The sequence below is a fragment of the Lathamus discolor genome, chromosome 1 (assembly GCF_037157495.1).
Source record: "Lathamus discolor isolate bLatDis1 chromosome 1, bLatDis1.hap1, whole genome shotgun sequence".
NCBI lineage: Eukaryota > Metazoa > Chordata > Aves > Psittaciformes > Psittacidae > Lathamus > Lathamus discolor.
The window spans coordinates 48,349,819-48,421,907 of NC_088884.1; the positions used below are offsets into that span (position 1 = coordinate 48,349,819).

The 72,089-nt window shown below is 39.1% G+C and overlaps 1 protein-coding gene across 3 annotated transcripts; it reads right to left on the reverse strand.

The window, feature by feature from the left end:
- Window positions 1–643: 643 nt before the first annotated feature.
- On the reverse strand, window positions 644–57,654 carry KITLG (KIT ligand). Of its 3 annotated transcripts, XM_065669903.1 has the most exons (10): window positions 57,377–57,651; window positions 31,773–31,886; window positions 22,284–22,346; window positions 17,634–17,813; window positions 15,582–15,744; window positions 14,624–14,719; window positions 7,943–8,052; window positions 7,365–7,441; window positions 6,093–6,176; window positions 644–4,876 (listed from the first exon to the last, which is right to left on the reverse strand). In XM_065669903.1, the coding sequence occupies exons 1-9, from the start codon at window positions 57,389–57,391 to the stop codon at window positions 6,137–6,139; spliced, it is 858 nt and encodes a 285-aa protein (XP_065525975.1). In that variant the 5' UTR covers window positions 57,392–57,651; the 3' UTR covers window positions 644–4,876; window positions 6,093–6,136. The 3 variants fall into 3 exon arrangements, with proteins under 3 accessions (XP_065525975.1, XP_065525985.1, XP_065525994.1); XM_065669913.1 differs by lacking the exon at window positions 14,624–14,719 and having other exon boundaries at window positions 57,377–57,654; XM_065669922.1 differs by lacking the exon at window positions 17,634–17,813 and having other exon boundaries at window positions 57,377–57,652.
- Window positions 57,655–72,089: the final 14,435 nt, after the last annotated feature.

A 72,089-nucleotide genomic window follows, 5' to 3' on the forward strand; every position in this document is an offset into this window, starting at 1 on the left:
GAGCTCCACTGTTCTGTGACTCTCTTCAAGCCCATCAGCTCTGTGTTTCTTGATGTGACCAACAGCTACAGATGTCATTCATGCTCTATGATATGGCATACCTAAATCCTTTTCCACAGACTCCCAGCCAGCCCAGTAACATTGCTCTCTGCTCTTTCTCATCAGTCCTGCCTGTACCTCACTCCTACTTGTAACCCCTCTTATATCTGCCTACAGCATCTTTTCCTCTCTTTTTATCACTCTCTAAGGTAGGTTGAAAGCCTTAGCAGGCTTATCTCTTCCTCCTAGGCTGGCATCCTTTCATTCTCTTCCAGGAGTGCAGAGGTGCCAGAGCTCCCTGAGCAGCTGTTTTTCTTCCCAACTTGATCTCATGTCCTGGCCTTCTTAGTGAAATGCCACAATAAGCTGCTGAGACCTGAAAGGCCAAATGCTATCTTCATGGGATAAGCTCTAACCTCAGCTGAAAGTCCCTGTTATTTGCAATAAATTTTTGACTTGGTAAATGCCACTTACTGTGAAAGAAGTGCATCAACAACATGCAAACTTTTTATTGGTAAATTAAAATCCCAGTATGTGGCTAAGAGCGTGAATGGAATTTGAAAAACTGCCTAAAGCAGGGCACAAACAAATTTAAGCTCATTAAGAAGCTACAAGAAACTTTTAATTCTGAAGTTGAAATAATTTTCATAATCACAGATAAACTATGGATCAGCAATGAAGGCTGATAATGAGGACATATAAGGTGGCATATAATGAGGTGGCGTAAGACTTCAAAATGCATGATTAAGAAATGAAATCATTATGAAGGAGTCTGCATCTAGTAGCTTACATTCTCGCAAAAATTCTTCAAGGAGATGACAGGACTTAAAAAAGTGCTCTTAAATGGGGCTGACACAATGCAATATACTAATTATTTGGCAGTGCATAATATCTTTATTTAGAACAATAAAGTATATGTATATAATGTAAATTCCAAATTTGAACTGGTATAAAAAAGATCTGGGAAAACATCTATCTTTAAGAGGGCACATATATACATACACATCACATTTTATAAACTTTGTTGATTACCTTCAGTCAGAATGTAACTATGTAAGACTGTACTGACATTTACACTGAAATAAATGATTTTGCCCACAATACAATCAGCAAATATCTGCATCGCTATCACTAAAGAGTCTGAAGTTTCCGCGTTCCATCAATTTGATAATAGCAACATGCCACTATTACTGTATCTGTATTAAAATGACAGTTGAATCAGATTCCTGAACTGAAGAATGCTGGATAATTCTTACATGTAAATTTAACTCAGAATATCTGTATTTTATATATACAGTTGGCTTTTCAATTTATGTAGTTCTATTAGGTGTACCGGGCAGTTTCAGCATATTACAATCAGAGAGCAACAGAGAAAAAGCTGGTGAAGATCAGAATCTAAAAAATGTGCAGGTTGTGCACATACTCCATAGTAGAGTACATTTTATAAGCTTAATTATAAGTTGACCTTGTGATGAAATAAGTACCATTAATTTACTCAAGTAAACACACATCTAAAGTAGCACACTGAGTTACTCAGCATATCACTAGCTTTTTATTCTCACGAGGTCACTATTAATTGCATGCAAAATTCAACTACTCCAAGGAAACCTAAAAATATTAGTTTCTCACAAACCCACAGATACCTTTAAACCAAATTAGGTTGATTTTTGTATAAAGAATACACCACTTGCTTTTCCCCAATTTTAAGAGAAAGGGAGTTAATTTTCTAACTGTGTTAATGCACGGACTCTCTTTACCCAAAAAAAGACTGAAAAACTGATTACTCTTCAGAAGTTAAACAGCTTACTACTTCATAATGAGGAAAATAAAGGACTATTCCTGCCATACCTACTCCCACTGAACAGCAACAAATTGTATTTCCATTGATTTCAAAGATGTCTCACAGGTCAGTAGTCTTTCAAAACAACACCATGTCCAAAGTTAGGGCCTCCTCAGTGGGTAGACAAATTGGGCTATCATGTTTCCAGATGCAATGCCATCCACTGTATCCACAAATGTCTAGAAGTGTCCTTCTGCTTTGCAAGATGATTGGGAATACCCAATGTTTTGTCCAGATCTCTCAAAAAGATGTTCAGAGAACAGGAAAACCACAGGCTCCAGTAACAGTTCTTCTACTCCATGCATCATACTACTTTGGCGCATATATGCAATATGAAGTTGTAAAGTTTATACATGTTCTCATGTAGCCTTAAATTTGCCTTGCTCCACAGAAGAGATTACAGTTTCTGACATTATTTGAAAGTCACTTAGCTACTACCTTAAGATATTATGCTTGGAAGGTGAACATTTTGCAGCAGTCTATCTGGTTTTAATGTATGTTTCAATTTACAATCAATAATTTCTATGGTACTGAACAGGAGCTGAAAACATCATGTATTTTGAATATCAAAGTATAATTTGGAGAATACCAATGTGTAACTTTATTATGCATTTGTGTTTCTGGAAAAAAATGTGCTTAGGAAAACTAACATTCTTATGAACAAAGAATATAAATAAATACAATGTTTTTGTGTAACTGAATCTATGAAAAATACTGTAAAGCTTCAAATGTATAAGCTTGCTTTGAGAACATATTGTATAGCAACACAAAGATAATTGCTTCCATCTATTGTGGATTCTTTTCCGCTCTGTCAAAACCAATATGCAGTTATTCTCTACATTACCAATAAGGTGCAATTTTCCCATAAATTAGGTCATGCTGGCATTTCTTTCAGGGTAACTCTTAAATAAGTTTAAAACATGAAGTCTGAGGGCCTTGTGAGTAAAAAACTACACAACATCAAATGAGACCCAGCTGTAGATGGAGAATTCTGTTTGATTTTTGCAGAGCTAAAATTTGAAACGCACTTGCTTTTTAGAAGTGATGATAAACCCTGATTATTTTCTTAATAAGTGGTGAGTGCTGCAGCAACTTCTGAATAAAAATTAAGGCCTAATTCTCATGCTAAGCTCCTTTTGATTGAGTCTAAGTTCCTTCCATGATGCAACCCCCAAAGCTCTGTTAAATAGAACTACGCTAATTTGTACCAGCTGGACTTGAGGACCCTTTTCTGACACACAGAAAGTGCAAAAAGGCCTCTGTATAAATAAAAAACTGTTCCACATGATCAAATCCTTGTCAGTGAATTCATGAGAAGTTTTGACATTGATCTCAGTAGGGTCAAAATTCCACGCAGATTGGCTACATACATACATACAAACATACATACATATACGTAAGCTCTGTCAGCAAACACAGTGAGATTTTGAGTTTTTTTCTTTTTTAGGAAGTATGAAAGATGAATCAGTTTTACCAATAATACACACACACACACACACACACACACACATACAAATATATTATATGTATATTCTTTTTATGCATGGTTCTCAGAAAATTCAGCAGATGATTAAAATTTTCACAATGAATCTTAACAAAAGTAAGTAACTTTATGCTTTAAAGAGGACTCCAACTTATGTGAAATATTAAAATGATAGTGGGTTTTTTAAGTTTTCAAGTTACTTAAACTAAACCTCTTGCTGACCTTGTCAGTTTGACAACAGACAGCAGTTTATCAGTCAGCCATCTTTACCTTTTGAAGTACAACCCCCTAATAGAGATAAATAATTCATACCCATTATCTATAAAGAATCAAGATGAAAAGATGCACAACTACACTTGTAACATTTAGCATGGCATTTTTTGGATTTACTTGAAAATGCATGTCTGTACATCAGTCTTGTGCAGATTCCATGGATGCTATAACAGCAAAAGATGCAGAAGTGGGAAATAAAGCCTTTCTCTTCTGTTTTGAGAGAATTAACTTTAAGAGTGGAGAATGACAGGATATTAAAGCTTACTAAACACTTAAAACACAATGCAAACATTAATTACAGCTGATGTAAGTAAAAGCTAAATACACTCAGGATCTTTCAGATTTTCTATGCTATACATTTAAAAACAAGGTACAAATGGCATGCATCTTCAGCATTTAAAATGCATTTCATAGGTTTGTCTTTATTCTGATGTTTGAACGCAATTCAGACTCTTTCCCTTCCATTGGCATGGCTGGAAATTTCACCAGTGTTCACATACCCAGCAATTACTCTTAATGCTTTGAAGCTCCATTAGGTACATTCACCTCCTGTTTACTTTGTCCTCATCCAGTATTTGCTTCTCCTAAACAGAGACCACCAAGGCTGATGAGTTCTTGAGGCTTTCTGGGGTGAGCAACTAGCCACCTGGCACCCAACAGAGACCACATGCTGCTGCATACATGACTTTTGCCAGGCAAACGACACTCCTTACAAGTAAAAGGCTAGAACACAGGTCCATGGCATGACTTTGCTTTCAAGTTTTATATACAACATTGAAGAGTATGTTATCTGTATCCATTTCTGTTTTCTCTCAGTTCAGAAAACTCCATCTGAAGACACCAAGGTAAGGTAGAGGACACAGAAATTAAATTAAGGATGTAAAAGTATTCATGACTTTCAATGATTACACACAGTTGGAGGCATTTGAAAGATGCTTTTTGCTCAGGACCTGTACTTTGTTTGCCAGAGTCAGCTGCAAGTTTCAATGCAATTACAAATCCCCAAATGCCAAACAAGGTAGATGTTCACATAGACACAGTCCTGCTAAGTGCACACTCTTCTTGTCGTCAATTCAGTGTTGGTTTCACAGTAACAAACACAAATTGTCCTCATGTCTATAGCATGTCTATGGAGTCATGGGCAGCAACAACAGATGCAGACTCAGTCTGTCACTCCAGAAGGAATACGAATGTGCTTAAAGCTGCTTCATTTATGAAGCGAACATGGAACTGTTACCTGCCTGAAAAGAAAAACAAAAACTATAATTTTGCTGCTTAGTTTCTCTGTCTGCATTGCTAAACAGCAGAGCTTTTCACAGACATACGGCATAGACATTTTTTCTTGTAATTTTGGAAACAGACAAATTCAACAACTCTGCCATAGATATCCCTTTATTTTGAAGGAATAATTATTGTTATAAGATGTACTTTCTTGGTCCAACAGCACACTTGCCTGCAAAAGCTCCTTGATGTCATCTATGGTGATGAAACAACTCTAATTGTTTTACAGAACTGTGTTTGTGCATCTTGGTTATCTGGCAATCTCTGGCAGCAGACTTCCCTTTGAAGTCATCTGGAGAAGCCAATACCAAACTGAGTTTACATCTTTGGAAAAATCAGACAACTCATCCAGTTCAGTGATGACTTCCCTTCTCAGTGAGCAGATGTTAGAACAAAACAGTTAAGGAGATTGGAAGTCTCTGAAGTTGTAACTAACTTGATCACAACAAACACTCTGAAATACATTTGAGAGTGACCACTACAGGATGACCTGCAAAACTTGGATTGCCTGTTATACTCTCATGCTGCTCTTTCTGCTCATAATGTTAAATGAAGGATTCAGCACTGCCTGAATCTTCCAGGCCCTTGGATTAAGTACAGCACAACTCCTGTGGTAAGAAGCCTCTTGCCAGCGACATGCACCATTCTGCAGAGGACCAACTGGGACTGAGAAAGGTCACTTGCCTTTGCTGCTAACTCTTACATACTAAAGCAAGAATGATGTATCTGATAGGGCTACAGAGTCTGCAGACTGTGCTGAGTAAACAACAACTAACAGATGCTCAGATTTACTTGGTCTGTTCTCCTGCCCTCACCTGCTAGTTTAATGATTTTGGTTTCTAGATTACACTGCTTTGAAGCAGCTGTAGGACAACAGTGGAAGACTTCTCTGTATCAGCTTTTGCACCAAGAAGGAGAAGCAGTTGCTGTCCTTCATTTGAGAATTCTGGCATATTTTAATTTGTAATATTTTCAGGTTAAAAGTCAAATGCCTAAATTAATGATATAAGATTAATTACATTTGCTGCTAAGGATCTTAAGCATAAACAAAGCCTACTGGTAACAAGTTGTTGTTGTTTGCTTTTTTTTTTCCCAAAATGGACTTTGAATCACTTTATATTTCAGCAGTCAAAAGTTATTAAGCCTATGCTAAGACTCTCAACCATAACAACTTACCAGTACACAAAACAGTAACAGTGTTGAGGGAGAAAAACCAACAGCTACACTTGTAGATGTTCCTTTTCTTTTTTCTGCAACACACTGAAAGAAAAAGGTACTTCATTACTACAGTGCTAGTGTTTCAAGAAAATAGAATGGAAGGGTTTATCAATAAGTTACAATAAAAAGGAACCCAAAGTTTAGTATGAGGATGAAGTACGGGATGAGTTATTAGTAGCAACTAATACACTTGATGAATATGTAGTCTTCCATTCAAGTACTGCACATGAAGCATATTTGTTTTAAGAATGCATTATTCTAGAAAGTTTAAACACAGATTTCCTCTCCTGTAACCAAACTGCTAGATCAGAACCTTGTCTATTTCTGCCTTCAACAGTGGGCAGCACCAGCCATTTCACACAGCCTGAGAAGCCTACAGGATGTGTCCTTCTGCCATCTGCATCAGATCTGTCCCTTAATCCCTCGTAGTTAAAATTTTACCAAACACCCTGAAATACAAGGTTAAGTAATGCTCTCAAAATGCTTTAGCGTGAACTATTATAATTTAAAATATCCCTAAGTCCTTTTCGAATTTCACTGACTTCTTTGTCCAAGTCATGTCCAAGCAACTTTGAATGTGTTCAAGCACTATTCCTAAGGTATATGTGATTGACTGAGTAACACAGGATTTTTTTCTCATTAAAAATCAGGTAACGCAGTGTTTAAGTACGAATAGAGCCATAAATCATTTCAGTATGATCTTGGGAAGTTATCAGGTTTTGTATGAGTTCTCATTAACATTAAAAAACCCCTGGAAAATGTAGATGATTATATACACATACCCTGGGGAAAGTAAAATGTGAGATAATCCAAAAATTGTTCCTGTGAAAAATGTTTAGAAGGTTATAGGAGCACAGCCAGGAAGATGTTGTTTTCCAGTTAGTTACATAACATGAACCTTTACACCACACAGCAAATAACACAATTAATTTTCTTTTGTTGCTTCCTATATAGGTCCCAGCCTTCCTTTCTCACAGTGGGAGTACGGACAAATAAAGGTAATGTCCCTTTAGTAACATTTTGTATGCAGGAATCTCCTCCATATCAATTTTTATGTTTAAACTAAAAGCTCCTTTAAAGGACACATTCTCAGCACACATTTTGCTTCTACAGCAAGACTTTGTGTTTGATGATGTTTTTTTGTGTTTGTCTTAGAGCTGGAAAGAAACCTCCAGAAAGTTTATCTTTGCGATGAGCTTACATTTGTATATACAAAGTGAAACGACGTACCTTATCTCATTTTCCTCTTGACAGTCATGAGACTGCATAGTTTCACCACTTTCTGGTCTGGATTTGGGATGTGTTTTCTAGGAAGAAGATGCATGAAATATAAATGTTCTAAAGCTTTCCTTATCAACTCCCTAAAAAAATATTTTATGTTTCAGTTTGCTTCAAATTTTCAGTATCAATTATCTTGCAAAATGTAGGCCAAATCTTGTCCTCCAATATATATCTGCTGTGGGTATAATTTTACCATCAAAGCCTTTGTATTGCAGGCAGGGGTACAAGGCGAAAAACCGAAAGAATCCTGTCCTCAAGATGCAATAGGAGAACCTGGAAATTAGGGAAATTCTGTGGTTTTAGTTTCCAGTTGGACAGCTATCACGCTGATTAGACAGGATTTGCACTTTGGTGGTGGTATTCAAGAATCTGACAACACAGATTTCCATTTGCACACCACACATTTCAGTGAAAATCAAAAGAGATGTCTCTGGCTTTCAAATGCGGAATGGTTCTGTTCTTCCTGCCTGACCATAGCTATGAAATGTAGTATCACTATGTAAGCAATTAAATGAAATATTTCTTACCTTCCAGTATATGGCTCCCAAAATAAAGCCCATAAGAAGAGACAACAATGATGTCAGTGCTATGCTGATCCCTTGCAGGCTGGAGCTGCTAATGAAGCCAAGTGCCTCCTCTGTAATTACATTAGAAAAGACATATTTCTATCAGAAAATCTTCAGTGCAACACTATTAGCAAGAGCACTTTTATTCACCACCTATATAAGATCTTAAATAGCAGAACAGATACTTCAAAGCGACGTACACAAGGTGCACTTCATACAAAGTCTCACAGGAAATTTTTGACCACAAAGACACTTCTCCCATTTTGAAACACCTGTGTTGAATAGTTCCAGCACTAATTCTCTTCCTGGGCTTTTTGTCTGTTTGTTTGTTTGTTTGTTGTTTTGTTGTTTTTTTCCCCTCTCTTTCCTGCACTTCGGAGTTCTGGGTTTATCAATTTTTTAAAGGTTTTATTCTGTAACACGAAGTAATTCTTTGGAAGAACATGTATCTTTACGCATTTGCTTAAGTTCCATAAGACACTGAGTGCAAATAGACATTCTGCCTTGCCGCTAACGGATTACCAACACGAGGGCTCTAGAGAGAGGCTAGTTTAACAAAATAAGCCTGATTTCACTTCTGAAGTCTGTCTGGAAAGGTTTTGCTGACTTCAGTAAGATCAAGACCTTGTATCTTGAAATCTAGCTGTGTTATTTTGTTATAAACATTTCTTGATAGCTTTTTACATTTTATACAGAAGAGCTCCAATCTTAGTCTTTTACGTCCACAAGTATTTCCATTCCTGTCACATGCTGAGACTAGAATGTGGCCCTCCAGTTATTTAATTAAGAACAGGGTTAAAAAAGTCCTACAGAGTCACCCTGGGATCCACCTTCTGAAATGCAAAGTGAGCCACAGGAGCCTGCTATTTAAACACTATCCATCCAGTTTTGGTTCATTTCAAGATCTGGTGTCTGCAGCTCAAGTGGTGGATGTATTGTCAGATTACAGGAAAAGAACCAAACTAAGTACTGGAAAAAATGTAGGTGATTAGATACAGATGAAAATGGCCTGAAAGCACCAGAAATTTGTGCGACTCATGCAAACAGCAAATGTCTAAGCATGTACAGTATGAGATACTGGGTCAAGCAATGTGCATTTAGTACATTATTAAACAGCCTCTAAGAAAAAACTCTCTAGTGTAGAAAGGAGCATTCTCATAATTAACTAGTAGCTCATCTTCAACTCTCTGTGATTTTCCGGTTGACATTTTGCAAGTTTTTACATAAATGTTCTTTAAATGTTTTTATCTCTGAAATTCAGCTGTGTTTATAGAGTCACAGGCACAGACACAGCTAAAAAGTAATGCAACAAAAAGTCTGTATCTTATGTCCTTATATACTACATGTACCTCTGTATACCATACAAAACATGCAACCTCTAGGTTCTGACTAAGGGGCTTGAATTTTACATCTGATAGACTTGGTGCATGAAAAGGAAACATGGGTCAAGCAGAACAGATGCCCTTACCACAAAAGAAATCTGTCTACAGAGAAGGGAAAGATATCTAAGTTCTACAGAAGTGAACATCAGCTGAAGAAGAGAGGCTATCAATTGGTCCACCTCTGGCTGCTCAGACATTAAAATCAAGAGCAGAAATTAATTGGAGGGGTATATATTTTCTCCAACTGATTGTCCCAGATTATGCATGGAGGAGGTTGGCTTGCACAACTGACCTTCAAAAAAATCTGGACAATCTCAAATGGGGTACACCAAGCCTGAACAGCTCAAAAAAAGAAATTCCTTACATTATCTGAACTGTACTCTTAAACAAAAACTCTTACATTGTTCTTGTGCTCTAGTCAAGGAAAATGAAACACTGATTTGCCTAATACCATTAGTCATTCATCCCAGTGACAGACTGCTCAGTTAGACAACTGAATTATGGTCATGTTTTCTGGATTATGCCCTGAAAATTTCAGAAAAAAAATGGAAAACTGAAATAAAAAACAAAGGAAAAATTCTTCAGGTCATACAGAGCATAATTTATTTGATAACATGTTATAGAGGAGTGTATAACCTGAAAAATTCTCTGCCTTCTCTGCGATGCTGAGCAGCATGTCATGGCAAGCATGATGATTTTTACATAAACATCCAAAGAAATGCTCTGTATGCAGGGCAATCAGTGATAGTCTAGCACCCTAATTTTTACTATTATTTTTCACAAACTTCAGAGAGTCTTAGACAACAGAAGTGGTCCCTTTACAATGAAGTATCTAAAAGCCAAAAAAATCAGATTTCTGAGAAAATACCTCCAATGCAGATGTCTTCCTCAGCAGCTATGGAAAACTGACAGGAATTAATATTTAGCTTTCCATGTGGGGACCTGCAACCCAGGGAAAGAGCCTACATACAGTCAAACTGTCACACCATCCCCAGTCTATGTTTTAAAAATGACAACAGATTTTTTTTCCATAACTTGATAGTGTATGAATTAATCTGAAAGTTAAGTAACCCGTAACTACCTTGAAAAGCAAACAACAACAGATTATTTGATTTCACTTTCAAGTCCCGAAAAAGTCTCTTGAAAGATCTGGAAACAATGAAATGAGTCATAGTGGGTTTCTTCATGTGCATTTTATTTATGACAACATCTATGATGGAGCAGGTTGGACAATTTTCAGCCTGGGAAACCTCCCAGTGACCTGTGTCGTAATGAAGAAAAGGGAGATAAGGAAAGCAAGGTGGCTGCCAATAGCTTTCTATTTCTTCCACAGGGATGTTTTCCTCTATTAGAAACTTCAGAGCTTTACACAGAAAGATTTCTGTTCCCAGCAGTTGCAAAGGCAAAGTAGGAGAAGGAATAGGAGGAACCAGGTGTATCAGCAACTTTGTAAACTCCTTGGGCAACTCCAGAGGAACTACTGGCTTTGCAGTTAGTATACTATTCACTTAAACCAGACTCTTATCTAGCAAGGTGCAAAACAGGAGTGGAAGCAGGCCAGCATCCCTCAGAGATCTCACTCTCCATCGTGTGGAAAACTCCCTAAGGAAGCAAGCACATCTGATGTTGATTTATGTACAGTCTTTATGGGCATTGGGATGTTAAGCTGTGAACAAAATATATTTACATTAAAAGCCACTCAGCTACACAATAAAGCTATTGAGCTGCTCTCCACCTTGAGCCTTGTGTGTAGCTCTAGCAACCAATTATATTTCAAAGCACTGGCTCGATCTTTTGCTGTGTATGTCTCAAAGGATTTTTCAGTTTACCTCTGCTCAGCTTCAACACAATTACCACAAGATCTTATCTATAAAAATGCAGAGCAGCTTTCTCCTGTTCATTAGGGTTTTCCTTTCACTCTAAAGTTGGAACAAAGGCAACACCATGTGCATGAAGCTATGGGTGAATTGTTGTGCAATTACTGAATTAAACAATATTATTCTTTACTTAATTAAAAAAGAAGACCTTCTTCCTAGAAAGTTTTAGTTTAAGCTGTTAAGTACTGAATAATAAAGCTAAATTATTGTGATGAAATCATATGCAAAAACGGAAGAAAGTAAAACAAAGAACTTGTTATGAAAATACAAATAATTCCATGGTACTAAATTCAGAATTGTTAGTAACAGCTTGTAAGTTCAAGCTTTAATTACAGCAACATGAGATTCAACCGATGGGGAAAAAAGAGACTACTATTTATTGTTCAGTTGGAGATTAGAACTCAAGACTTCTTATTCTGACACTTGTCCTTTACATAGGAACAATCTCATCTGAATTCTCTAGATGAATCATAGTATAATGATTCAGAGAAATATCAGTAAGACCGGTACTTAAGCTGTTACTTGCAATTTAAGTTGGACTACAACCATGTAATATAAAGCAAAGAAAATAAACCAGCCTTAATAAATTGGTGGTGCTGGTGGTAGTGTTTTGATAATTTTGTGGGGGAAAAGATGGAATGGGAACACGTCCCAGATCTACATTCAATATTACTAGGATGAAAACAGGATTATTGCCATTCAAACAAATGAACAAACAAATGAACCCCAAACAGGATAATTATTCCATTTTACACTTAATTGGGGTAAGAATTTTGTTGTAGATTTAGTGAAGATTCTACTGTATTATAGTAGTTTAATTTTGTTGTGTAATAACAATGGAGTCATGAAATATGACTCTTTCCACAAATGTAGCAACAACATGAAAAAAACGTAATTTAGTTAATTTATATTATATACAATTTCTATTATAATTATTTCACAAATGATTTTATTAGATGATGCACTTCAGGTTTGTCTAAGTTGAATTTAGAATTAGGAGCAGTTCAAGTCATCTGACTTCACAGACATAATTAATAGACTCAAAATTCATTATTAATCTGGAAAGGTTCTTTTGCAAACAGTGAACGCTTCTAAATGGTCTAGAAACCATTAATTTTAAATTGCTCAATTTAAATCTGTTTAAAATAAAAGAGGTTCATTTAATAAAATATACAGAAGTAGTTTGTGCCAGAAAAGTTTTTCATGTTTCCCTCCTTCTCCAAATGCTTTCCTTTTTGCAACTGTGCTGAACAGCGGTGCTGTTCTGAGAATAGTACTGAAGCCAGCAGAGAGGTCCCCTGTGGTGGGGAGTTTTCACATGGTAAGCAATGATATTTATTCATTATTGTTGCTTTCAAGAAGGTAGGGATTAAGTAAAAGAGGAAACTTTACTCAGCAATAAAGCCAAGACAAAACTAAAATCAGTACTGAAGGGCATTTTCAGGGAGTAAAACAGAGATGCCAATAAAGATGCCACAGGTCCCTCCCTGTAAAAAACTCCAAACAGATACCTAAAGAGTACCCAGTCAGTATTCAATCTCCAAGCTAATGTAATTTAATCTGATTAGGGGTTCAAACTGTTCCCAGCCTCAGACATGCAGTCCTCATGTCATTGCTACATAAGGCTGTTAACTGATATCCAATTTTCCAATAAATTGCTTAAGAGAATGATAATCAGTTAAAGCACACCTGTACAGCATATGGCAAGCCAAGCAATTGCCTTAGCTTACTGCATTATTTTAATTAGTCTTTTTTTCCTGCTTCATTATCAGTTCCAGTTATAAAATAAGATTGATAGACCTGCTTCTGTACTCCCTTTCACAGTACAGACACAGGTGCCACACTCAGCTGTGCTCCCTGGCATCTCTCTCCTTTTACTTTACTGGTAAAACTCCTTTCATCTGAACTGCTCCTATAATCTATCTGGGGTTTTTTGGCTCCTTGATCCATTCCCATTCCTTCAGGCTGCAGCTAACTTTTCTGTCTCTAGCAGTGACAGCAAAAATTATCACATTCAGACCTGAGAGACAGATATGCACTCTGTAGCCCCCTCCTGGTACCTCATAATTGGCCCCAGTATCATCAGATTATTTGTAGTCAGCTCCTTGACCTCTTCGTGAGGAGTTTATGGCAGTGAGACTTCCATTTTCCAGAGAGGCCGGCTGGCAGCCAGAAGTTGAAAGCAGTTTTTGTTCCAGCCATGTACCCAGAGGGTTCTGGGAAATGATGACTCAAGACCTTCTCTTAATTAGAAAGCAATCAGGAAGGGCTACAAATCTGACAGCAACTGCTTGTCAACTAAGAGGTAGCAAGCATGGCTAAAAACCCAGAGAATAACTAGATTACACATTCCCAAGAAGCATGAGAAGAAACTCAATATTAGGCTGTCTCCTTGTCCATGTTTTCTTAAACACAAGGAGTACTGGCCACAGACTTCATCACACATTCAGTTAGCATGGATGCTTGTGAATTGAAAGGGTGAAATTATAAAAGAGATATATTTGTCATCCTGATGTGTCCAGGAAACGGGAACAAGGAAAACAACAGCATGGTTAAGCAGGAACCTCTAAGGAAAATCCCCTTCTTTTGTTCACAAGAGTATTTACTTTGTTTTATATGACGTCAGCAAAAGCTCCTGAAACTTAGCTGCTTCTCTTCGCCTCAGATTCCTATACCCCTTCTGACTTCATGAAGGGTAATGTAATGTAGAGGCTCTTACAGCAGCAGTTCTGTGCTCTCTTACATATCAGTGATCAATCATGTAGTACACTGACCAACTAGATGAGAAACACAGAGATGGACATGTCACAGAGAAGACTACAGCCTGCCAAAAGTGTAGCGACTTTGTCCTTGACCTCAGCCAAAAGCATGCTGACTGTGGAGCTGGCCCTGTTGTGACTAGAGCAAGCAAACAAGGGACTGTCTTCAGGTTTGGCGTCAAGCTTAGGATTGACAGTACTCTCAAAATGCAATGTATCGGCAAGCTCTTTGTCCATGTGGGTACCCTGGGCCCAGTTTAGTTCACCTATTCTGTTTGTTTGGAGCAACTTCCTTTTACGAGTTAAAATGAGGCATCTGGGACAGCCAAGTTTGCTGAGGCCATATGACTAGTGAGACCTCATGACAGCCAAAACGAAGAGACTTGCCCTCTCCAAATTGTAGAGAGCTGTCACATTATTGTAACTTGATAGCATCTCTAAATTTTGATTAGATAAGCTCATTGCATTTCAGCATGACAGCTGAGAACACATGGTACACCATCAGGCACAAGTAACTTCCCATTAATTTGCACAATTAATGACATTCTTTTCCTCTGAACTCTCATAACAACCAGCTACCAGAACAAAATGGAGACACATATTAATTCAATCACTTGTACTTACTGTTACTGCTAGTGTTACTGCCAATGCTGTCATTCCTAAGGGAGCTGGCAGCAACAGGAGGAAACAAAAATGTTTTTGTGACAGCGACTCTGGAATCTAAATAGAAAACGAGTGTGTCAGCATTGCGTAATGTAAAATACAGTTCCCCTTATATAAGATGATGGGCTGTAGGGCTACTCTGATGTGGGGCTGTTTTAAAAACCTGGGTACAGGGCTGTTTACAACGTTGATTAAGCCAAAAAAGGCAGTCTTATTAAAGGACAGATGTGTCTACACACTGAGCTGCTGCTGAATAGGTACTGTGGAAAAGCAATTGCCTTGAACAAGTTCTTAGGTTATGGAACTACTCTACTTCTAGTTACTACTGGTATAACTGTGCAACTGGATGCGTTGCACTAATTAAAAAGCTAGTAACTGTCACTAGAAAGAGTGAAAGAAAATACTTCCATTTACTGCAAGGGCAAGAATGAACTGCAGGATCTTGACTTGAGCTTGTTAAAATTTTTAAATGAAGTAAACATGGGCCTTTTCAAATATGGAGGTGACTTGAGGCTGCTGGAATTTACAACTTGTCCTAGCTTCCTATTTTTTCAGTAGTGCAATCTTAGGCTCTGCTACTGCCTTATAAGATTTAGAGCATTAATAGAAGATAAGAAGAACAATGCAAAAAGGTGATCCAGGATATATTTGGGATGAAAAGAAACAGAGCAGATTATTGTGAGGTTATTTGAATTTTATTAAGGAATGATGTCAATAGGTATGATGGCACTAGTTTTACTACCAGATAAAACTCAACTTGGAAATTAATACAATCTTTGGTGTTGGTAGCAATTTTAACTGGCAGTAAAAAGGAGACATGGAAGTACAGCATCAGATCATTAGCATCTCTGAAATCAAATGAAAAATCACCCATTTATATCTACTTAGATTCTGTTCCCCAAAATAAGGGCCATCTTACCATTCTCTGGCGTTTCTACTGTTGAAGGTAGAATGCAGTCATTCTTATCCAATATATCTGCAAACTCCTTGTAGACCTCAATGGTATTATTAAAGTGCCTAAAAAAATCCTCAGGAATGAAGCGACCTTCTTCATAAAGGTGACCATTTTCTTTTACAAAATCCTAGGGTAAAATACAGAGTTTAGCTGGAAAGAAGGTCAAGAGAGACACTCACTTCAAAACCTCAACAGATGATAAAAATATCCAAAGGTAACACAAGATAGTTTAAATTTTTAACCTGCAGAAGACCAAATTTGCTGTCTACAATCTTCATAAATCATACAAACCCTCTGATCTGAGGATTTCAAATTAGATTTGCAAATAGAAATAAATTATTAATATAGTGTTGGGAAATTGCCAAGGAATGAAAGGCAGCCTTCCATCCTACACTGAAAATGAAGACTTTTTTTTATTTATTTCCATCATTAAAAAAATTACCTCCATTTAATGTTATTTTGCAATGTTCCCCATGATCCTCTTAATCTGAACACAGGAACACAACACAATCATAGCTATTATCATAAAAGTACAAGGAACAGAATACAATAGTTGGGACACACTACTGCACAGAAGCAGTTTGAGATTCCTGATAATGTATCTAAAAATAAGAGCAGGACTATAAACAAGGAAGCCCACTTACTCTCTGAGGTCTAAAAGACAAGTGTGTTATGCCAGACTAAACAACAAGATTGAGGTCCACATTAAGACCATTGATGGTTATCTTATTTTTCTCTTTTCACCTGATTCTGGCTTTCATAACCACTGTTTCCTACGCCAGCAGGTCAAATTTGGCCTGGGGTTACTCTGTACTCCCAAGAAGGACGACAGTCATAAGAACGTAGTTTAAATATGTACTAAGGAAAACTTCCCACTTTTGGCTCCAAAATTATTTTGTGTTTAATGCTGAAAGTACTAGACCTAAGATCATTCTTCTCTGAGGAAATCAATAGCTGGTTGCTTCTCTGAATTACAGGATATTGAATTCTTCATTCTACAAAACAAAATTACTCTTCCCCAACCACATCCCAGATGAGTGCTTTGAGTCATCAGGACAAGAATAGAAAAGAAAAAAAGAGATATACATTGAAGACTGGACAGAATTCAGTTTGAAATGGACAGGAAGGGAATGTCTAAATGCCCTCAGCAATGTACTGCCAATGCAACAAGGTTACAAGCTTATGCTACTCTAAATGAGATTGAGTGGTTTGGTCCATTTAATTCATTCTGGATGTTAAAAAGGTTCAATTACAACAGCTAAGGACTTAATAGAAGTCAACATATATGGAAGATGAAATCCTTGCCCTAAAGAACATGGCAGATTTTGCCTATTTTGTTCAGTGGGACAATGTGTTTGACAACAGAACCGGTTAGAGCTGGATAAGGGATTACAAAGTTATTTTTTTCACCCCACAATTTTCACACAAGAGAATCAGACATCTCTTGATTGAGACTCCTGGAATCCTTCCAGCTGCTGTTAGAATCCAGAAATACATGGAAATGGGCTGATATTCCCTAGTCTTTGCTGTGTATTTGCATAGAAATGATCACTACACCATGATGAAGCTTTTGGAGCTTCACACAGTGGGATACATACTAAAAGTATATTAATAGTTTTGACTACATCATCTTTAAATTTACATTAGGATCACTAGCAAAATGAGTAATTTAAGCTGGATGCACAAGGAAGATTTCTGCCAGTTTCAAACAGACCAGAATGAATTATCTTAAAGATGAAGGTTACATTTTTGACTGACTGTATACAAGTCATTGTATATACTGTAATTCCTTGCAAGACATTTTCCTTTGACACAGGAGATAACGACTAGCCAACTCTAAGCACAGTGTACTCAATGCATTTCTAAACAAAGTAGGATTTCAGATGTACAGGAACATAAATGAGAACAAATCTGATGAAGCTTTGGACATTTTTAAGCAATTACTGAGTACTGTGCAACAGAATGTTCAAGTAAAAAAATCCAGCAAAAAAACCCAGAAACTCTGTATACGATTACCTTATTTTTATCAAAAGCCAGGCATGCCATAAGATCATTAATTATCCTTGTGAGATTATTGATGATTAAATAGTTGCTTAAAACATCAGACATATCTGAAATATCTGAAAATTTCTGGAGAAGACTATGTAGACTCCTTGAAAATTCAGGCACCATCAAATGCAACCAACAGTGACTAGGCTGTCAGGGGATGAAAAGAGAAACAAAGAGGCAGATTAAATATCAGACTTTTGCAAAAACTGGTTAAGCAGCTCAATGTGCAAAAGTAGATTAGAATGTTCTTTCAAATTCAAATTATCTTGAAAGTCTAAATTAAAATCTGTCTTCTTTAGTGTGGCCAACTTTCTCTTCAGTCCTTTTGGTAAATTTTCTGTTCTCACTGATACAGACATATTTATGCTTGTCTGTTAAAAGCCATCCCTCCATTAAATTCTTAACGAATACTAAGCATCAGTCTGTTGAGAATTTGAGCCTTGGGACATACTACTACTAACTCTAGTCCATGCTTTCATTAACCTATTTATTTTTAAAAAATAACTACTGCTTTAACAATTTTATCCAGACTTTCTTTAAACCAATCTCAGTTTTCATTTTATTACTGCTACCATACATGACTCAGTTAACCTCAAAGATCCTTGATTTAAATGTCTTCCAAGGAAGGTTTCTGTAGATGTTTTGCATGAAATCCATTTATGCTGTTATCCACCTTTGAAAGAGTTAGCTTGGTTAACTTCTTCTCTTCAGCTTTTCCACATGATGCCATTCCTCAGAACAGATTCCAGATCTGAAAACTCTTCCTGAGTTTTTGCCAACAAAAGGGTTCTGCACAGCCCATGGTGGTATCTGCCATGTCTGTGCCGCTGGAAGACAGTTCAAATCCTCTCACTGACACCTATGCAATTAGTTTGCAGACAAAGTTTGTACAGCTGTTCGTGTAATTGAAACCTGGTCATTCATCTTGCTTCCTTAAAGGGAGTCGTTAACTCCTTTTACTTAGATTTACACACAGTCCTCACCTAAACAAAAAAGCCACCCAGCCCAGAAAACCCCCTAACTTGATACAATCAGCAGAAGTACAGGTAATGCATTAGTCACACTGCAACATGTACCTGGAAGTCCCTCTCTAATAAAAGCTGAATTTTTAATGTTAAATGTTATGGGAACATATTCCACATGTGAAGCTATTTTTTTCAATGGTTAAAAAAGTCTCAGGGTCACTAAACCCTGCTGGACACAAAGATCGTGGCCAAGCACCTCCTAAGTACTCTCAGAATTACTTAAACCAGTTACCAATTGCTGCCAGCGGATGGGCAGCATCCACTAAATCCATCCACTCCACCTTGTGCAAACACACAGTAAATGTTTGGCTGATGTACCTGCTTCTAGACTTCATCTCATTTTACTATTTTTTTGCAATAAACCTTCATACAGATCCTTTATTCAATAATTTTTTGTCCCTACTACTACCAATATCACCACTTGGCAACCAATTACTTTCTTGGTGATGCAGGTGGTGCTCTGCCTGGCTGTATAATGTTTTTGATGAAGAGAAACATACTTAATGCTTTTGAAGACTACCCAGACTATTAAGCTCCCAGGCCTAAAGAGCCAAATGTAAATACATTGCTCAGCTTCACCTGACTTTTCACTTTTGTGTACAACTCTTTCACACACAGACAACAAGTTGTAAGTCAATTATTATCACCTTCTGTAATTGTGAAATGGATGGTGTTTGCCTTGATCCTGCCTCCCTTTTTCCCTTCAAGCACAACAACCAGAGAGGAGAGGCAGAAGCAAATAAATCAGAGAAAGCTTCTTGAAACACACTCCATTCCAGCAGCACACATTGTGCCATGTCCCAGTGCCCTCATGAGACAGACAACGCATTTTCCTCTGCTTTGGTATAGGAACACAGAGCTCCTGTGCTTCACTGAGCTGCAAAATAGGAAACCCTTTTCCTCTGAGGTTTTGTGGGTGTGCATTCTTCTCTGGCAGGGACTAGCAAAAGCTTGATGCTTCTTTAGTGAGCATTTGGTGATTTCAGCAGGGAGTCTATTTTGTTACTCCCATGGTTTAGCATGTGTGTAGGAGTCTCCTCTGACTGAACCATTCTGACCTACAAAGCTGCATTTAACGAGAGCTTGAAATTTTCTTTTCAGTAGTATCAAGCTGCGCGATCACTTGCTAGCTCCATACATACCAAACACAGGGATGAAACTGCTGAAACTGAGAAATGTGATGCTGCTTGCAAGGAGAAATGGAGGTTTAAAATCTGGTTTTTTGTGTGTAAACTTTGACTAAGATTCATATTTTAGGGCAGCGGCAAACCTGAGTTCCCTTGTGCTTCCAGGTAGACCTAGTTTAGCTTTTTCTTTCTACACCTATCTAAAGTTTATCTCCTCTTCTGCGTTCAGCCCCTGCTGCTGTCATCTTTTCCTTTTTACCCTTCAGGTTAGACTACACAGTTCACTCTATGCTAAAATACTTTTAAAGCCACTCAGCTGCCTTGAGCTAGTGCATAATGTAACAACCCTTCTGTTTAATGGATCAGGTCAGTCTGTTCCTGTTACATGCACTACACTGGCTTCCCATCTGCTTTGTATTCACCCTGCCTTCCTACCTTTAGTCATCTACATTTGAGACTTGCTACCTTGGGTACATTTTCCACTTTATGCACGCACTGAAGATCTATTGAAAAAAACTGCAGAACGCTGTTTCAGTCCTTTCAGAGCTGAACAAAGGGCATTCACCTTATGCAGAGCTGTGTTTCCCAGCTTGCAGGGACCTTGCAGAACCCAGAGCCAGCCTTTGCTCTGTTATGTGTAAAACAACCTGAAATCCCCAGAGAGGAATTTGGCAAAGTGGGATGTGAATACCACTGAATACTTCCTCATGTGAAGGCATGTGGCCAAGAGCTACACCTTCCATCACCATCACTGAAAGTGGCATTTGAACAAAGGCAATATGGAAATCCCAGCTCTGAACTTCTTCCTATTTATTTCTTGGCTGCTCATTGTAAACATGAACTGGATCTAAGTTTCTGGATATGATGCAGCAAGATGACATGGCATTCAAACTATAGAAGAGAAACTGTGCTGGCAGCCAAAACCGAACCATGGAGCAAGGTAAGAGTTAAGCAGTGAAAATGACCACGACTCATCGCTGAAGCAGGCTCCTTGGCCTTATTCATCTGTGCAGTGCCAACCTCCCCAGGAGCACACCAGAGGGAACAGCCCCAATCCAACCCAGCTCTCACCCATTAGCTGCTAAGCTCATCCTGGAGGATAGGGACCAGCACTCAGGCTACAGCTGTCCTCCACAGACATAAATCTCGTCACATCAGGCACCAAACCCACTGAATTTCAAAAAGCATCACAGCCAGGGGATGCTGGCAGCCAGTCTTACTTCCCTATTCTCTGGATATTGGCTATTTTCAGGAACTGAATTTTTTTGCATTAGCTTTAATTATATTATATAGGCTCTAGTATCTGACTTCCATGGTATTTTTTGTGCAGTTTTTATGTCTAAGTAATCAAGTTTAAACTGGGTTTTCTAAAGTACTCTAAGTTTTAGTAAAAGCCTCAAGCTTCCAATAAAACTCAAGAACACTGCCAGATCTGCCATAATACTTTGTAACATCATAGCTCAGGGCCCTTATAATCTCACATCCTTCTTTTCCTCCAGCCATCTTCTTCTTCAGGACTGAGAGAATGCTTTTTCTAGTATTGTTCTCCAATATCAGTAAGGAATTTTGCTAGATTTGGTACGATGTTGTAGGATAGAATGCGGTTTTGTGCGTATCACACACAAATTGGATTTTCATAACGAAAACTTTGTGCAGACACAAACCCAGCTTCTTACATCTACCAGATGATTTCCAGTAACTGATGAATGTGTACAATGATTCATTCTTAAGAAGACAGGCATGATATTGTTCAGTTTAACTGACAAACTAGTCCTTTTCTTACTTTTTTTTCTTTCCTTAAAACAATATAGTGCAATATAGCATGAAAAGTTTTAGCAGAATAGGCAACAAGGTATGAAAATGTTTTTAATACAAAACACTACAAATTTTTAAAGAGTATATAATGCTTATTTGAAAATATCACTATGTATTATAACATGGGATTATATAGAAAGAATAACACAAAGCATGTTTGAATGAAATGCCCTTAGTTTCTACCAGTCTTTAGTTACTGACAGTACCATTTGCTGAATTTAGGGTTCTCTTTATTGGCTACTCAGTATTTGTTATGCTTTAATGGCACTTCCACTGGCTTATGTTCCACTTCAGTATGTTCAAAAGCACAACTAGAAGGAAACTACTTCTTTAGGAAAACAACAATTTTCAGCTGACACGATGAAGTGACAACATAGCTTGAAATATTCCAGGAAAAAAAAAAAAACCTGTTAAAAAATTTAGCGTGAAGAAACATTTTTCTAAGATACCTGCAATTAAACAGGTTTTAAGTGACTGCAGGAATCCCTCTACATTTCTTTTAAATGAGTATTTGTGAAGTGTATGTAAAGTGAAATAGCCATTATTTAACTGTAACCTACTAAGCCATAGGACAACGTAAAAAATGTTACAGCCATCACTGGTTCCAGTGGGCTATTTTATTGTCATTAACTTAGAGTGGTTGTACATACCAGACTATCCATCTTCGGGACATATTTAAGGGTTATCATATAATCATTTGGGAGATTTCCAACCTACAATAAACAGATAATAAAAAAGTTATTACTGACTACACGAAGTAAGACTTAATTTCATCACAGTATTCAATGAAATCTATCAAATATGTGACACACATTTCCAGAACCTACCAGGTGCAAAAGCTTACATACTCAAGTTCCTTTCAAAATGCTACTAACTTATTTGCTCACAAGTGAAGCATCTTTCCACACCTCTGTAACATTCCCAAAACCTATCTGATCATGTTCAATGCTAAGAATTCCCAGCAAAATAAAAGTCAGTACAGCGGTGAGGAGAAGTGATCTGAGGTTATTCGCTACTGCAGAAACTCCACTGCATTTTAATCTTTTAATGGCGTATCTTGAAGTGTTTATGTGACAATTTCTACATAACCCCAACCACTTCAAACCATAAAGGACCTGGTAGTCTCTAAGTCTTTTTCCTTCAAATAATTTCCAACTTCAGCAAGTACTTGAATCTAAAGAAATGCTTACCTGCTTTGTGCTCAGTTACGTACCAGGTCAGAAAAACACTTGAGCACAATTTTAACTTTGAAGCTGTGCTTCTTACTAATGATGAGCAATACAATTATATCATAGCAATGTGCTGGGGCAAAGGAGGGCTTCTACACACGTAAGACGAGTGCAGCTTTGCAGATGTGGGTGAGTACGGGGTGTGCTGAAGCAAGGACAAGGAGTGGAAGGGCTCTCACTGAATTATACAACGCAATATGCTACAAATGGAATCCAACACTACCATGAGATGTGTTTATTAGCCTGGTGAATGTGCTGAGTGGGGAGATGAAGAGGGAGATGCTGCCATGATCTGCAATCTCTTGAAGTACTTTTTTCAAAAGGTTTACCAATACTATGATGTCCAGTGATACAGCAAATCTATTTTCTTTTGTATCAGTGAAAAATACAATTGATATTTGTATCCTAGTTTGCAATCCATTTAGTCAAAAGACAATAAGCACATAAATAATTCCTTTGGTGAACCAGAATCTATACTTTGTTCAGCAAAGCATTTCTACTTCTTCAGGTTAAAGATCATCCTGTTATGGCTGCTTTTGATTCTGCTGCTATAGCAACCAGCACATGAATTTCTTTTTTCCTGTGCATTTTTTAGGTAGTATTTTGTTTGTCACAACAGAATGTTTTATTTGTTAATTGAAAATTAGTTTCAATTAAAAATTAATACAGCAATTTCAAAATGCTATGGTTCTGGAAATGATCAAGGACAATACTTACATACAGTCAGTCACTAGTGAATTCCAAACATTTTTTTTTTACACCATGGGCTGAGCCACAATCTTTCAGTTCAATGACATCTAGCTTTCTCCTACAGCTTTAAAAAGCAATTTTACACAACTGATCCTGGTAAATTCCTTTCCATGGATCAAATTTATTTTTTATTTTTAGACTTACATATTCTCAAAGCAGCAGTAGCACAGGTGCCATTAAAATTCTCTGTATCAATTTCCATTTACCTGGAATTCGGGGGAGTTGATTCAAGATGCTATAAATACTAGAAATATTGTAGTATTACATTTGTTCTTTCTTTAGAGCATCTGATCCATTCTAAATTCTCATCCACAAGTTTTTTTATATTTTTCCTTCTTCTAAAGAGCATCTTGACATCACAACACATTAATAAGTAATCATTCTTTTCCAGCTACCTTTGCATGCCCGGAGAGGTAGGATTAGCAGCACTTCAAGCAGCAAAGATAGTGAATATGGTACTTTATGTGCAAAGTTTCCCATACTCTATAGGAATTCAATATTTAGCAATGTCAGCAAAAGTACTGTTCTTTAAGAAAGGTCACTGGAAGATTAAATTTGTTCCAAATCAATGAACACTACAAGAACTGATATGCATTATGTATACAATCTACTTTACCAGCATCAGAGCCTGTCAAGCACTTTCACGCACAGTTAAAAAAATGTAACTGTCCAAGAGCTCTTACAGCTTCTCAGACAAAGCCAGAGAATACATCTCAGCCCCAGTCATTTTTCTCCTTGACAGACTGTGAATCAGAAAAGATCTTTTCAAATTTACTACTAAAAATGAAGACCACTGGGGGGTAGGGTGTCAAACACAAAATATATGTCCTGCCTCAAGACTAAACAACTTGTTAAAGCTTTATTGATTAAGCTCCACATGCCAGATGCTCTGCTGATGGTAAACGATGGAGCTCAGTCAAAGAGAGGGAGTTATATTTGTCTCCCAGTTGGACTTCCCAACTCATGCACAGAAAACAGGGTAGAGTAAGGCTTAAGGATATGTTTGTACTAAATCTCTGCATTTTATACTCTCTTCCTTTCCTGAAATTAATCTTGACATTTCATCGAATCACAGAATAGTGGAGTTCCTCAGGGGTCGGTGCTGGGACCGGTGCTGTTTAATATTTTCATCAATGACCTGGATGAGGGAACTGAGTGCACCCTCAGCAAGTTTGCTGATGACACAAAACTGGGAGGAGTGGCTGACACACCAGAAGGCTGTGCTGCCATTCAGCGAGACCTGGACAGGCTGGAGAGTTGGGTGGGGAGAAACTTGATGAAATTTAACAAGGGCAAGTGTAGAGTCTTGCATCTGGGGAAGAACAACCCCATGTACCAGTACAGGTTGGGGGGTGACCTGCTGGAAAGTAGTGAAGGGGAAAGGGACCTGGGGGTCCTGGTGGATAGGAGGATGACCATGAGCCAGCAATGTGCTCTTGTGGCCAAGAAGGCAAATGGCATCTTAGGGTGCATTAGAAAGGGAGTGGTTAGTAGGTCAAGAGAGGTTCTCCTCCCCCTCTACTCAGCCTTGGTGAGGCCGCATCTGGAATATTGCGTCCAGTTCTGGGCCCCTCTGTTCAAGAAGGACAGGGAATTGCTTGAAGGAGTCCAGCGCAGAGCCACAAAGATGATTAAGGGAGTGGAACATCTCCCTTATGAGGAGAGGCTGAGGGAGCTGGGTCTCTTTAGCTTGCAAAAGAGGAGACTGAGGGGTGACCTCATCAATGTTTACAAATATGTGAAGGGTAGGTGTCAGGATGATGGAGCTAGGCTTTTTTCAGTGATATCCAGTGATAGGACAAGGGGCAATGGGTGTAAACTGGAGCATAGGAAGTTCCACGTTAACATCAGGAAGAACTTCTTTACTGTAAGAGTGACAGAGCACTGGAACAGGTTGCCCAGGGGGGTTGTGGAGTCTCCTACACTGGAGATATTCAAGGCCCGCCTGGACAAGTTCCTGTGTGATGTACTGTAGGTTACCCTGCTCTTGCAGGGGGGTTGGACTAGATGATCTTTTGAGGTCCCTTCCAACCCTTGGGATTCTGTGATTCCGTGATTCTGTGAATAGTTAGGGTTGGAAAGGACTTTAAGATCATCTAGTTCCAGCCACCCAAGACTATGATCCAAAACTAACCCCTTGATTTTCAACTGCTGAAATGATCCTGAAAGAAGACTCTGCATCCTCACACTCAGTGTGGGTGCCTGACTGCTGCAGCTCCCAACAAGAAGCAGATAAGAACAGGGCTCTGAGTTACGTGAGTGAAGTGGAATGGAAAGTGACCGTCCTGTGAAACTCCCTGAGTCCTGGAATGGCCTTTTTGATTCCTGTAATCAACTTCTTAAGTACAGTGACAAATTTGGGGGCAACGAAACACCTGCTTGCAGGTCTTGCCTTGGTTTAGACAAAAGTAACAGTTCTGATGATTATAGAGAATGTCAACTGATAATCTTGGAAAGTAATGTATAGAGCTAAAAGAATCCTGCATTGCAATTAAAATGCCACAAAAAGTTTCTCTGATTTAATGGGGGGGAGGTGTGGCTGTAGAAAGCATACCAGGCTCAGAGAGGAGCTGAAGAACAGGGAATCTAGACTTATGTTTTTAAATCCATATAAAACTACCATGAAGTGCTGTATTCCCAGTTGTAACAAAATCTTAGACTTGGAAATATAACATATATACAGAGGTCTGAATATTTAATACAGCACTGTTAACATTGCATAACCCAAATATACTTTTAAAGTATGCTCATGGTCACATAGGGAGAGAAAAGAGGGATGTTGTAAAAGCTATCTGGGTTCTGTAGGCTAGTTTTCCATTGGAAGAGCAAAACATAAAAGAGATGACCGATCTCTGCAGTCAAGCACTTTGAAACGAGAGCAGTTGCTCTTGGGAATTCTCTTTATTGTGACTATTCTGAAAATTTTAAGGAAACAAGCATAGATATCATTATTTTTTTTACACAGATCAAGGATAAAGTTAATAAAAGTAAAAATCGGTGATATCTTATGTACTCTTAGGCATATGATAGGAAAAAACACACTTTTACTTTGGCTACCATTTCCACCTCCCACTTCTCTCTTCGTGATTCTCATTTTCTTACTCTTTAATACCTCTGCATCTCCCTTCTTTGCACCCTTGGCTTTTCTTCAGGAGCTTCCACTTTCTGTCCATCATCTCTGCAATCTACTCTATCTCATTTGCTAATGAAGCAGTTAATAAAATCCTCATCGTTTGGCTTAAGACAGCATGTTAACAATTTCCGTTCACACTTCTTACAGCCATAGTGGCAGATCATTTGCAGGATAACAACACTGGATCATTTTTTATAACCCCTTCAGTTATGAGAGTTAGATCCATTAAAAAATAAAAATAAAATGTTGCAGAGTGTAAAGTACACATTTACAGCAAAAATGCAATGTGAAGGCAAAGTGTTTGAAACCACATGTCTTGAACAAGCAACCTGGTTGGTAATTGCTGACTATTGTTTGGGCATCCAACACTCAGAAGAAAAAAAATGGCTTTAGAGAAGTAGATCATGGGAGAAGAGGTATCTTAGATTTTGTTAATGGATGAAACTGAAATATGTAGATACATACTGAACAGCTCAGTGAATATTCTACTTGTGTGTTCAGTGAAAATTCTACTTAGATGTAGGTTTGATCATATTTAACAAATGTATATACAATAGATTCCTAATTCTTATGCAAAATCAGAGTCATAATTACAGTAATGCAGCTTTCTGCTGACTTACTGTGCTGAAAAGAACAATGGGGACAGGCTTTATTGACAGGTGCTGCAATTACAGCTTCATAATACAGAACATTTGTTCATCAAGTAATGTGCTTCCCTCCAGATATCTTCATTAAAAAAAGAAGCAGGAGTTCAAGTAATTAGTAATGCAGGGTGAATAATCTCTAAATACTTTCATTCTCTATAGGTATGGAATTATGCTCTTTTAAAGTTCTCACTATTAAAAAACAACCCCCCCAAAAAGGATTGTTCAATTGTTCTTTGCTTCTTCAAATAATTTTACTTAGGACACATTCTTCACATGACAAAATTATAAAGATTTGAATAAATTTAATCTTACAGAAAATACAAAAAAGTTATTTTTCTGTATGAACAGACCAGTGTGCTTTGGTCCAAGGGCTCAGAAACCTTATTGTTATTGAATCTGCTCTTGCTTTCCAATTCTGGCTTCTGGTATGAGACTAGGATGGTGCTAGTGAAAATCCAGATTAACACCACTGAAAACAAGTTACGCTTGTACATCTGTCCTCAATTTACTATTCAACACAAAGTTGATTAGGCAAATGACCCACATTTTCAAGCACTGCACAGCATGCCTTATTTATTCACTGATAGCTTAGGCTTAAGTCGACATCTCTGATCTATATTCACAGAAAGTGTTGACTGACGCATTTTCTTCTCATCTTACAATACAGTCCAGCAGAACACAACCATAGCAATGCTCAGGTTTTTTTTATCAGTGACATAGGAAGTTCACAGTATTTGGAACAAGAAGCCCGGGACCAAATAAATGAAGGCTAGGTTGTATCAAGCTACATGCAAAAGAGCTTGGTAGGGAATTCTAGCACTTCTTTGCAAGCCGTAGGTGAGCTTCAGGAGAGGTAGGGAAGAACAGAGTAGGAAAAAGAAAGAAGAGGGACATGAATTCATGCTGCAAATTTTAGCATAAGATAGGAAGAGGATTAAAATCTTCCTGGAGTTCATCAAGGAGCATCCTTCCTACAGCCATGAACAGCATTAACAGATACTATGGAAATAATGAGGAGAAGTTAGGACAAGAGGGCAAACTCACCATGTGGTAAAACATCACAGACAGTGTTAATAGTGCCTTTGAAGACAAAACCAAGAAGCTTGTCATTGATAATGGAACAAAGGAGGAAGAGCTTGAAGGAAGTAAGTAGAAGATACAAGAAACAAATTAACAGACAGAAGGACAAAATTACAGAAGTTGAAGCCAGAAAAAGATTTTTTCAGTGGACTGGATTTTTATCTACCAAGAATTTGGAAGAAAAGTTAATTTATATAGACAGAGAGCTACAAAACTGATTTTTCCTGTTATGACAGGAAAAACAATGGAGGTTTTAAAAGTGAGCTTACAAGGGTCTGTTAAGTGTCAAGAGCCAAAATGGACACCTTTGTTATAGACCTTAATGGCTGAAGAGAGATAGTGACACACCTTTACAGGGAGGAGAAAAGGCCAAGGGAAGACTAACATTTTGAGGAGATAAAGAGATGATAATCTGCCTCAGTGGAGGATTCAGGCCATACTGAATCTAAGCTGATGTCTGAGCATTTGTGATGAGACAGGAGGAAGAGGTGCCAATATCCTAAATTAAATGATGGGTCGTGTAGTACAGCTGAACAACTAGTTATTGCACACAGATAAGTGACTATACTCACGACTGGGAACAAAAGGGTTTAAAAGAACATGACAGTGAGGCCAAGAATAAAGCCTTTAGAAATAACTGTCATACCGCTCTCAACACAGCTTGTGGGTAACATCACAAAAACTATAGGCAATAACTGTATGCGTAACACCGACTTCTGCAAAAAACTGTCAACATTACAATTTGTTCTCAGTGTGAAAGGGGAGGACATTTATTAAAGACATTATGTCCTACTGGCTCAAACTCTGTGGATCAGCAGAGAAATAGAATTTTTAAAGGCCATAGGATCAATAAAGAACCCAACCACTTATGTGCGTTATATCTAATTCTGACGTTGCATGTCATCGGAATTCAATCAGTGTATTTTGTTTACAAAAAGCAAAAGTAGTAGAAAAACTTCTATAGTAATTTACGAGAGCTGAGCTATATTTTCAAGCAGCATCATGCTGGAGTCCCTATTACATGTACTACTGCTCCCTATAGCATTAAAAAACATACTTTTTAGTAATGTGATCAGTCAATATTCTCTGTGAATTTCATCCTTCTTGTATTCAGTCAGCTGATGATATTTTGTTTTAAAAGTACTTTGAACCTTTTTTATTATTAGTTTTTGTAATGGTACAGCATTTCAAAAGAGAAAGACCAATTTGCAATACAGTTAGTTTAATATAACCCAAGGTTTTCACACTAAATGTAACACACTAAACTTATTTCCATGGTTTTCTTTTTAATTTTCAAGTGGCTTTATAGAAATTATTTCCACAAATAATAACAGACAGGCAAGAGAGGGATACAGACTTTCCTAAAAACATTCTCAGATGCACAACTCAAAGCAGAGAGAATCCAGGTACCTGGGCTTTATATTATCTGCATCTCTCTGTTATTTCTCCAACTCAAAATATCTTTGAACTTGCTAGTTAACTTTATCCAAATTTTGCATTTGGTAGAGAGATCTGAAAGGTATGAGTGCAAGTCAGGAGAAGGACAGTACAGCACCTGTGCTGAGCAGTGGCTGGAGGAGCTCAGCCCTACACTACTCTGCTCAGGCTTGGCAGCAGAACCACAGTACAACTTGGACACTTGGCAGAGGTTTTCTATGAGGAAAAGCAGCACATACACCAAGCGGTTGCCGCACAAAGTCCTTCCAGCCCAGCCAGCAGCCCAAGCAAAACGGGATATAAATCCAGCAAGCACTCAAAACATTGCTTAGGTAGGTAGGCATCATGCTAGGGAGCATGGGAGGGAACTAAGAGGGGATGTGGAGGAGAGTGTGGGTATGGAAACATAGTGCTGCAAGGACTATGTGCAAGAACTGCAGTTGCTGGACCAGTCTGGAGGAAGATGCAGGAACAAAATATCGAAAGGTTTCTTTCCTAATTTATCTTAAAAGCAAAGTGTGATTACTCAAGCTGCAGATTTTTGTCATCTGCAGTTACACATTCTTGAAGTTTAAAGTGTACTAAAAGTAAAAGTAAAGCATTTGTTCTAAGGACACATAACTGACAACAAGTTATTGCTAGTGTTATATTAGACAATTCCATCAGCCCTCACAAAAGTTCTTTTGTTCTGTCATGCTTTCAACAGGTTTAAATCAAAGCTTAATAGTCTTTCAAGAAATTAAATATTATCTTGAATAAACATGCCAATAGTTCAGAATTCTGCCTCTGGGAACTAATGTAAAGCACTAAGTATTTGAGTAGGAATATAGAGCATCCCCAGAGATTTATACTATATACCAATGCATATAACGATGCCCAAAGAAAACAAGTTGAGAACACTGCACTGGCAGCAAATGCAAGAAACTTCAAATTAAGTGTTTGAGTGTTTGGTAGTATGAATGCTGGTATTGCAACTGTTTTTCCATAAAGAAACCACACTTCTCAGCTGAAGTAGATGCAGATATACTTGTATATATTGAATATACCTGTATACACTTGTAGATGAAGGTATACTTTTTAAGTGTTCAGTATATATTATTTCTTAAAAACTTTGGTGTTAGATCCTTCACTGCTGCAAGTTAGCATAATCACTGACTTCATGGGAGGTAAGTACCAACTAACTTCACAAAAGGAGATATAGTTTTTCAGGTTAAAGCAGCGCTCAATTAAGTAAAAAATAAAATGTACTTAAATGAATTCAGTTCCTATATGAAGCCATGAGTCCTTTAGACTTAAACTTCTAGGTACAGCAAGTAGAGAGAGAAACACATAATGAGTGTAGCCCACTCACACCTAAAGACTGTAAGTGCTGTTCAATTGTTATTGCCTTGATTGCTACTATGATGTCTGGTATCATTCTATTTTTATATAAGGCACAAGTTTCCTATATACCAAAGGTAAAAACTTCCAGTTCATTTCAGATGTGTTTGCCACCAGTGTGCTCCATGCAAATCAGTAACACAAAGACAATAATCTTTCATCTGCATGGGAATCAATCTAAACCCAGACAATGTTTGACAAAATCAAGACTTCTGACAATTTGCATGGAAGTTTGGAGGGAGGAAAACACATACGTATATACACTCTACCTTGGTCAAGAAGGTCACCTCTTTAATGAACTCTGACACTATTCGCCAGTCTCTGCCATAAAGGTTTTGATTTTGATCATGTGATAGACATTGTTTTTTTTTAATATTGCCCTGTTTCTAATATAGATTTTCTAACTTTGCTTAAAAATACAAGTACCATTAGTCACTAATTATTATTTAACATAAAGAATCATTTTAAATAAAAGCTACTTACCAGTTTTGTAATGTCATTCACATCATCTGTCACTGGATTCCCGCAGGAACTCTGGGCTTTGACAAGAGGATTAAGTAGGAGCAGTTGAAGACAAAAGCAAGTGATAATCCAAGTCTATTTAGTAAAAAAAAAAACAACAAAAAAATCAAACCAACAAACAAACACAAAGAGAAACAAGAAACCCCAAGTAAGCAATCTCCAAATGTGAAGTAACAACAGATAGCAGTAGTGCTTTTCGTACAGGAACTCTAGATGCAACAATACTCTTCATCTTTCATGAGAATGTACTCGTACCACTATTATATAATCTTCTTGGCTCCTCCACAGAAATTCACTTACTTGATCTTTTCCGGAAGCAAGTACCTTTAGAGTAATAATGGAAAACCTGGTATTGAGCTATGAGATTACTTGTGCAGGATCCTACTTAGGTGAGTTTCTGCGACATCTACAGATACCAAAGAAGAAAAAGTGACCAACTTTCCAATATTCTTCATCATCACCATAAAGCTAATTAAACACTTGCCATCCACCTGATAAGGTATCTGATAAACCTCCGCTTCTAATGTGATAATGGTTGATAAGGAACAAAATGATACCTGACCATAGCAAGATAAAAAGAGAAAGTTCATAATCACAGCCATTATATTCGAGTACTTAAACTGCAAGCAAAACCACAACTGGATTCTTCCCAAATACTGACATCTCAAGAAGCAATATGATGTATTTTCTCTAAGTGACGTGCCTTGGCCTCTTAGGAGTGGCAGCTTAGCTTTGGCATTACATTCCCCTCCTAAATCCTATTTGGAACTGCAATGTACTCTACTCACACAGGCTTGAGAGACTCTGCCAGAAGAGCACCAGATAACTAGCCATGATGCACCTGGGTGTCTCCTTGGCTACACTGACTGAAGTTCCTCGCCTTCTGTTGTTCCTTGTGCTTCACTGGTTTCCCACAGAGCCCCATGCCAAGTTTAAGCTGCAGATCTTAATTTCCAGAATGTTAAAGCATTTAAGTTATGGATAATCAAAAGTTGCCTCGGGTTGTGAAGCTTTTTGTGCCAGCTGACTGAAGCTGTCAGGAAGAGCTGATGACGGTGTACACTTACTGCAAGTATGGAATTTGCCTGTGCAGGCTCCTGAGTCTCCATGAGAGAAGGACTGAGACCAGAATTTGTTTTTGCACAAACCCAGATGCATCTCAGCCCCATCTACAGGTAGAGAGCTCCTTTCTCCAGCCTTACCTTCAAACACTACCCAGCCTTTCAACTTAACACCAAAGTACATCAAACAACATAAACAAAGCTCTCTAGGAAAGCAGAGAGAGAAAATCACAGATTTAAAAGATTACCATTACACTAACCTAGAGGGGCTAAGGAAGTATGATGATAAAGATTGCTCACAAGTTACATAAACATGATGGAACAGTGCCAGGCACTTTACCTAGAGCTGTTACATGACAAGTAAACCTCTTGTAGCTCTTAAACCCACATTTATCTTATATCTCAAGTAAAACTGGTCTTTTGCTTTCTTAGAATATGTCTTTCTGACTCATGTCACTGATAGAGAGGGACTTTTTACAAGGACATGTAGTTACATGACGAGGGCTAATAGCTTTAAACTGAGAGAGGGTGGATTTAGGTTGGATATTATGAAGAAATTCTTCACTGTCAGGCTCATGAGGCACTGGCACAAGTTTCCCAGAGAAGCTGTAGTTGCCCCATCCCTGGCAGTGTTCAATGCCATGTTGGATGGGGCTTGAAGCAACCTGGTGTACTGGAAGCTGTCCCTGCCTGTGGTAGGGGGGTTGATCTTTAAGGACCTTTCCAACCCAAACCAGTTTATGATTCTATGATTTAGGTAGAACCAGTGTGGGCAGTTGCTGGAAGAAACAATTCAGCCTCCCCTGCTACCTCTTGCAATGGCACTGGTGAGATCGTTTAACCAGCTGTTGCAGGCAGGCAACTTACTTTTTTCTTTCCCCTGTGCCATTTTTTCAGGCTTTTTGATCAGACTAGTCTTCTGATCCAGGTAACTGAGACAGCAGAAATGCTCCGTTACAGATGGGACAAGCCAGGACTGCTTATTTCAGAGGAGCTTGCGCTCAGCTTTCCTTGCACTGTACCCTCAGACACCACAGGATCATGCAGATGGATAGAACTTCTTTCATGCAAAGAAACTGAAAATATTCCAAGCAAGGTAGACATTTAATATGCAGGATGTCTTCTTAGAATGCCTCTTGCTTCAACATAAGTAGCATTTAGAAATACTTTTAATATCTGTACAAATAATTTGTGAAGAATTGAGAATAAGTACTTGAAGTTAGGTACTTAGTTTTTCTTACAAAACCTCTGTGTCTTATGCTGTACAAAGTTCTGCAGTTATATGAACAATTCAAGCTCTGGGGAGACACAATGAAGATGCTACTAGTCTCTGAAAGGATCTTTGAGAGCTCCTTGCAGTATATAAGTGCTCAAAGTTGAACTCAAAGAACTAGCTTTAGGTGGTCAGAGACACATCTCCCTTGCCTCACATAAGTTCTAGAATCACAGAGGAAACCAAAGGGGACCTCAAGTTAACAGACTACTTCCTCACTGCAATTTTTTAAATGAAATTGTTATAAAAAAAAGGCAAGAAGTTAATGACAACCAGCTCCGAAATGGACTAACTATAATGCTTTCAAGAACTGAAAAAAGAGTAGTTCTACCTTCAGTGTTACACAGTACACTAGCAGCTACACTCACTAACAGGACGTTTCCCTGATGTGTTCTTTGGAGATGGAGTCCATGACAGAAATCCCCAATTTCTTTGTTGGGTTCCTCAATATTGAATAGTAAAGGAATATGGATCTGATCACTGACTTGTGTCACTGTCATAGAATGATATTCAACCTAACAGTCTAATAATCAAAAAACTAACAGAACTGGAAACACCTTTTTTTTTTTTTGCCAGATCAAGTGAATAATATGAATAAAAACAGCACCACACTCCAAATAAAACCAGAACTAAGACACATCTTGTCAGTCTTCACAGTTCTGGATTTAAAGAAAATCCATGAAGCTTAAAATCATGAAGCTTGAAATCACTACACATTTTATAATTATGCAAATCAGCAATAATACACTTTTTTTCCCTATGTAGACAGTGATTTAAAAGCACAGTAATTTTATAACTGCTATTAAAAACAAATGCTTTGTAAATTTTGAGATTATTTGAGGTTCTTTTTGCTTATTTGTTCCGTATGTCATCCAACAGGAACTGAAAATCTGCAAAATACTGCTAGTTTCAACATGCCTATTATCCAAAATCTTTTAATTATTTGCACTTACAAAATATTTATATTACACATGCCTACAGGCACATTGTATGTCAGGACTGTATAGATCAAAGAGCTAAGCAATTTTTGTGTTATTTACTAATGACCAAACCTGCTGTTTGAGCAAAACTTGAATGGACTGAATTAAATCACGGACAGAACAAAAGCAAACCTTAAACAACAGCTTTGTAAATACAGATTCCAGTTTTATACTTTACTAAGCATAAATGCTACCCACACAGCACTCATCACTTATTTCCATATATAATTACTTTTAAGCTAAAATGGGATTTTCAAAGCTGGCCACAGGATTTAATCACGCATCATCTACCAGCATTAAACTGAAGATACATAGCAGACAGGAGGCAGACCTGTACACCAAGGGGCCTCTTCCCATCTTGAGCTCAAAAATTATTCAGTTGATTTTACATTCTGAAATCTCTTAATTACTTAATTTGAAAGTTGCTTTTGTGAAAAGGAAAAAAATAATTAATAGACTGGAAAGGATAATACAAATTAAAGATTTCAAGTATACAATTTTTGATCATTCTGCAAATGATTTTTACTATTGCTTATAAGTCACAATCTATAATTTCAGTTATCAGCATTTTAGAGGCTTAGCTAGTGATCTAGTGTGTTTTTCATTTATGTTCTTCACTCATGATCTGGAGTGTTGGCAAAGGCTTATGAATGAGTGCTTTAGCTTCTTTTTCACAGTATGTTATCCAAGATATTCAATCATGCTGGTTTATGTTCAGCTAATTCCTTAAATGAAAGCAGCAAGGGGAATACCACATTGCTAAACAAACCAAACACTGGAAACTCTGGGCATTTCCATATATCTAGTTACTGATAAAAATTCTAATCATAAGAAGGAAGAAATAATACAAAAGAAAAAAAAAAAGGGAGGGGGCCAAATAATAAAACACACAAAAAATCATTAAGTGCGGGGAGAGGTAGTAACTACACAGATGAATGGGTTCTTCATTATAAAATTTCTTGCTTTCAAATCATGTTAGCCAAAGAATTTTTCACCCCAGTTTCTTGAGCAAATCATCCAGTTAACCACAGCCAAGCCACAGCTGCAGTAGCTGACAATGTGGAACAATATTCACCCTAGGCCAGGCTTCCAAAGTTTAGTTTTCACTTCTGCTAATGCTGGGGTAGGAACATCTCTCGGTGATGGCTCCTCAGGCAGTGTCTGCATGCTGCTTATGGAGGCGCAGCTTGTGAACTTCTGCCATAAACAACACTGGTTGGTCAGTCACGCATAACTAACTTAACGTTCATACTTATGCCTTAAAAAGCCTTTTGAAAGAAGTTTCAAAGAAAATGAGAATAGCAATAAAAGATATTTATTGCTTTTATTTTTTTAACCATAAAGAAGAATAAAAGCACAATAATTCTTTCATATGTCTATCAATTTATTTAGTTATTAAAATAATGTAAGAATTGTCTTTTACCACTTAAGAAATTTACTGTGTGGAAAAATTTTAAAATGGAAGAAGAGCATTTATACAGAATGTAATCTAATTCCCATTTTCATGGTATTCAGCAACATCTTCACCCATACAAATGACAGTGCTAACTTTAATACTCTAAAAGCCTAAATACTGCTGAAATGCTAAATATTGATCAAGTCCAACAAAATGAGTTAAGTGTGGAAAAAACAGTTACCCACCCATGAAACCTAGTTCTGGAAGCCAGTAAAGTATTTTTGCAAGTGTATATGGAATTGGAAAGGTCCCTACGTGCTCTCAGGTCCCTGGGAGATAACTTTAGTACAGTTGGAGGAATCACTGTGTGAACCCTGAATAGCCTGTAGTTAAAGCAGTTAAGTCCAGTGTACATTCATCAATGTCCTTCAAAAGACTGGCACTAATCCCACTGAACATAATAGCCTATCACCTAGGGTGCTCACTAACAAGTGGGTTAAATTAAGTCTAATCAATTCCAACTGTAATTCCAACTCACAGTTCCTCTGTTATCTATCTTGTACCACCTACTTCTGTATCACCACAGGTACTTTCCCACCAATGATGGCTTCCTGGACAGAAAGAGCAAAAAACCAGGGGTACACTGGTATTCCTGACCCTTATTTTTCAGAACATTTATGCATTTTACACTGGCAAGCTATTACATAGAAAAAAAGGCCTGTTCACTGCACAGGCATCAGAACGTTTATGTATATCCTTGTCTCACACATGCTCCTCCATCTGGGCACCCTAACTTCTATGAAGCTCCCCACTCAGTATGTGAGATTTCTTGAACAACCTTTTGGCAGTCCATTGAATAAAATGGAGCCTAACTCCAGCTCAGTGAGTCACCCTGCCAGGTTGAGACACCTAAAAGTCTATGGATCACGCCCTATAAGCTTTGTTATGATTACAAAAAGCAGATGCATACCTTTCTAGTGACTGATGCTATTCTTTTTTTTTTTTCTTTAATAATGATGTGTAGTAGGGAGAATGATGATAAAAGTAAACAAAATTTATCAGGGAGTATCAGAGTGATTTATTTGCATTCTGATTCAAACAGACGACAGGAATTCTGGTCACTCGTCTTCAGAGTAAGTTTTGGAGTACTTTAGACATGAAATATTTGACATATTCAGTTACTTACAAAATGCGGAATATTCTTCTACACAGTTCTGCATCGAATATCTAAAATACATAACATGAGGGTAATTCTTGGGCTAAGGGAGAAGGAAGTTAATGAGGTATTGTTGCAAACATAAGCAGGGAAAGTTGCCACTGCCCCCTGCATTCAAACGAATTCAATGGGCAACCTGTTTTCATGGCTGCTTCATCTTTTTGTGATGGTTCTGTATTCGTCTTTCCATGTTGTTCCCAAGCATAAGAATCTCTTCCTCCTAACCTTTACACATTCAACTTGCCTTCCCATGGGGGACCTCTGGAATGACTACTGACGACTGGCAAGAACAAGATTTTTCAGGTAATTGTTTGTTTCATGTCAGAATGCTAAAGCGAAGTGGTACTTGCTGCACGCCGCAAGCCACACGTTGCAAAGAAAAAGCCCAGTATTCAGATGCTTACAGAACATGTTCCCTTCTAAGGCACACTCTCAGTGAATCAGAAATAACTCTGTTCAGGTTAATGGATTTAAAAAAAAAAGGATAACAAACCTGTTAAATGTTAATGCACAACTACTTTTTCTTCAGCTGGAAGGAGAAACCATTCTCCAGTTCTGCCAAGTTACACACATCTTTTTCCTGAGATAGACAAATTACAGATACACGGTCTTACTGTGCTGAGAAAATGAGGAATCACACTATTCTTTCCCACCATCAGATCTTGGGAAAACTAGGAAGCTTATTAAACTGTATGACAATTTCATTTCATGGTATCTCAGGCCAATTGCTGCCATCCTCTACCCCCTCCAGCTCGCCTTGACAGATGCAGAAGCAGCAAGCTGCTCCAGCCAATGTGCTACTATAGCACTTAGTAAGGTGCAACCAAACTCCTGCTGTATTTGGTTTCTGTGTTTCAGGTGGAGCCAAGATGAACATGATAAGCAAGAAGAAGTGCAAATTGATACAGAGTTTGCCTTGCAAATCAAGACAATCCAGGTATTTTGTAATTACATTCAGTAAAGCGCAAAACAGTGGTTTTAATTTGTAAATCATTGTATTTATTTTCCACTCCTCTAAGACTACTAATGTAAAATATTTGCTATGACAAGGTTGTAATGTTGGTCTTTGCTCTTTAAAAATGTTACTTGATCCATAATAAATTATGACCGCTCTTTAATCTCACTTGACAATCAGGGATTCAGGCAGTTTCCCTGCATCCTAAATATGAATCCAGAACAATTTATCAATTTCTTGGATAACAGCCAGTTTGCTTAGTTCCCAAACACTGGGAAGTGAAGTTACCAAGAGAGAGGTAATTATATATGGATGTTGCCTATGGAGCTTGTATTAATGGTGTCCAAATAAATATTTACTGATAATCATCCATCCATCAGGTGGAATTCTAGTTCTGTGAAGAACCAGGAATTTCATGGACAAAATGTTTCAACTGGAAGAAATAAAAATACCAGATATTTTGAAAGAAATCTTCCTGTTAAGTCATAATCAAAGATTATGAGGACCTTCAGAGGTCCTGCATTTAGCACAGTCTTTTTAGGAAATATACACTGGCAAAAGGTATTTCCACCCTCCCCCTCCTTGTAAATTCCATTATGGTCATTGAGGATTGGCACTAAAATTTCATGTGGTACTCATATGGTAATCATATGGTACTGTATATTTCATTGTTTACAGAACTGATGGGTAGGGGCAGAGCAATTGACATTCTCTACCTAGACTTGTGCAAAACATTTGACACTGTCCCATTTAACATCCTTGTCTCTAAAATGGAGAGGCATAAATTTGATGGATGATCACCTGGTGGGTAAAGAACTGGCTGGATGGCTGCATGGAGAGATCTGTGGCCAATGGCTCATTGTCCAGCTGAAGACCAGTAATGAGTGCTGTCCCTCAGGGGTCGGTGTTGGAACCGGTCTTGTTCAACATCTTTGTCGGTGACATGGACAGTGAGATTGAGTGCACCCTCAGCAAGTTTGCCGATGACACCAAGCTGTGTGGTCTGGTTGATATGCTGGAGGGGAGGAATGTCATCCAGAGGGACCTCGACATGCTTGTGAGGTGGGCTGATGCCAACATTATGAAGCTTAAACATGACAAGTGCAAGGTCCTACACCTGGGTTGGAACAATCCCAGGCACAGGTACAGGTTGGGCAGAGAAGAGATTCAGAGCAGCCCTGCAGAGAAGGACTTGGGGGTGTTGGTTGGTGAGAAAATGAACATGAGCCGGCTCCAGCGTGCGATCACAGCCCAGAAAGCCAACCGTATCCTGGGCTGCTTCAAAAGGAGCATGACCAACAGGTCGAAGGAGGTGATCCTGCCCTTCTACTCTGCTCTTCTGAGACCTCACTTGGAGTATTGTGTGCAGTTCTGGTGTCCTCAACATAAAAAGGACATGGAACTGTTGGAACAAGTCCAGAGGAAGGCCATGAGGGTGATCAGGGGACTGGAGCACCTCCTATATAAAGATAGGCTGAGAAAGTTGGGGCTGTTCAGCCTGGAGAAGGCTGCATGGAAACCTCATAGCAGCCTTCCAGTATCTGAAGGAGGCCTACAAAGGTGCCAGAGAGGACTCTTTATTAGGGACTCCAGTGAATAGGACAAAGTGCAATACGTTTAAACTTAAACAGGGGGAGTCCAGGTTAGATATAAGAAGGAAGTTCTTTACTGTAAAGGTGGTGAGGCACTGGAAGGGGTTGCCCTAAGAAGTTGTGAATGCTCCATCCCTGGCAGTGTTCAAGGACAGGCTGGATGGGGTTTTGAGCAACCTGGTCTAGAGTGAAGAGACCCATCCCATGTCAGAGGGGTTGGAACCAGATGATCTTAAGGTACTTTCCAACCTAAACCATTCTATGATATTTTTCTATCCCACTTTAAAGTGATGAAGACCAATATTTATTTGTTTCGTTAACAGAGACACTGAGATCCAGAATCCCTACACAATCAAAATAGAAACAAGCAGAACACCAAACTTAGTTGACTCAACAAAACCTCCCACAAACTCCAAACATTTTTATTTTTTTTCCCTTCCCTCCTGGGAAATTACAAGAGAGTTTTCTTGCATAAATCCAAAGTCATTTTAAGCAATTGAAATGGGAAGGCAAAGTAAGATACAAGATTATCTTGGCAGGGAAGACAAGATTCTCACACTGTATGGAGGTGGATGATCTGATTTCCTCAGGGAAAAGACATTTTCGTACATAAAATATTTAATTAAAGATTGTTTTTAAAGATCTATTTCAGGTGTCTTGCTTGTTTGCCAAGTCTGTGCTAAAAAAAAATCCACTATGTTGAATATTCTTTTGGATTATAATGGAAATGTATGCATAGTCACCCTTTTTAATCTTAGACCTTCAAACACAGGTAAAGGAAATGGAATAAGAGTTGTTACAGAAATTCTGTAGTGGATATTTAATTCTAACCATCCACTAAAAAGTACATGGAATTTGGGATGGGAGAACTGTTACAATGATAAAATTTAAAAATATTCTATAAACCACAAACAGGGAAAATATCAGCTGTTTTGATACCTGGGATATGATGAAACTCACGTACATGATGAAAATGTCTCTGTCTTCCCTAGTATTTCGTTTTAATATGAAATAAAACAGATTAAGTGTACTCTTACTCTTTGATGCACATGAACTTTTCTAGAAATTAAACTGTAGTATTAATCTGAAGATTTTTCAGTTCATGCTTGAGCCTATGGAAAGAGAACATCAGGAAAAATATTCTGATACAAAATTAAAAGGTTTTAGGCATTTTTTTCTTTTTCTTTAATTTTTTTCTTTCCAATCCTTCTATACTTTCTTGTATAAGCAGAGGATGATTTTTTAAATATAAATCACAGACTGGTCAACTTGGTCTTAAACCAAAGACATGTCCTTATAAAGACCCTGTTCCATTTCTGAACTCTGAATGTCTTTGATAACATCCCTGATAGGCCCTGTATCTTCATAGGGACATAGATTCAGACCTAATTTCGCTGACTGGCTTGATATGAGACACCTCATTTACAGAAGTATAATTGCCGAACACAGACTAAAACTAGATGCCAGTATAGTCAATATTAGGCGTGTTTCATCCACCTAACTTAATTATAACCCTTACAATTACAAGCTTATATGTGATTAAAGAACACTGTTTGGATCTCTCGGATATGTTAGCACCAGTATAAGCTTTGACAGTGCTGAAGGATAGTATTTATTCACATCACTATGTACTATGTATCCTGAGATTAGTAAGACTATTAACTTCCTGACTTTTTACAGCTACATTGATGGTCTGTCTGCAAGAGCACTCAGGATAAGGTGAGAAACAGAGGTTGCATAAGGTAATGTGGTGGGCACCATGATAAAGATCACGGGATTGAGCTCCATCAGCTTTCCTCAGTCCTTCTGCCATTGTGAAGATCTCATGGCAAACATCAAACAAATGTGGTAAATCTGCAGTCCACCCAGAAAAGGTCTGGCATCATCTACTAATAAGGCAAATGATACTGGTAACCTGAATTCCAACATTCAGGGACGGATTTAGCGAGTCCTCCTCAACAGGCAATAAAAAAACCCAAACAAATGATTTTCCTGGAGCATAAATCATTTGACTGACATTATCTGCCCCATTCCATAGCAGATATCAGTTTTCAAAGTCATTGTGGTTAACTCCTGGGATAGGTAGGCTCCAGATAAGAGTTCTTTTATATTCCACTCCTTTGATGCCACAAACAATTTAGATTTGTAATGGAACCAGATAAAAACAAAGAGTGGAGGAGTAAAGCAGGAGAGGAGGGAATAAGTGGGAGTGGAGGGAATAATATCACAGAGTCATCGAATTGTTTACATTTGAAAAGGCCTTCAACATCATCAAGTCCAACCGTAAACCTAGCACTGTCAAATCCACTGCTAAACCATGTCCATAAGTGCCACATCTACATGTCTTTTAAATACCTGCAGGGATGATTACTCAACCACCTCCCTGGGCAGCCTCTTCCAATGCTTGACAACCCTTTTGGTGAAGAAATTTATCTTAATATCAAACCTAAACCTCCTCTGGCACAACTTGAGGCCATTTGCTACTTGGGAGAAGAGACCTACACTGATCCTACTACAGCCTCCTTTCGGGTAGTGATAGACAGCAATGAGGACACCCCGCCCCCTCTTTTCTCCAGGCTAAACAACCCCAGTTCCCTAAGCCACTCCTCATAAGACTTGTGCTCCAGACCATTCACCAGCTTCGTTTGTCTTCTTTGGACACATTTCATGTCTTGTAGTGAGAGGCTCAAAATTAAACACAGTATTGGAGATGAACCTTGACAAATTGTTCCAGATCTTCCCTGTTCTGATGGTTAAAAGCCGCCTTGTACTGTCCAATTTAAATCCAGTGTCCAGTGTACTGACAGCAAGCTATATCAATGTGTTCTCACGGCAACATTGCTCCTTTGCTTCTGTAGTTGTAGTCCCATCTTTGTGGTTCGTTCTTTTCATGCATTTATGGAGACCAACACTACTATTTGAGTCTTTGCTATGCCTAATTAAAAAGTCCATCCGACTTCCAGTGCTTCATGACACAAAAGCAATAAAAAAAAACCCCAAAACCTCATGGGAAATAAGCAAAGCATTCACTTTCTCTTACCTCCTCTCAGAGTACAAATCCTATTTATTTACTCTCTATAGTACTTTAGTTTCACACAGGCCCTGCTCTCCAGGATTTGCAAACAGAGGATTACCCTACCTCTTACTGAGCATTGTTGGAGCTATTACAATGGATGCAGTATACAGCCAGGTGGTTGCTTCTGAAATGAAGAGGAGCAAAAAACTTAAAATCAACATTAAGTCATGCAACTTTTAAAAGGGATCATTCTTCATTAGTCAAAGTAGTTTCTCCCATTGATAAGTAACAGCTGACATAAAAGGTATTCCAAATTTACTCACACAATAGCTGGCTTCTCTGGATACACTCCAGACAGTAGCACCTGCATCAACTTAAAAGGCTTGGAACAAGAAATTTCAGTGCACCAGAATTGAAAAGTTTTCACTTTGATCCCCAAAACCTCAGTTGATAACATTTCAAATTGTGATGTAACATGTACTTTTCTCTTGTACAATGTTGGTGAGGAATGTGATTTTGCATTTTGAAAAGTTTTCTGGTGTAACCCCAGCCGGTAAGGAAGCCCTACAGAGGTGCTCGCTCACTCACTGCCCCCTGTGACATGTAGGAGGGAATCAGAAAGGTAAAAGTGAGAGAGCTACTGGGTTCACATAAAGACAGTTTAATGGAACAGAAAAGGAAGATAATGATAATAATGATAATAAAAGAATTAGAATATACAGAACAAGTGATGCAGAACGCAATTGCTCACCATTTGCTAACTGACGCCCATCCAGTTCCCAAGCAGCAGCAAACCCTGGCCAGCTTTCCCCCAAGCGTATATATTGAGTGTGACATCATATGGTGTGGAATATCCCTTTGGTCAGCTGGGGTCAGCTGTCTTGGCTGTGTCCCCTGTTGAATTCTTATGCCCCTTCAACCTTCTCATTGGCAGTGCAGGAGAAGCTGAAAAGTCCTTCACTTGGTATAAATGCTACTTAGCAACAATTAAAAGCATCAGTGAGTTATCAAAATTATTCTGACACTAAATCAAAAAACACTAAACCAGCTATAGAAGAAAATTAACTTTATCCCAGCCAAAACCAAGAGAGAGATTAAAAAAACCCAAACCAATGAGGTATTTAGCCAAGCCTCTGGCACTAATCTAAATCTACATTATTACCTTGAGGCACGTAATAAAGATCATAAGTATTCTACACACTGCTCTACTGTAGGATGTAAGAGTGCCATTACACAGCTTGGCTGCAGGAAGAGAGCCAGGTCATGGTCTTCCATAGTGAAGCTTGTGTTTCTGCTCCTTCTCACTGTTTGTCTTTTCATTGAGAAATTTACTACATTGGACATAATATCTATTAATGACGTGCCTGTATAGTATTCATTATTTAGAAATGTGTATTTACAGATTTAATGCAGTGTTTCACAAGCATCTTGTATACAAAACGCTATACTAAGTCAACAGAAGACCTAGCATGTGCCATAAGTGAATATTCAGGGGAAAATTTAACATAACAGCGCCTCATTTGTCAGAAATTGTTTGAGTTTTAAAACAAATATATAACCCTTTCCACATCATGTTCTGTTTCCAACAAAACACATGTTGTTAGGCAATGAAGTCAGCTTCTGGTCTCATAACAGCCACTGCAGACATTTGAACAATAATCTGTAGTCAATTTTCACAAAAACTCCAGGAGGTTTCTAGAAGACAAGTTTTCAGGGAAAATGATCAAAAGCACCTACAGGCAAGCCATTTAAAAGCCAGCATACTAAAAAAAACCCAACAAAAGTGTAAAATGGAATCTGCATCTGCCGGCTTTGGTGCTAAGTTTTCATCTTCCTTTATCAGAAGATGCAGAAAAAACCCTGAGGACTTTCAGCATATTGAACTTATTTGTCACAGTAAAATTCCTATTGTACTTTGTTCATTTACATAGGATTTCTTGGTACAGCAGTTAGCTAACCAAAAGGTCTGTTGGGATATTTCCCTTGGAAATGTATAAGTTTAAACCTTATCATTTAAACACTTTGAGGTTATGACTGCACATTTGTCAATAACCAAATGAAGTTTTAATGAGCCCATCAGAAACAATATTAATAGGTTTATGTTCTCCCTAAACCTATTTAAACCTATTAACTGTCAAGATTTTAGTAGATCTTGATTTTGTATTTCTTCTCACTGTACCTGACAAGCTGAACTGTACATTTTAGTGGTGCACAAAGAAACGTGTGAAAATCATGCAAGTTCATCTCAGCTGTTTCCAAATAACACAGAGTAGAGCAAAACCAGATTTAAATCCATTTTCTGACTAGAATAAAACTGACAACTTTTTCCAGATCCTGATTTCAACTCAGTTGTCTCATATTTATTTATGAAAGCTACCAGTAAATAATTTTACTTCCAAAAATGCTCTAAGCTCTTAGACATTATTTTATTTCCGACATAATTTGAATCATATGCTTTCCTATGCATGCTCAAAACCAGAGTGAACAATTTAGCTTTAAAGTAATGATCTGTGAAAGAATAACAGTCTTACATTCACACTCCTATTGGAATACATTAAGAATGGATCTATATTTTTTTTTGTGAAAATAATATTTGTCCAAAGTGATAGGCTAATGGATGAGACTAATCTCAAATGCCTTGAAGTTACAGCTTGTGGGACTGCAGACAAATCAGGTAAATGACATATCAAATTACCAACTAATCTTCAAATCATTTAAGAATGCTTGCAAGACAATGTAAGCACTGGGCAGGCAATAAGCCATTTACCTTTGCAAGCTGATGCATTATACCTTGTCTCAAATTGGTATATGAGCATGGAAAAATCAACTATATTTTTTCTCAAGTTTTTGCTCTAAAATGAAAACATTTTCATACATCAAAAATACCTTAGTGATTATTACCATTCCAGCTTCACATCAATGAACATAGAAAATGAACATCAATTCCTTTTTCAAGATTTACTAAAATATATCATGCCACTGTTAATTTTAAAAGCTCTTCCTGAAATTATTTTCCCGAGACACATGCATTATTTCTTTTTTAAAGAACACATATTGCCAGAATGGCCATTGAAGCAATGTATAAGGTTGTTCCAGGTTGTATATGCAATGTATATAAGCAATGTATATAATGCAAATATATAAGCAATGTATAAGGTTGTAAGTTGAAGATAGTAAAAATGTGATGGGGTAGATCAAAATGATTTGTGTAACATAAAAAGCCAGTGACTGCATTACAGCATCAGAAACTGAACTATATTTTGAATTCCAATGCAACCCTCCAAGGGAAAGACGTACTTTTAAATGCCTTTTCCTGTTGATACTGAAGTCCTGTATAAGAATATCTTTTAGGCATGGTCCATGGAAACTCTGCTTTCTTTCTATGGCTACAGCCATGCAATGTGTCAACATTGCATAAAATTTTATGAGTTCTAACCATTCATACATCTTCAAAGAAAGATCTTTTATAAATGTCTCAGCTGTCATTACTTTCACATGTAATTGGAGCTCAGCTACAATGTATTTCAAAGTGCTTTCCCTTTCACAAAAGTAAAGGCTGAATTGTTACAGATGGTAATTTTGGCAGATGGTTGTATATGAAACTAAGTTTATAATTAGGCCAAATCTGACTTGTGCAATTAAGGCAATGAAGATTTGGAAAATAAGAAGTGTCAGATCATCCCATGATCAGCCTGGTGGCCACAGAAAAGTGAAGAAACCTGTTCATTCACACTTACAGAATGTATTGTCTAGGGGAATATTTCTTGCATGAAGTAGAAGATAAGCAACCTTTCATGCTCAGAGTACACACTAAAGTAACGACGGCTTTTTACCTACTTAAGTGTATAATCCTTTTTTCTTCAGTCAAGGTTAATGAGATGGTCTGAAGCAATCTAACAGCTCCCTGCTACTGAGAGAGCTCTCAGCATCTCCTTCTCTGTAGTTTCCTTCCTTCTGACATTCACCCGACCCCTCAGCAAGTCAGTAAATTCACAGTGACTAGCTAATTCAACTCAGAGACAGAAAACTAATCCCTAAGGAATGAGTGGAGGAGAAGAGATGTGCAAGAATGAGAAGACTAACACTACTGTTTTCAATGGAAATGACCTCTTGGACTCACTCTAACATATATCAAGCTGCAACTGAAGTCATATTATATCTAGTGTCAAAAACCTTTCCAGACTGGTAATTGTGTGTGAAGGTAGCATTGCCTGTTTTAGCACCTTCTGACTTCAACTGTGTTAAATATTTCTTCACTTTTGTACCAAGAAATATCAGTAACGTCCAGTAATTACTCTCTAGACTAATTCTTGCCTATTACTCAGTAATTTCTTGCCCTCAGCTTTCAGCCCTCCTTCATACGCACACTGTTTCCATACAATGCTTTTGACTATTTTAGGACCACTTTTTCTCTTACATTCTTTTTTCCAATAGGGTAACCAGGAGTTTTTTTTCAAGATGGCTGATCATCCCCATCATAAAAGCATCCCCCTTTTACATTTGTCTTTCTGCTCCTACTGCATCCCAGTATGCTGGTTGATTTGTTTTACTGCAAGTAAAATACAGAGATTTTTCATCCATTTTTCTCGACCAAGTATTGCTATTAGAACATTAAAAACCAGCTTGTAAGTAGTTTTATAACTAATTAAAACTTCTTATTAATGTAGATACAATTAGTTCAAAACATTCCTTCCAAAATGCATCCCCCTTGCTCTTCAACACAACGAACTCCACTTGCCATCATGCCATCTGTTCTCCTATCTTCTCTAAACCTTTACAAAGTTCCTCAGAATCTCCTTTAGTTTCAATTAACCTGAGTAATTTATGTAGCTTGCACATGTTGTCATCAGTCTGTGAACCCGCTTACCAGATTGAACTATATGAGATTGCTGACAATTAGAGAACATTACCTCTTAGGTTTTTGCCATGTTACAAATTAGACTCATTCCTACACTTTGCTTTTAGTCTCCAAATCCTTTTTTCCTCAAACCGATGATTTTCGCAGGGGTTACTTATAAAAAGTACAGCTGTAAAATGTGTTTACATCCTGTAGAGATTTACATCTGGTGAAAAGTACTCAAGTGAATTAAAGAACTTCAGTTGTCTGTAGTTAAACTATTCTGGTACATGTTCCATAGCACCCTTGTTTCAGATGTACTGATAAACTCACGCAAATACTGACACAATATAGTATGATTTCTTCGATTATTTTTACACCTAGTTCTCAAAAGTTTTCTAGAATTGCACTTAAAGAAGACACATTAAGTTGCCTGGCCTATCATAAAATTTGCTTGGCTTCTGTAATGAATCTCACAGAAAATATAACCCACCATTAAGAAGATTAGTGCACATCTCCTCAAAGGGCACTTCGAAACTGTAATAATAACTAACGAGTGTCATCATATAAATAACGTATTCCACAGAACAGTAAATTCATTCTAACCATGAGATGGTTAGTTTCTACATATGAGATAAAGCACACTAAAACCAGGCTATTCAAAGGATTAATATTTGAAGTGGGTCTCAAGCAGATAATGGGAAATAAAAATGCCCACTGGACAGACTACTACAAATAATCTAGAAAACGTTTACCAGAGATGAAGCTTAGACTGTGTGGGAGGAAACAGGATGGTGACAGAGACACCCTCAGCATTCAGGATGCTAAAAGCGCTGAAGTTTTATTATCAGAGGTGAGGATGCTGACTTAAACACAGCCAGGAAAGATGCACACAGAAATAAGGGTCATTTTGTGTCTTTTTTTGAAAGAAGACCACCTGTATTTGTGGCAGAAGAAAACTGGTCGAGGTTTATGAACACCGCCCCGTCTTGAGAATGGAATTCAGTTTTTAAAAATAGCAAGATTTTCACTGATTTTAGTAGCCTCAATAAAAGGGCTTTCACTGCCCAGCATTATCCTATTAAAGGAACAATTACTGAATAAATTTATCTAAATAGTTTGGAACAGACTTGTTTATAGCCAGAATTTTTAAAGGATGTGGATTTGGAGACTGCATGGCAAATCGAGGGTACATTCTTTGCCAGAGATTATAATACAGATCAAAGCAGCTTCAGTGACAGCATTTAAAGTCACAATTTATAAATAAGGCTCTTATTTCCCTGAAAATAAAGCAATACCTATCAGAACCATTTTAATTCATGTTAAATACAGTACTGATAGGTTTTGTTATTAGAATAGAAATGCTGTCCACACACTGTAGAATCACAATAATTTGAAAAAGACAGCAATTATGAACACTGAAGATACTTCTTTTCTCCTCCTTTTTAAAATAACCACCAAAAAGCTCTGTTTATTCAGGAACATATTTTTTAATCTGAATGAAAGAGGGTGCCAAGCAGTTATACAAGCTTCCTAAATTCATTTGGCTGACTAATGTTCCTATTCCTGCATGCTTCAAAGCAGTAAAACCAATCTCAGGAAGAGCTGACATTTAGATCTATATCAGTTTAAAGACATAATGCATAATATTGTCTGCTTGCCATTTAATGCAAAAGACAAATTTTGCTGAGTTCACTTAATAATGAGCAAATGGAGGCTGGAAATTAGAGGGCTGGAACTTACAATTCTTTACAATAAACCATTAGCATGTTTAAATTTCGACTTCCCTAAATTTCTAAGCACTTGACTTTTCATTTAGAGAATTGTTTTGCATATATGCAGCATATTATTAATTTAAATGCATCATGTCTGACTCTTCACTGCCTTACTTCAGTCTACTTCAGGTAGACCACGAAAGTCAGCACCTTGGTATCCTACTCCCATTTTGTACACAATTATGAAATCTGCATAAACAGGACATTTTTGGATCAACATGAAATGGAGGAAGAAACTTTCTTACACACTTCAAGATCTCCACATTAACAGACACTGTTCAAAACAATCACACTTTAACTTAATGAACCTTGCACATCAGTGTGTTACTCCAGATTTTCAGTATGTGCTTAGACATAAGTAAGTTCATTCTTCTGTCCAGAAGCAACTCTTATAGAGAGTTGCACGATTTACACAAAGTTCATTTTCCATTCTAAACAGAAACAGATTGTCAGGACATGCACAATTTAGTTTTAGTCTGACTTATATAGCCCAAATAATTTTCTTCTAAAAGTAATTAGAGGTCACGTGTTACTAGACAGACCAAAAAAATCCATTTAGCAACGATGTACCATACCGCAAACATAAACGGAAGACATAGATTACTTTGCTGCTACCAAGCAAGAACAAGATAGGAAGGAAAAATCTGCATTTTTTCCTCATACTTCCAAATTAATATAAAATGCATATACGTATCACATAGCATCATAAAACTCATTTCAAAAACATAATTGAGCACTATTAAGGAGAAATTAACTCTACCTGTCACTGAATTCTGGGTTACACATAAAGAACAAAAATGCACAAAGAAAAACCTATAGATCCACTCGACAAGAATGGTTTAAGATTATCCTGTACAGGACTCAGATAAGCCTTTATTTCCAAGAAGGTTCTGCTGTGCTATCCTCTGCCTTACTTCTTTGATGATAAAGCACGGTGTGAATTCACACACAGATTATGTTGCTGCTGTAAAGGAAATACACACCGCTGACACATATTTCTGTGCATGTGTTATTCTAGGCTGAAACTGGATATTCTGGTAAATCAGTTGTGCCATGGCTTGCACACCACACTTAGAAACTTCACTGCATGTAAGTTTGTGCACAAACATATGCCCGCATCCACTTAGAAAATACCAGCTGGTTTTGCATGGTGTATGCTCCCCTGTATGTACGTGGGCGCTGGTTCAATGGGGTGAGACATTTGGATTCCTTCCCAACTTCCGTAGGTGCAAGGTAAAAATTAAAATCATGTAATGTACTTGGGAGGAAAGATACCAGAAGGCTATCCGCACAAGTGATCCTGCCTACATCAAGTAGAGAGATGCCAGCCAAAGAAAATGTAGAATATAGGCCCTATCATACTATAAATAGATTGCATATACTTAACATATCTCCAAAGCTGTACATAGGGTGCTTCTAAAAGCTTCTTATGGTACACCTAAGGAAGAAATGGTTGAGCTACCTGGGCTAAACTTATCCTTGGTCTTAACTGTCACTGAACTGATGTCCCTGGAGCTGATGACAGAAGAACAAATGAAAGGCAGAAGACCAGCTGAATAAGACACTGGATGAGGGCTTATTTTCACTGAGACTGTTAACATGATTGCATTGAAGCCAGGCTCAGTCATGTAGGACTGGCCAAACTACACAGATAGGACTGGCAGACCAATGTTTTCAGATTGATTTGCAGATGCCTAAATCTTTCTGAATGCAAGTTCAGAGGCTGGCATGATTCGCAATCTGTCAATTTGGGTTTGTGGCTTGAAATACAATCCCCCCCCCCCCCATTCCTGGTTCATGTGTCAGCCACCCTCAAGATTAAATAAATAAACCTTCAACAGAACAGTATCAACAAGACAGATGAGACAGATAGGCCCTTCCTGAAGACCTAAGTTCCTATCCAAGAAAAGATGTGAACTGTGCCTTTCTCACTCCAGTGAGTATGCTAAGGTGAATTCTTTTGGGTTAGCCTTTTTCTCTGGATTGAAACAAGGCTGTTCACCAACCCAGAGGTAATCTTTGTAGACCATATACTCATCCATTTGTGACAGCCCAGTCTAAACAAGGCTCTGCTGAACATCAGTCTGAGCAGAAGGGTGCAGCCCACCTCTGCCCCAAGTCCAAGGCTGCCAGCACACACCCCTCTGATCTCTCAGCTCTGCTGCCCAAAACTGAAGAGAAGCCAGTGAAGGTGCACAAGTGAGATACCTAGCCCGACTGCTAATAACTCTTCATTGGGACATTAAGAAGTACCATTTGAATGGCAGCTATACAGGCACCAAATGGGAGAAGAGGTAGCTCTTGAGGCTAATATGACCTTGAGGATCATTCCTCAACCTGATCTTCTCTACCCAGTATGTTTTGCAGCAAAAATGAAGAAAAAGAATAATAACCAAATACTACAGTTCCTTCATGCTTACAAGTGCTTTTTCACAGCAGTGAAGGTTTGGGGCTAGAAGATACCTGAAAGGCAGACTTCTTTGAGAGATCCTTCCAGGAGCACTGACGACTGTCAACCAGTGGTCAGCTAACGGCTTTGCCACGGGGAAACCTGCACTCAAACCCCCAAGCCTGCACCAACTGGTCTCACTTCTAGTGTCGCTTCAAGAGCTGATGAACAGTTGGAAGCTCAGGACTAACTTACTTATTTACCCACTTTCTGCAGAACAGTGTGTTCCAAAGCATGGCATGGCTGCAAAGCAGAGAGTTCCACAAGGGCCTCCTTGAGGCAATACCTGCAGACACCTCTTAGATCTGATGCTATTTTCACCATGCACTCTTACTTAGGTATGCTCCACACAGCCATGAAAACACAAAAATATGTATAAAGTAGAAAATTCCTAATTGGATTTAAAATGGTTATCACATTCATCTACCTTGTATAACTTAAAACATTTAAAACAAGAAACAGCAACAGATCATTCACCCAGTGGCTATCAGATAACAATAGGAAATTAGACAATAATTTACTGCCTACATTACTATGATCCCAAGTGTTCATTAATCTGAACTCCTAAATTGGCTTTTATTTAGACATACAGTAGAAATAACATGTCCATTAGTGTATCTACTTTCATAGACTTCAGATATATGCATGGTACCAGCTTTAATCAAATAAAAAAACCTATTTTTGTTTTCTATGTTTAATTGTAACACATTTTCATTCTCATAATGATAAATGTCTGATACTATTTACATTTGCCAATAAATAAAACCATCCAGCAATGAAACTGCTATTTTACACGCTCCCCACCATCAGTTATTTCGGCATCAGTAATATTTACGAACATCTTTTTTGCAGGTTTACATATGACTCAGTACCCAATGCAAACATGGGCCAACCCACAAGAATAAAGAGGAGTGCTACCCCTCTCCACTCACCTTGTATTTGTCCATTTCCCTTTTCCACAAGTGCACAGGGAAAAAGAACAACAACAACAAACAAACCCAAGTGGATTTGGACACTGCAAATCCAGTTAAAAGGCTGGTTAACCTCAGGTTTGGCATACCAAAGACCAGGGTCCAAACAAATGCTTTCGTTTTCATCTGTCAGCTCCCACACCGCTCAAATGGAATTGCGTAGGGAGATTTTTCCTGCCTTGCTTCAAATAAATGGGTGTTGTGTTTACATACTGCATACTGAGCATTGCCCACCCGAAGCCAAGGGCTGCATCTTGCCAACTCTTAACTTTCGTACAATATGGTGATAACATGAGCCAGCATACCATTAAGTCACATAACAAAACTTGGAGAATGGCACTGCCAGCTTGCAGAACTGCACCTGAACGACTGACATGCAGCGCACAAAGGGAGAAACTAGATTTCAGTGTGATGGCAGAACTGGGTCAGAAGCAGACTGGGTTAGCTGCCTCAGTTTAAACTACAAAGCCAAGTGCTGCATAGTTCACGGAAATAAAGACCTACAGGAGCACAATACAAGCACGCCAAGAAAATAAAATAAAAATGAAAAGATCATAAACAAGCCTTACAAAACGCCCCCCCCCCCCCTTAATTCTTCCAGGTCACCTTCTGCTTATTCTCCATATGACACCTTATTCTAGGATGTTCTTTCCAGCTGCAGTACTCGCAAACTGGCCTCCCCTTCCCTAAGCAGGGTCAAAACCAAGGGAAAGAAGAGACCTTAGTCCACTGCTCAATGTGAACAGCACATTCTTCTGGATCCAGCAAGTTCTCTTTTTCTCTCTGATGAGTAGCAGATCTATAGCTACCATCAGCTCCAAATGTCTTACAGCAGCTAGTGTTCATTTTTGTGTGAAATGAGCAAAAAAGATGGGAGATCAGAGCTCACTATTTCCCCTATAACAATGACTGCAAGCTCGCACAAAGGTATCAGATACCTGCTTTGCTTTTCTGGTTTAGCCTGCTGATATGAGAACTGGATCAGGCAACTTGTGTACTAATTCTTTTTCCAGGTATTATTCCATAGTTATTTCTACAGTCTCCCACTTCAGTGACACAAACATACCACGGATAGGACAACCTAAGAAGGTCATTTAACTACCATTAATAATGCACATGTTCAGAGTTAAAAAGCCAAGCTGAGATCTAAGACACTTCTAATACTGAGGTTTCTAAGAGGTTGTGCATCTAATCCACTGCTGAACCAAGTATTTGTGATACCTTACCATTAGCAGCCTTCTGAGCCAGCCCCATGGGTGACTCCTCCTTGCAGCATATTTCTTAGTAACTTAATCCTACTTAGCCTGCCTTCAAACCATACAAAGAACAAGCAAATAAATCTGCCACGTTTTTGCAAGATTGTATCACACTAGCACCACTCATTCTCTTTTATTCAAAATATCACCAGTGATATTTTACTTGTAAAATACTAGCATGCATGAAAATGAGCATAAACTCACTTCTGATAATAGTTTTAATTACTGAGTATATAAGCCTGCAAATCTTCTCATACAAGTAATCCTTCAATAAGATTAATTCATGGAAATAGTCCCATTGAAGAAGGATTTGTATGACTGGATCCCATATGCTTAATCAGATTTTTAAAGGCATTATTACTTTAAAAAAATATAAAAACTCCAGGAGGTGTTGGTACGTTCAAAACAAGGGGTTATATATTTATCGAACTGTTTAGTTTCAGAAACCATCCTTCTGGGGCTGACACTGCTGGGAAACATGCTTCTGCAGTTCCTGTGGTTTCTCAGGTTAAGGCTGATTTAAATAAACTGACCAACCTGGAGTCTGGTGTTCAGCCTGACTTGTCTTTCAGCACTTTCATTCCACTGACACATGACTCAGCTACTCCTTCAGCTGCAATAGTTATATATTATCCCTGTGTAACATTACCACAAACATCAAAATCCCTGATTTATTTTAAGTACTATCCAGGTACTACTAAGTGGTTCTCACTTTCTGCACTACTGCAGAATATTTTATTATAACAAATGGAAACTTCTTTCCGGGCTTCCCAATCCTTTTTACACTATGCCAGTTACCAGTCAAAACAATGGCAAAAGTAGCCACAGGAGAGCATACAGGTTAAAATGTGTTTTTAATGTGCTGAGTGTCCTCCTTCATGTATCCACTTCACTTGCTCCCTCTTTGCACAAGGGCCTTTGTGGCTTTAGTGGAAAGTCCTTCTTGAAGTGTCTCCTGCTCTGATCCCCTCGGAATGATTAATTGTCCGATATCACATTTCTTTGTTAATCCTTAAAATATAGGAAACAATCCTTTGGAGAGCTAGGAGTCTTGTCACTGCCTCCAGAAAGCAGGAAGCGTAACTGCTTGAAGGCTGACAGATGCTTCACCAACCATGACAAGAAGCTGTTCCACAGGCTACAGCTCGTGAGCCCCTGAGTCAAGCCATATGGTCCCGAATGCCAAGACTGCCTGTCTTTCCCAGTTTACAATGAAAGAGAGATTGCTCCTGCTTTGGTCTGAATTTGCAGAAGTACTCTGTTGGCTTTAGAAGATTACAGAACATGTGAAATAAAACGCTTGACTGCTTGCACTCGTATATCCTCATTTGTTTGCTGAACAGTTTTTTCTTCTCTGGGGAGTGAGCCCTATGTATATGGTTCCATGGGCTACGATAACATCCTGCGACTTTATTGCCGTCCACTCCAGTATTAACGCATATACCTAAGCACACATAAATATGTCTCTTACGCTTTAAGAGACCATTCCAATCTAATAATGTACTCAGCATATTTGACCAAGTTTGTATATAAGGTCTGAAACAACAGCTCTGCGGTGTAAGGCATCTTTAGCCATCTAGAGGGAATAAGTAACAACAATGGATATATGGTGTTAGAATTCGGAGCTGATCATTTAACTGTACCTCAGCATCACAAAAATTAAGTCTCCAAGTTATAACTTCTTAACCATGGTACATTCTCTAGTTCTTGGGCCAGTTGAAATTTGGATATTTCAGAAAGCAAATATTTCTAATCCCTGTCACATCTTGAAAAAACTGTTTAACTGCCCCAAAGACTTCAGTAAGGTCTTCTCCATTTAAAAAATTGATACATGTATTTTGTGATTTTTCCAGTGACTGTATGCTGAAGTGCCTACAGGCTGCAGGCGTGCAGGGGACCCAGCAACTGCCAAGAAATAGACAAAAGCAGACAGTATCTCGTTCCTAACCAAGACGCAGAGGCGAAGGCAAAATCCCCAGCACAGCACCCGCTGCACTGCTCACTCAGAGCTCAGTCTGGCACGGAGTCCCGAGGTCAGCCAGGATAGAGGGTGGCGGCACCTCGCAAAGTCAAGCCTTCAACTTCTTGGAGTTCCCCTGAGCTGTGTATTTGTTACAGGGTGACTTTTCACTCACGTCTGTCCCCATCCATCCTTTCAAGAAAGCAACGCACAGCTCAACCACTGTTCTGTATTTCTACAGAACTTGGAAAAATAGCGGCAGGGACGCCCGCCACGGTTCAGAGCAGGTCTTGGCAGTGGGTGCGGGAGCGCGCGGGGCGGGATGTGGAGCTGCCCGCCACACCGGCTCGGCTCCGCAAGACGGAGCGGTTCGGATGGAGCCCCGCGCACGGCATCAGCCGCGGCACCGACGCCTCCGATTATTGCCCGTTTTCGCACTCAGCCTGGCAGTGTAACGCAGGCCACTGATGTATTAAGGCAATTTTTCCAAGTGCCTTCTCAGATCTCCCACGGCTCAGCCGCAGATCAAGCCGCTTGCTGCAACTTTTCCACGGGCGACGACGGCAAGACGGGCGGTATCTTTTCGTCTCCTCCCACCCCGCTCTCCCAAACCGCTCACCAAGCGCAGCGGTCGCCATCCCCGGCTCCCCTCATCTCCCGGCTCCCGGTGGACACCCCCACGGACACTGGTGCGCGCTCCTCGCACGGCGGCTGCCCCTACCCGCGCACCGCTCTCCGCTTCAGCAGCTCCCCGGTCGGCGGCATCCGCCGGGGACCCGCGGTCCAGCCGTTGCCCCCGGCAGCCCCTCGCCCCCCGGCCTCACTTACTTGTGCCTTCTTCATAAGGAACAGCAGCACTGCAGTCCAGCCCAGCCGGCCGTGCGCAAACTCCCTTCAGCGGAACTGTAGCTCCAGCATAACGCAGCAGCGGATAGTCCACGCATTGGGGTTGCCCACGGCGAGCCCCACGCTGCCTCCGCCTGCCCTGCTGCCCCCCGCCGCCGCTCTGCGCGCTCCACTGCGCCCCACTCCCTGCGCGTGAGCGTCCGCACTGACTGGAGGCACTCCCGGCGTCTGGCCAGGTCTTTTATATCTCCGATCTGCCTCCAGCAGCGGCGGCGGCGGCAGCGGCAGCACAGGCAAGACACGCCTTTCCCCTCCCTCCCGCCCTCCTGGAGGAGCGAGAGCCCAGGCAGACCACGCAGAGAGGGGGAAACCCGAGTTAACTTAGGGGAAGTTGGAGGCAGGAACAAGCCGGGCCTGCCCTTTCCCCGCACGGAGGGAAGCGCGTCCGCCGCTGGGCTAGAGGGGGAGCGGCAGGCGGGGATGCAGGAGGTGCGGGAAGGGGGGAGCTCGGCACCCCGGCCCTGGCAAAGGGGAGTGAGAGCAGAAGGCTTCTCCCGCCCAATGCCCGGGGGTCGGCAGTGCCCTGGGAAGGCGACCCCGGCCGAGTGGGGCGGAGCGCGGCGGGGGTCTCCAGCCTCCTGCGCGGGGGGCGCCGATAGCGGCCGCGCCACTCGAGGACAGTTAGGCTGCCGGCGGGGAGCCAAGCCCTTGGGTTGGGCCCCCCCACCCACGCCGCTGAGAAGGGGGGGTCCCTGTGGGGGCCCCTCCTGCCGCCGGGGCGCCGCCTCATCCCGCGGCGGGGATGCGGCGGGCTCGGCGCGCTGGCGGGGCTCCCAGGCGCTGCGCGGTATTTTCAGCGTAGCACGAGCTGCGGCAGCGGCGCGCACGCCCAGGAGGCAACTCCGGATTTACGATTTCCATTTCAGCGCTGCCTTTCCGTACTCGGAAAGTCGGAATACAAGTTGGGCGCTGAAACGAGCCTTTCACCTGTAGCCTGAAGACTCCCTTTACCTGCTCCAGCCGTAGAAAAGTTGTTGAGCAGTGCCTCCTAATGCTTGCATAGAAGTGATCCTGAAGGTCTTCGCATATGCTGCTACAATTTGCGCCCTATGTAAATAATATATTAGTGCTGGGTGTGGAAAAATGACGATTGATTTCTGCTGTGTGGAGTCCTGCTGGCAAATCCATCCCGGCAGAAGTAACAGAACTTGAGACCTCTTCAGATAAGACAGCTGTCAGGTTAACACAGGCATGCATTCCCGAGCATGCATTAAGTGGGAAGAACAGCAGCTTATGGAACTAGCGTTTCCTGAGACATCAGTCTTTGGTGAAAATTAAGAAGCACATTAACACGGACTGAAGAAAGAATAGTGAGCCCAAGTAAGGGAGATTAGATATACTTGGAGTACAAAGTGAGGGATTTTGTTATAAAAGTTTGTCTAGATTTAGTCTTTAATTAATGGTAATTTTTCAAAAGACTAGGTTTCTGCCAAAGTAAAGGTGAGCTCTTCAGCTACAGAAAGATTTCTTGAACCCATCCCCAACTCCACTATGTATTTATGTTTCACTGTAGGGCAGATAAATGTCTAATCTCTGTGTGCCTCTGCATCCAATCCAGAGAAATGGGTTGATATTTTACAACATGTCACTGTTGATGAATTCATGGCAGCTTTTTTCATTTCTTGATTATTCATGTGCTGCATTGCCTTGGAGTTCTTGTGTTACCCTCTGAGCTTTGTCAGACTGTTTTATATGCTTACAGTAATAATCTCTTCCTCTAAAAGTTTAAGATTTGACAATAGACAAGCAGTGAAGAGGAGGATGCCTGCAATAACAAAAAAAAAAAAAAAATCAAGGATCCCACTCACTGAAAGGATTGTTCATATATCACCTAGCAGTGATCAACCAAAGCTGCTTCCACAGTCTATGCATTTATCAAACAGGGCCAGAGAATTAAAATGTTATGGCATCTTTCCTCCTTAGAACAGATGACAGGTTTAGTCTCCTGGGAAGAAGCCCTGGAAAGTGTGAAAGAGCAGTCTGGTGTAGCAGTTACCTACCTTATGGAAAACACTCTGGTTTTTCTCCGCTTTGTGCTCCATCACAGTCCACCGTTAGTCATGACAGTAAAGCTGCGTACAGTTACCTTACTTATAGTTGTGCAGACAGGATAGCACTCTTGGGTCTAATTAAGTTATTTTACCACCCTGGCATTATGTACCTTTTCTCTCTATCCCTGATCCGAGTTCTTGAACCTGCCCTTGTGTTTAACCAAGCCTGGCTATAGTGGAATTATAGCCCCCTTTTCATCTCTTAATTTGCAATGGCGATTTGCAGGTGCATTGCTGCTGACATTGACCTCAGTATGGTTTGGGAAGTTTTTTTCTGTGAAATTCAGATTTTAGTGGCTTAAACTCACTAATAACTTATGACCATAAGCCATAAGAAAGCATGTTTTTGTCTTGCCCATTTCCAACGTAGTTCTGACTTTTGATTTACTGGTGAGAACTCTTTAGCCATGGACCACTAGCATGTGTTGGTTCTGGCTGGGATGAAGTTAATTTTCTTCATAGTAGCTGGCATTAGGCTCTGCTTTGAATTATCAACATTAAAAACAGAGTTGATAATGCAAAGGTGTTTTAGCTATTGCTGAGCAGTGCTCATATAGAGTCAAGTTCTTTTTCCGCTTCTCACACCAAAGAGTAGGCTGGGGTACACAAGAAGATGGGAGGGTACATAGCCAGGATAGCTGACCCCAGCTGACCAAAAGGATAGTCCATACCTTATGACGTCATGCTCAGCATATAAGCTGGGGGAAGAAGAAGGAAGAGGGGTCATTCAAAGTTACAGTGTCTGTCTTTCCAAGTCACTGTAATGTGTCAGAGAGCCCAGCTCTCCTGGAGATGGCTGAAAACCTTCCTGCCGATGGGAAGTGGTGAATGAATTCCTTGTTTTGCTTTGCGGGCATGTGCAGCTTTTGCGTTACCTATTAAACTGTCTTTATCTCAACCCATGAGTTTTCTCATTTTCACCCTTCCTAATCTCTCCCATATCTCGTGGGGGAAGGTGAATGAGTGACTGTGTGGGGCTTAGTTGCTGTCTGGGGTTAAACCACGCAGCACATTGAATGGTGGGTTTCCAGAGCTCAACTACAAACTGCATTCAGTTTTTTGTGGCCTACCTCAATTTCATTTCTAAATGCTTGAGGGTGGACACAGGCTCCTGTCATGATTCTGTGACAGGAATTTATTCACAGGGAAGCTATGGAAAGCAGTGTTGGTCATCCCAGCTCTTCACAGGATTTGGTTCCACATGCTCAGCAGGATTGTCCTTCACCAGGAATACTGTTCTGCGTATATGGAAATAGTAACAGCTGAAGCATAAATGACGCCTTTCCAGTCTAGTGTGAATGGAGGAATCTCACCATCTTCTGCAAATGAGAAATAGCTCTTTGCTCTGGAATTTTATGGAGTATCTGCTGTGCTTTCTGTAGCTCCAGCTGTGAGAGGAATGACCCCACTCAGCATGTCAATAGCTTGGCAGCTGGATTGTACTGCTGGAATTAGGGAATATGACGAATCAGACCCAGCCCAAACCACTGAGTTTGCTTCACCAGCTCAGAAAACTGAAGAATTTCTCATGTGAAGCCATCTAAACTGTGAAGGCAAACACCAGTGTGCACGTATTAGAAAGATAACAGACTAATCCCATCTAATCTGTTACAGACTCGAAGCATGTGTAGGCCTTTCTGGTATAGAGGGCCAGCCTGTAGCATTAGCTCAGTTAGCTCCTCTTCCCCCTGACTTTTTTAGGGACACACAGTAAGAAGTACAAGCTTATTTAACCTACTTCAGGCACATAGAAATAAAGCGAAAGTTAAAACTGAGGTATATAGAGCCAAGAAACTCAAAAAGTAGCCTCAAGATTCTTTAGGTTTTATTTACAGAATTATTTGATTATAGAGGAATCAATTCTCTACAGAAAAGAAAAATCCTGCAAACCTGCAAGATGTGCAGAAAATTATACGAATTACTTTGATATTAAAGAAACACATTGAGATAACTATCTCCTTAAGAGACCATCCCTATCTTTGATACCACAAAATATATTAGGTGTTACTTTGTGGTTGAGAACTAATATATTCTAATCTCAGAGCATAATCACAAGGGAGTATTAATACTTTAATATTGGATCAAAGTACATATTTTGAATTTATGATTGAGCCGCCTTATGCTTAACAGTTACTAAAGTGACTGTTGATTCCTTGAAAGTCCTATACACCCTTTGTGCTTTATACAAATGACGGGGAGAACTTTTGTGATTATTCAATATTGCTGATTAACAAGTGAATGACTCAGTCATGAACTTAAGACTACAGGGACACCTACATCACTATGGATCCACTTTATTTCATTGAGCACCATAAAAGAACAGGACTTTTGCATTTATGCATTTTATGCATTAGGTGCATAAAAGGATTTAGGTGCATTATTTTCACTCAGATGAACTGGCTGTAAAGATTAATTTGCAAAAAGCAGTTTCCATATAAATGTTTGATTCTCCGTAATAACATATTATAGACTGAGATTTTAGTGATAATGGTGTTATTACACAGTAAAATCGCTAACTGGCCAGTTCATTTGGCAGACAGATTGGCAGACCAGCTGGGGGTAAATGCAGTACTCTGGATGAATGGAAATATTTCAAAAAAGAAAAAAAAAAAAAAAATTAATTGAAATGCAATTATTTATTGAAATGACAGCATGAGTAGCTCATTACCACATTATGATGCTTCCTTAAAAAAAAAAAAACCCGAAGCCATCTAGATGCAGGAAAAAGAAGAAGCAAGCAGTGCAGCCTAAGAGTGGAGCCAGGTGGCTTCAGACTGTTGGAAATCTGTTCAGGAAGTGCCAGTGAAGGAGGCTATAGTTATAAGATTTTGTGTGAGATTCATTTGCCCAGAAGGAGCTATGGAGAAAAGCATAAAGACAAAGCTAGAGTGTAGTCTTCATTTTTCTGGAAGGGAAGTGGGGCTTTGTTCATCTGACTACCATCTTGGTCTGAAATACTGATGAAGAGAAGGAATGGCAGATTTTTATTGGAAGCCTAAACCTGCTTCTGTCTATTATGGTATTTGCTGATTTAATTTGCAGTAAAATGACAGTTTTGTTTCCGTTAGGATTTTACAGCATGCCAAAGATAATGTGTTTTAATACAGAAAGTTTTTTGTCTGGGAATAGAAGCCCAAAATAGGAAGTTGCACTGACGCTGTTAAAACTCAACCAAAGCCTGTAAAAATATAGTTGTATCTGGTAAAAAATAAATGTCCATTTCTTGGCTTACATAAAAGCTTCTTTCAGCTATTCTTTAAACATGCTATAGTTTTAAATCAGTCTAAAATGAGCATGTAAAGATCACAGGAATAAGGAAATTCTCAGCTAGAAAAAGATGGTACATTGAGAACATATCTTGGGGAAAAACTGATTCTGCTGGATCAGTGATCTTTGGCAATCCCCCTTTGGCTTCTGATGATCCCCCAGATGTTAATATATGTTAATAGACATGGGAGGCTCCTTGAAATTCTTGTAAAGTTTTGCAGCCACTGAGGTTCCAAGAAGATCAGAGGACAGCAGCAATTAAAACATCTTTTTTTTTTTTTTTTGTCTTTTTTTTTTCGCTTGTGTGCTAAGGAGGAGTCTGATTCATCTGGATTGCACTCAAAACCACGATGTTTGGTTTTGAGAAATTAACCTACATGTGTGATCTTGAAAGTTATTCAGTTGTTCAGATCAGGGAGACCTGCCAGAGTACTCTGTGATCACTCTGATGGCATGTCTCTGTTTCCTTCTATGGTGAGAGAGGTTGCAGGGATGAACGGTGCCCATCCAACATCTTGGCATTTGGCCAGAAAGAGACTAGAGTATATATTGGGACAGACAAATTGACTGTTTTCCAAGCCTCGAGTTTGCATTTAACCGTAGTACATCGTGCTGTGGTAGTTGCTAGTGGTTATGCACAACAGTGTTTGGCATGGCTCAATTTACCAGTCCAAACAGCACCTTTGTCCTATTTCTGAAATGATGGAATACCCATCCCAGGAGGACAATTTACTCTTATTTGCAGAGGTTTCTGTACTGGGTTTTGCTGGAGGAGTGGAAAACAGTGCTCAACTCTGTTCAACAGATTCGGTTAGTAGTCCTGACTCTGAAGAATAAGTACTCTTTTCCTGAAATCCACCAGCCATCTACTGTGGCGTGCCCCCTGACATGTTAGATGAGAAAAAGAGCAGTTGTTTATTCTACAGATACTGTTTTCTTCAAGATGCTGTAGTTGATTTGACTTCTAAGAAAGAAATCCTATCCCCACATTTGTTCTAGGATATTTCAGTATCTATAAGCTTCCAGTTACAAAGGAACAGGGAGATTTGTCATTACTTCTTAAACAGGAATATGAAAGGCATGAGAACTCAAAAGTACTGGAGCTCATACTTCCAAGGAGCATATTTGCAGACAGTGTAAAACACACTGTCTACAGCATTACAAGGAGTTATAGTTACTGCTTTAAATACTCATTATTTCCCCAACTTTCATATGATTTTTAACCTTCCTCTCATATTGCCCTTTTTTTCACTTTGGGAGAACAAGAAGACAATTACATGCTACAGTCACCAAGCCAGGCAGTGTTGGAAGTAGGCAGACTTAAGCTGATACATCATCTTGGACAGCAACAGTGGGACTAGATGTTTATTACCAGACAAGACAACAGCTTCTTACTATGTCTAAAATATTTTTCTTTGCCAGTCATGAGATCAGTTTGTGTAGCCTAATGCATTTATAGTGCACCAACTCAAAAAAAACCATGTTACTTTGCTTGAACAATTCTGTTTTAAAATGAATAACTTATCTTTTTTACCACACTTAAGTAGTGCCTTGTTATATTTATATTTTGAGTCCAGTAATTTAGAAGTGATAAATGCCTGAGAAATAAATATCTCCGTTCCCAGATTTGTTGCCTACATCTATCGATTTGTGCTAGTCCATGTGAGCTTATTCACAGTAATTACAGCCCTAAAGAGTTTAAGGATAAAATGAGTTCCTTTGGAAACAAAACACTGTGTAAGTGGGATTGGATATATATATTCAGTCTTTACAGGGGAAACGGAGACTACTCCTGTTCAATGAAGAATTGTGATTTTTTTTTTTTTTTTGTATCTTGCATTTAGTCTGAAGAAAAGGAGAGGTACAGTATCAGGTACAGTGGCTTCAGAGCCATGTTATGTTATTCCTTTTCTCTTTAATTAATGAAGTCTGATTGCATTAGCAGTGTAGAAAGGACTAAAACTTAGGTAGAAGTACTTCCTAGGCTGAGACCCCTGTCATTAAGACAAGCTATCATTCAGTCCTTTTGAAGGTTTATCCATTTTCACCATAAAGTGAGTTAAGTTTCTTGCCCCTGTTCTTCTATGGGAATGGTTTTAGAATTTGACTCACCTCATAGTTGGAAACCTTCATTTAATTTGAAGTCTAATATATTCATTGTTAATTTATGCATGCTTGTTCTTGGGCCAAAGTTATCCTTTACCATAAATAGCTCTTTATTTTCTTTATTTATACCCTGCTTTTTGATCCTTCTGCCCAACCTACTGGCAATAAGTACACTCAAAACAGAAGAAGCATGGGATCAAGGATGTAACTGATAGACAGGGGTAGAGCAGTTGATGTCATCTGCCTCGACTTGTGCAAAGCATTCAACACTGTCCTGTATGAAATCCTTGTCTCTAAATTGGAGAGACATCAATTTGATAGATGGACCACTCGGTGGATAAAGAACTGGCTGGATGTCCTCACGCAAAGAGTTGTGGTCAATGGCTCAATGTCCAGCTGAAGACCAGTAATGAGTGGTGTCCTTCAGGGATTGGTGTTGGGACCAGTCTTATTCAACATCTTTGTTGGTGACAGGGACAGTGGGACTGAGTGCACCCTCAGCAAGTTTGCCGATGACACCAAGCTGTGTGGTGCAGTTGATATGCTGGAGGGAAGCAATGCCATCCAGAGGGACCTTAACATGCTTGTGAGGTGGGCTGATGCCACCTGATGCCAACCTTATGAAGTTTAACCAAGCCAAGTGAAAGGTCCTGCACCTGGGTTGGAGCAATCCCAGGCACAGCTACAGTTTGGGCAGAGAAGAGATTCAGAGAAGCCCTGCAGAGAAGGACTTGGGGGTGTTGGTTGGTGAGAAAATGAACATGAGCCAGCTCCAGCATGCGATCACAGCCCAGAAAGCCAACCGTATCCTGGGCTGCATCAAAAGGAGTGTGACCAGCAGAGAAACCTGGGGCTGTTCAGCCTGGAGAAGAGAAGGCTGCGTGGAGACCTCATAGCAGCTTTCCAGTATCTGAAGAGGGACTATAGGGATGCTGGGGAGGGACTCTTCATTAGGGACTGTAGTGATAGGACAAGGGTAATGGGTTAAAACTTAAACAGGGGAAGTTTAGATTAGATTTAAGGAGGAAGTTCTTTACTGTAAGGGAGATGAGGCACTGGAATGTGTTGCCCAGGGAGGTTGTGAATGCTCCGTCCCTGGCGGTGTTCAAGGCCAGGTTGGACAGAGCCTTGGATGACATGGTTTAGTGTGAGGTGTCCCTGCCCATGGTGGGGGGTTGGAACTAGATGATCTTGAGGTCCTTTCCAACCCTAACTATTCTATGATTCTATGATTTGCATGCAGTGGTCTCTGGAGTTTAATTTTTAGCAGTTGTTTTGGCATGGTTTTGGTCCAACCAACTGATATTCTCCAGACCTGAGCTCAGCCAGAGGAGGAGTACAAGCCAGGACCTATTTCCAGCAGGAGTTTTTTCTCCCCTCTTCTGGGGAAGGAAGAGTTCTGCTCTGTGGATGCAAACCATCCTCTGCCACTTACCCTGGGGCCAGAGGATGGGTCCAGGCCTAAAGCTGTGGTTTGGATTGTCTCTTGTAATGCACACACTAAAAATAGTATTTGCAAATTATATTGGGGGTGTGGTGGTGGAAAGGTTTGGTTAAACAGGTGTTCAGGAAATGCCCAACCACAGCACATGCGCAGTAAAAGTCAACGATAACTCTGGAATTTCCTCCCTTTAGAGGTTTGGAAAAGCAATCAAAGCATTCTATTAACATGATAAAAAGAGAAAATGAATAAATGACCTCATGTTGAAGTATTCTGTTCTTGACTAGAAGGTCCTCTGGTCCTGCAGCTCACCAAGGGAATGAGATCTCATGCTTGTGCCAACAAGTGGTTATGGTGCATTGAGAAACTGTCTGCTCTTGTTATCCCTATATATTACCATGGACTAAAACTCAGCTAAAGCTTTTAAACCACTGAAGAAGGAAGGATGGGGATACCAGCAGTGAGGAGGTCATGGAGATCATGGATTTGCTTTAGATATCACTTTAAAGATAAAGAGGAAAGGTAGAAAGTTAATGTTTTTTCCCCAGTTAAAAAGTCTCAATGTGACTAGGGTATTTTCAGTGCAGCTCTAGAGAAAGGCCTTGTCAGAACTGGAGTCCCAGTCAGGATAATAAGAAATGTTTGATACTGTATTTGTGCAATAGTTTAAATCCCCCAAGCTGACTGTTCAGTTTACTTTACTATGTGTTTACTTGCATAACACAGAATTAAACTGTTTAGCTTTGATTTGCGGTTTCATTAAGATGGCAGTACTAATCCACTCACAAGCCCTGAGCTCTGGAAAGATAGATAATCGAGAAATGGGAAGAGATTTCCTCCAGCCTCCCAATTTTGGAAATAATCCAAAATGGAGAGCTGTGACACATACATAAGCCTGAGTCATTCCTCAGACCAGTTTCATGTGAGGTTAACCACTACATCACTCTTCTACTAGACATCAAAAATGTGCCACCTGTACACAGTGAAAGGATGATGTATTTTCCTGTTCTTTTTCCTTAAGTTTTTGTAAACAGTGGCAATTTCCACTGAATATTGTCAACCTATGAAGTCATTTACTAATTTTAAAGAGTGGTTATAAAAAGGAAATGCAGGTCAGTCTGCTTTCATTTATGAAGTAATATAATTTCAAAGTATTGTTTTTAGGAGAGATTCATGTGACAACTCTTTCCTCAGAGTTTCCAGCTTTGGAGGATTATGCTTAATGACTTTCATTTTTCTTTGCGCCATGCAATACTGTCTAACAGTTATCATTCTCAGCTGTTTCAGAAGGATGATTTGCCATATTTTCTCCATAGTCCTAGGTTCAGTGAATGGTTATTTCTGAAAGCATTAGGAAAGCAAGAGAAAAAAAGAGAGAAAATGTAATGCAGATATTTTTGTTATCCATTTAATTTTAGTCTTATTTGATTTTTCTGAAGTTATTCTTCGCTTATTGTATTGCTATCAATTTCATAAGCTAACTATGCTTTTTTTTTTTTTAAACAAACTGCCTTTCAATATCAGTTATTTACCTTGTGTTCTTTAATTATTGTAGAACTTCCAAAACAGCAATTAGTATATTTTTGGTGATTCATTATTTGTTGCATATCTAACACATACCTGCTTACCTTTCTCTAGATTAATAATTCGACCTTCTCAGTGCCTATTTATAGGAAAACCATGACATGACTTAGATACATTCCATTCTCTATCTTTTATCACATTTTACCCTGTGGAAAAGGGGCTGAAAGGAGGTGTGTTTGTTCTGGTGGACAGTAGCCAAGCTTATATAGTGATGTGGACAGCACACTTCAGGCCGGTACTGGAAATGATGTGGTTAAATCTGACAGGAGCCAGCTGATAAAAATTGCTATCAGCAAATTCTGCTGTCTGTAATGCCAGCCTTTCCCCAGGGGCTTTGGCTGTCTGTGCTTGAATGGCCCTTCCTCCTCCTCCTCAATGAGACTGAGCCCTAGTCACCCCCCTTCCGTCCATTTGTCTGTGTAGGAGAAGTGTATCCTTGCCAGCTTCTTGCTTCCTGGTCCTGGCCCTGAAATTGGTTGCTGTTCCCTTGGCAGCTCATGATCCTGGAGCTCTACAGCTGTATGCTGCAGCTAGTGACAAATAGACAGATTTGGGCTGCCTGCTTCATCTTCTCTAACAGATTTACTTTCTCAATGCATTCTTTATAAAATTAAACATTAAATCTAGTTCTAAAAGGCAGAAATCACAAATGTGAGAAATGGTGGTTTTCCTTAGTATTTGAAGTAAGACTTTTTCAGTGAAAAGAAGTAAATGAAATAAAGCAAGATCAACTATGCTTTTTAACATTTTAGAGGCACTTACAGCTGTGGAAAAAGTAGATACAGTAGCTGGTCCACCATACAGCCTGCAGCAATAGAGAAGTTTCAAAGCATGAGGCCCTCCTAAATTCTCGCCTTTAAGAATGGATTAAGAGTTCTGTTAACCCTGGCTTAAGAAGAGGTTACTCATTTTGAACACCAGCAAAGAAGGCTTATTTTGGAGAATGGAGTGTCTTTTTTGTGGAAAACTATAAAAATATCTTGGTTTACTTGGTGTGGTAGGCCAGAGGCTAAGACAGGGTTCTCTGTGCAGGTCAAGGATATAAAGGTAAAGCGGGAATAAGGTAATAATATTCACACAAGGATATGTAGATAAAAACTTGCCGGCAGTCAGCTTAACCTGGAATCAAGCAAACCACACAGGACTGATATTCTGGATTGACCTTCTGAAAGGAGCATGGGGAAGAAATCATAACTACATGGAGTTTAGTCAGTGTATGAAGAGGGTGATATGTTGTGCTTGTAGGAGAGAATACAAGACCTGGAGACCAAGGCCACCTCTTGCTGTCCTGTCAGAAGAAGGCTAGTGATCATAACTGTCTAGTGAATGCTAGTGCATGAAATTTTTTAATCTCTGGTTTCCCTAGCAAATGAATATTCAAGTATGCCCCTGTAGACAGATATGTAATGTGTCTCTACAATGATAAGAAACATTTCCCACTCAGGCATTGCTGCCTTTATAATCTCCCAGTTTTTCTTTTGGCAATAGAACCGCCTGATGTGATTTTTATGTGGGGTGTAGTGGGTGACACAAAGGAGAGGAGGACAAAGAGATTTTTCTCCTTCCTGAACAAGGTATTGGCACATCTCTTCATTACTATAAGGATCAGTAGGTGTTGTAAGTTCTTCATAAGTCATATGTTGCCATGCTGTGATTCAGGAAAAAGACCTCATTATATAGTAAAGGTAAACTACAAGTGGAATATATAAAGTTGGAAGGAGCCTAGAATATTTTGTCTTTTTATAAAACAATACCGCCAACAAAAAGTCATCTTTCAAAACATGTATGGAAATGCTCATACATTGATAGTAAGAGTGACTGATCTTTTGCTAGTGCTATAAGGTAATGTAGATTCTCAGCAGCCTAGAACTCTTCTTTGTGTGCTTTCCTTTTGTCTAGCAGTGGTATGACATGTGTCAGGCTTTGGATGTTTCAGACATGTTCAGGTATCTTCAAGCAGGCGTGCCTATTTCAGTCCCCTGAGAGGCTGGAAGGGTACTAGGAAGAGAAGAACTAAGAGGAGTCTTGGAAACTGATTCTATCTCTGACCTGGGGGGGGTGGAGGGGGAAAGATGGGGTGCATGTTCTGGGACAGATTCAGTAATGGGTCTCACCTCTGTTCACTTCACAAAACCTGCACTAACTGTTGGCCAAAGCATGGGATTAAAAAGGACTGCACTCACTTTTAAGAAATCTGTTTTTGCAATTGCCAGGTTTCTTGGGGTAAGTGGAGTATTGAAAAAAGGTTGCAAAACTAAGTGTGTTAAAGCAAAATATAATCATCCTATTGAAAGATTCCTTTAGCCATCTGAAGTTATTTCAGGCAGCTCAGGATCTGTATTGGATTTTCTTGCATGGTAAATTAATTGAAAACCTTTGTATTCTTGATCTTTTCCCATTTCTTTTTAAGAGAAATGTAAATGTACAAAGATATAGCATTACATATTCTATTCACTGTATGTGTGTCCATATATTTATGTCTAATTGCTATTCCTGTGTATGTCACAATAATAAATTAGGTCTTTGGCCAGCTATTCCAACAATTTCACTTTACTCCGTGGAAACATTCATGATTTATATACATAGTCACATGATCAGAATTTGACCTTCTGTTTAGTTTTTTGTTATGCTGCATATACAATAACACTGTAATGAACTTGTGCCATTTCAGTGGCTGTGCTGACATTAACAAATGCTTCTGGAACACAGTAAAGATTCCTCAGCAAGATAAGATACCATAAATTTAGCTACTAGAGCACTGCAAGTGGCGATGCTGAGGTTTGGTTTTTAAACAGAATAGCTGTGTTAATCCAATCTCCATTGAAAGCACAAAGGAAGAATTCATGGTAATTAGGAAAAGACAAATGGCAGCATTCAGTTCTGGAATTCTGAGCCCACATAAGTGTCCAGTAACCACTTTAGGTCTTTAGGTTTCTTACTTGTCAGAAAAGGAATTATATGCAAGGGGAATTTGTGTTCTGAAAGGAGGCTCCTCTCTGTCTCCAGACATACAGAACATCTACAGGATGAGTAGAAGCAGGTTTATAATAATTATACAGGAAGCTGGAAACAGCCTGATTGCCTAATATGCTCAATTTTCATTTTGCATTTTTCTTGTATCTGTGTTAAATATTCAAATACCTCCTCTAAGTCTGCTACAAAAATTTAGCTGAGGAAAATGTGTTTTCCTTAGTCTTATGAAGCTCTTCTTTAGTTTGTCTAAATTAGAAACTGTGAAAAAATGCAGTTTCTTTTCTTGAACTTGTATTCCCCAGGAAAACTTTAACGACCTGCTGAAATACTAGCTGAACATGAACAACCTGAAAGTGAATCTGTTCTGCTCTGCAGAGGTACATGCAGAACTGTGAATGCCCTGAAGCTTTAAGGGCCATGATATTGGGAAGTGGTAGGTGAAGAATAAACATGGGTATATTGTCTCTGCTTTCCAAACTCAGCAAAGCACAAACTTCTAATGATGGGAAAGAAAAGGAAACAGGATGGACTTGGGTTTCTGGAATGGTAGTGGCAGTGGCTCATTTTCTGCTGTGGAATAGAAGCCAGCCTTAACTGCTAGCTATTCAAATGAGACTAGCAGCTCAAGCTCAGATCTGCTTGTGTGCTGGAATATCGACTTCAGGGATTTTTGCTGGACATGTCACTTGATTTACTGGTAACAAAATTCTCTACCCCCTCCTCCATTAAAAAAAACAGATATGTAATTCTCTACAGAAAGTGTTACCATTAGACCGTACTGTATGAATGTTCAGAATTTAATTAATGGTACTTATACTGTGTCTGTTGAAACCACTTACATGTATTTGATGGATTAATTGTATTGAATGTCTAATATTACATATCCATCTACTGTTGCTCCTTTCATTTAACAGATGCATAAAGAGATAAAATGTCCTGATTGACCAATGCACAATTAAACATGAATTTTGCATTTCCTCAGATTCTTAGTCATTGCTTTTGCATCCTAAAAGATATTTTAATAAAAGCAGGGTAGCATTGGTTTCAGTATTTCACAGGCTGGAAAATGCAGGCCAGAACAGCTGTAATCTCTGCATATGCTTTAAAAAGATAACTCAAGCTTTGTAATTCTGGAGGTTCCTTATACAGTGACACTTTATATGCGTTTCTTGTGGGAGCAGAGATAATAAAGATGCTTTGCCCAGAACATAGT

What these genes read in the sequence shown, in the direction of transcription:
- KITLG (XM_065669903.1), bottom strand. An exon ending in TGAATGACATTACAAAACTG is followed by an intron (nt 22,347 to 31,772) that starts GTAAGTAGCTTT and finishes TGTTTATTGTAG; the next exon opens with GTTGGAAATCTCCCAAATGA. An exon ending in TGGGAGCCATATACTGGAAG is followed by an intron (nt 7,442 to 7,942) that starts GTAAGAAATATT and finishes TCTTCTTCCTAG; the next exon opens with AAAACACATCCCAAATCCAG.